At 50.9% G+C, this 63,135-nt stretch overlaps 1 protein-coding gene across 1 annotated transcript; it reads left to right on the forward strand.

The window, feature by feature from the left end:
- The first annotated feature begins 208 nt into the window (after positions 1–208).
- LOC109882129 (MAP kinase-interacting serine/threonine-protein kinase 2) lies at positions 209–45,231 on the forward strand. Its single transcript, XM_031810876.1, has 12 exons — positions 209–320; positions 709–934; positions 3,163–3,253; positions 4,220–4,321; positions 5,746–5,843; positions 14,361–14,440; positions 17,491–17,564; positions 18,514–18,674; positions 20,567–20,662; positions 33,359–33,553; positions 35,604–35,768; positions 36,409–45,231. The coding sequence occupies exons 2-12, from the start codon at positions 878–880 to the stop codon at positions 36,796–36,798; spliced, it is 1,509 nt and encodes a 502-aa protein (XP_031666736.1). The 5' UTR covers positions 209–320; positions 709–877; the 3' UTR covers positions 36,799–45,231.
- The last annotated feature ends 17,904 nt before the right edge of the window (positions 45,232–63,135 follow it).

The raw sequence follows: 63,135 nt of genomic DNA on the forward strand, positions 1-63,135 counted from the left end.
ACATGCCACGGATGTAACAGGATGAAACTGGGCTATAGATACGTGCAGCTTGGGTTGCACTCGGTTGCATTGCAGTTGCGTATGAAAAACGGTGCTCCGCCCTCCTCGGTAAACTATCCTATCATGTGTGTCCTAAAGTTATATTGGTCGGCGTTTACTGCGAGCTGATTGGATGAACCGGACCAGAGTGGGCGGGGGATCAGCAGAGGTTATAAAATGCCAGCCCTCATAGACGTTCGCTGCTTCCCGAAATAATCAACATCCGTTCAACGAAGGCATCGAAACGGCGTCAAGGCTGGACTAACACGGACAATAACGGGGTAAGCTAAATGAAAAATCTGATTTTATTATACGACATAACGTTTGGGTTATCGACGGTGACGCATATGTTCCAGTTGTCAATAGTTGAGTCAACTTCAACCCTATTGTAGTCATTGCTAACGTGGTTAGCCTAGCTATCTGAAGTTACTGTTGGTGAACCTGACGTTTTTAAAAACAATGGAAGCTCAATGGACGTTAGACCTAGTTCAGTCTCGATACATCTTTGGGTAATGTAGACATTATCAATGCGCGTTCACAATTTTTGTTGTTGAAAATATCAAGTGTTAACAAACTTTTGTTTCATTTCAACTGTAACGTTAGTACACTCAAGTAAAATTTTAATGATCTACCGTGTCCACTTAACCAATGTTTTACTGTCTCACACAGGAATCCCGTTTATAAATGAGCACTTAACCATCCAACAAACATCTATGTCAAGACTGCCAACGGACCACATCTAGCTGCCGTGTCTTCTGTCTCGCATTGGACCACAGTGACAGTGCATACCTAATCTAAAGCAGAGTATCGGCTAAATTAACCAAGACCGACGTCCACAATGGTTCAGAATAAGAATAACACCCCAGAAGTCACTGGCTTCCACCGCTCTTTTAATGTGAGTTGCTGTTTTTGTTTGTAATTACTGCTTGTAAAAGTCGTTATCCAAATGTGTTTCTTAATTTATTAAAAGTATTGAAGAACCGACCTGATTCAAAGGCTGGAGGAACATGCATCGCATTATTGTGAACGGATGTTGCTCAGTCATTGCACGTCTTCTGTGTTAATTTTAGCCCAGTCAGTCGGTATCCAGGAAAATGCTATTTCAGTCAGTGACAGCTAGGTATGTATACTTTCTTGGGGAGAGAGCAGAAGTGTAACTGTGGTGTCTCACGTTTTCCCTAGCCCAATATTAGACCTCCGATTTAATTAATTACTCAATTAATGAGACAAGGTATTAGACAGGGGTTCCAATTTGTTTTGCCCCACCATTTTCATATCTGAAAGTTCTTGTGACCCCAACTATGTACTTTTTTTTTGTAATAACAGCCAATGTTTACATTTACATTTGGGACTATGGCAGGCAATTGAAAAACATTAAAAAATACGAGGTCAAATCATGGTGTCAGTGATCTTCAGGTCGGAAAGTCGGCGGTCTAGAAAGAGGCCCGAGTTCCCGAGTTGGAATTCCGAGTTGGATGACAAAAAGTCTATTCCCAGTTGGAGCTTGTTTGTCTTCGGGGGTTCACAGTAGTCTTGAACGCAGCATTAATGTTTAGAGGTGCCTTTGAGTCAGGAACTAAACTCCTCCATAGTGACAAGTAAATGCATTCGGTCTCATCACAGCTCGACCAGCTGTTCGGTTTTACTTACAGGGATGTCAACCGAGCCAGGATCACAGTCAAACGGATTGGGAAGTAGGTCCCAAAGTGCCCTTCCAAGCCTTGGAGGTCAGCAGTCATCACTGGTGTGGGACACGTACCGATGTTGTTTTCTGTTAGAAACGTGCACAGCCGAGGGAAGGAGGCAAACCGAAACGTGCACAGCCGAGGGAAGGAGGCAAACCGAAACGTGCACAGCCGAGGGAAGGAGGCAAACCGAAATGTGCACAGCCGAGGGAAGGAGGCAAACCGAAACGTGCACAGCCGAGGGAAGGAGGCAAACCGTAACGTGCACAGCCGAGGGAAGGAGGCAAACCGTAACGTGCACAGCCGAGGGAAGGAGGCAAACCGTTTTCAGACCACTTGACTTTTTCCACATTTTGTTACAACCCTAAGCACACAGCCAAGACAACGCAGCCCTGCCAGAGCCCGGACTTGAACCCGTATGAACCCGTCTCTGGAGAGACCTGAAAATAGCTGTGCATCGACGCTCCCCATCCAACCTGGCAGAGCTTGAGAGGATCTGCAGAGAAGAATGGGAGAAACTCCCCAAATACAGGTTTGCCAAGCTTGTAGCGTCATACCCAAGAAGACTGGAGGCTGTAATCGCTGCCAAAGGTGCTTCAACAAACTACTGAGTAAAGGGTCTGAATACAGATTATTTTTTTTCTTCAGTTTTGTGTTTTTAATTTGACAAAAATGTCTGAATCGGTTTTTGCTTTATTATTATGGAGTTTTGTGTAGATTGATGAGGGGAAAAAACGAATATATTTTAGAATAAAGCTGTAAAAGTCAAGGGGGCTGAATACCTTGTGAAGGCACTGCAGAGCAAACAAAAGTCAATGCATTTCAGCCCTCACAGCGGAAGTCCATTTGGACAGCATAAGCTGGGAGCTTGAGTCGTTCGGCCAGTTTCCTCTTGACTGCTAACAATAACTGTTAGATTAAGAATTTATGCTTTCTGACAAAGGTATTAAGGTTAGTCATTGGACCATACCCCCCCCCCCACCCCCCCACCCTGTCACAGAACCATTTAGCAGGTAGGTTAGTCATTGGACCATACCCCCCCACCCTGTCACAGAACCATTTAGCAGGTAGGTTAGTCATTGGACCATACCACCCCTGTTGCTATCAAATGCCCTTTTTAATAAATTAATCAGAGGTCTAATATTGGTTGAATGTTTTGTCATAGAGCTCTATTGCTCTTAATGACACCTCTGCTTCTTCTACAGGCCACTCTTGGCTATGACAACCTAAATATGGCCCGGGCTTCAGGAGAAGGATATGTTCAGTTTAACCTGGAGGTCAGCCAGGGTCTGAAGAGTTTGTTTGGACTAAATCGGTGTCTTGGCCCGTGGAGCAATGATTAGCCATTCCTGCTGCTTCAAATGGCCTTGTGATGTGAATGACTCTCCTCTAGGCTGTGTCAAACTCAAAGCCTGGTCTGTTTCTGTTCCTCCCTTAGGTCCAAAACCCGTTCAATTCTGAAGATTATACCAAAACAGACTCCAGTCTCCACGAGTCAAACTTACATTTAGATTGTCCCCCAAGACCTGGTAAGTTCCTGGCATCAAAGTCCCTTTTGATTTGGGATTTACTGTTTCTGATTTGATTTTCACACACGCACACACGCACGGGCCATCTGACTCATAGTAACCTTGCTATGAGGATAGCATCACTATGTCTGTCAGTCAAAGTTCAGTCCTGATTAGATGGGTGACGCTGCTTTCATCTGCCTGATAACAGAACTACCGTCACTACTCTCCAAACCATCGTTATTAACATTGCACTTGATAAGGCTTGTAATCTAACGCCTGCCTCATACCACTCGTAGAACAGTCGGTCATTAGAAGTCTGTCTCTGTGACCAACGATTACTTCAGAACAAAGTTGCCTACAAATACAAAGTTGTCATATCACCGCACAATTGATGCAAAACGAGATGACAATAGGCGGGGATGGTGGTAGGCTGTGGGCGGGGATGGTGGTAGGCTGTGGGCGGGGATGGCGGTAGGCTGTGGGCGGGGATGGCGGTAGGCTGTGGGCGGGGATGGCGGTAGGCTGTGGGCGGGGATGGCGGTAGGCTGTGGGCGGGGATGGAGGTAGGCTGTGGGCGGGGATGGCGGTAGGCTGTGGGCGAGGATGGCTGTGGGCGGGGATGGCTGTGGGCGGGGATGGCGGTAGGCTGTGGGCGGGGATGGCTGTGGGCGGGGATGGCGGTAGGCGGGGATGGCGGTAGGCTGTGGGCGGGGATGGCGGGAGGCTGTGGGCGGGGATGGAGAAAAGCTGATCCGAGAGCAGTGTGGCGTTTCTTTTCGATCCTGGAACTGCTGCAACGACCCACTTAGTGACCATCCTCCTGTTCTGTACCCAGGATGTGTTGTTGTGCCATCTCCATTCTGTCCTCTCTCCCGCTCTCTTCTGAAGACACTCAACCAGCTGGCCTGTGACTCTGGATGAATGCCATCAACTGTCCCCCCATTTGCACAATGTCCCTCATCTCCTATCCTCCTCCCTCCTTAGACATGCCAGCCAGCCAGCCGATTAACATCCCAGATGCCAAGAAGAGGACCAAGAAGAAGAAGAGATGCAGGGCCACCGACAGCTTCACAGGACGATTCCAAGGCAAGTCAATAAAAATGTATTTATATTTCTTTATTTTTTTACAAAAGCTCTTGTCGAAGGCCGCGAGGCCGATGCGGAAAGCTCTTGACGAAGGCCGCGAGGCCGATGCGGAAAGCTCTTGACGAAGGCCGCGAGGCCGATGCGGAAAGCTCTTGACGAAGGCCGCGAGGCCGATGCGGAAAGCTCTTGACGAAGGCCGCGAGGCCGATGCGGAAAGCTCTTGACGAAGGCCGCGAGGCCGATGCAGTTCAGAAAAATGACCTTAACCTGTTTAGGGCTGGCGGAACCCTGTTCTGCTAGTGGAACCCCCCCCCCCGCAACAGCCAGTGAGGCAGCCAGTGAGGCAGGGCCACTGTTGCAGGGCGCCAAATTCAAAACAGAAATCTCATAATTAAAATTCCTCTAATATACAAGAATTTGACACCATTTTAAAGATAAAATTCTCGTTAATCCAGCCACAGTGTCTGATTTCAAAAAGGATTTACAGTGAAAGTACCACAAATGATTATGTTACCTGGTCACCACCAACTCAGGAAAAACACAGCCATTGTTCCAGCCAAAGAGAGGAGTCACAAAAAGCACAAATAGAGATAAAATGAATCACTAACGTTTGATGATCTTCATCAGATGACACTCATAGGACTTCATGTTACACAATACATGTATGTTTTGTTTGATAAAGTTCATATTTATATAAAAAAAAAATCTGTGTACATTGGCGAGTTACATTAGGAGCCAATGTTAGTTGCCAACATGCGGAGATTGTGCAGAGAGCCACGTCAATTTACAGAAATACTCATAATTAACATTGATAAAGATACGACTATTATACGTGGAACTTTAGATAAACTTCTTAATGCAACCGCTGTCAGATTTCAAACAAACCTTACAGAGAAAGCAAACCATGCAGTAATCTGAGTACAGCCTTGAGACAACAAAGCAGCCATAAAGATACCCGCTATGTTGGGTAGTCAACATTACTCAGAAATAGCATTTTAAATATTCACTAACCTTTGATTATCTTCATCAGAATGCACTCCCAGGAGTCCCAGTTTCACCTTAAATGTTTGATTTGTTCGATAATGTCCATCAGTTATGTCCAAATATCTTCTATTGTTAGGGCGTTTGGTCAACAAATCCAAAAGCGCGTTCAGGTCGCGTCAGACGAAGGGTTCAAAAGGTCCTGAGCTCAATTTATAGTCTCATAGCAAAGGGTCTGAATACTTATTTAAATAAGGTTTTGTATTTGTAATAAATTAACATGAATCATTATGGGGTATTGTGTGTGGATTGGTGAGGGGGAAAATAATATAATTTTTGAATAAGGCTGTAACGTAACAAAGTTTGTAAGGGGTCTGAATACGTTCCAAATGCACTGTACATAGTGACGCTCCTGTATTAGCATGTTAATATTCTGTCATCAGATGTATACGTGCTGCAGACGGAGGTGCTGGGCGAGGGGGCCTATGCTGTCGTCCAGACCTGCATCAACCTCATCACCCAGAAGGAATATGCTGTCAAGGTACTGTTCTCCGCTCTCTGCCTCTCCCGCTCTCTGCCTCTCCCGCTCTCTGCCTCTCCCGCTCTCTGCCTCACCCTCTCTCGGCCTCTCCCTCTCTCGGCCTCTCCCTCTCTCGGCCTCTCCCTCTCTCGGCCTCTCCCTCTCTCGGCCTCTCCCTCTCTCGGCCTCTCCCTCTCTCGGCCTCTCCCTCTCTCGGCCTCTCCCTCTCTCGGCCTCTCCCTCTCTCGGCCTCTCCCTCTCTCGGCCTCTCCCTCTCTCGGCCTCTCCCTCTCTCGGCCTCTCCCTCTCTCGGCCTCTCCCTCTCTCGGCCTCTCCCTCTCTCGGCCTCTCCCTCTCTCGGCCTCTCCCTCTCTCGGCCTCTCCCTCTCTCGGCCTCTCCCTCTCTCGGCCTCTCCCTCTCTCGGCCTCTCCCTCTCTCGGCCTCTCCCTCTCTCGGCCTCTCCCTCTCTGCAACTCTAGATAGTGTGTTATTTAAATGGTAGCTGTGAGATTTGCGTGGTGTGATCTGTAGCCAGTGTGTTATTTAAATGGTAGCTGTGAGATGTGGTCATCACTGCGTGGTGTGCCCTGTAGCCAGTTTGTTATTAAGCCCTCCAGTAGTGTTGTTGCTATAGTCTGTTGTCCTGCAGCAGCTGCTAACTCAGCACAAACTCTTGTGATTGTTCTGAACCTCAGGCCTTGTCTTTCAGCCAATCACAGCCAAGGGTGGGTGATCATTTTCTCCTTTTTCATCCCCTCCCATTCGCTGTCAAGGCCTCCAATGACATGGAACAGAATGTACAACCTGCAGAGAGGGAGGAACAGGGAGCCAGGGAGGGGTGGTGTTAAGGGACAGGGAGGGGTGGTGTTAAGGGACAGGGAGGGGTGGTGTTAAGGGACAGGGGGGGGTGGTGTTAAGGGACAGGGAGGGGTGGTGTTAAGGGACAGGGAGGGGTGGTGTTAAGGGACAGGGAGGGGTGGTGTTAAGGGACAGGGGGGGGTGGTGTTAAGGGACAGGGGGGGGTGGTGTTAAGGGACAGGGGGGGGTGGTGTTAAGGGACAGGGGGGGGTGGTGTTAAGGGACGGGGGGGGTGGTGTTAAGGGACAGGGGGGTGGTGTTAAGGGACAGGGGGGGGTGGTGTTGAGAGGAAGAGGAAGGGACAGGGAGGGGTGGTGTTGAGAGGAAGAGGGAGGGACAGGGAGGGGTGGTGTTGAGAGGAAGAGGGAGGGACAGGGAGGGGTGGTGTTGAGAGGAAGAGGGAGGATCAGGGAGGGGTGGTGTTGAGAGGAAGAGGGAGGATCAGGGAGGGGTGGTGTTGAGAGGAAGAGGGAGGATCAGGGAGGGGTGGTGTTGAGAGGAAGAGGGAGGATCAGGGAGGGGTGGTGTTGAGAGGAAGAGGGAGGATCAGGAAGGGGTGGTGTTGAGAGGGAGCCAGGGATATAGGGCTCTGGTCAGAAGTGGGGAATAGGCTTCCATAGGGCTGTGGTCAGAAGTAGGGAATAGGCTTCCATAGGCCTCTGGTCAGAAGTAGTGCACTATGTAGGGAATAGGGTGCTATTTGGGATCTTGCCATGTTCTGCATGTCTCTTACTGGGCCAGGGAATTTGAAACAGGCCTTTGTCCTCATGCAGGCTGCTGCTGGTAGGGTTACATAAGTTGATTCAACCGACTGACTCCCTCTGGCAGTTTCTCTGCTATTATGAAATGTCCTCTACTAAAGCAGTTCAACAACAAGTTCAGATCACATCCCTGACTTGTCCTCTAGAGAGAAAAAAAATGTCTTCATAGGTAAAATAAAACCAGATGATTTTGGTCTGATAAACACTGCTGTAGCGTCCGCTGCTGAAGTGCGACATCGGCAGATGTGATGGGTGGAGACCCAGCCGGTGGAAAAACAAACCAATCACCATGCGACATCGGCAGATGTGATGGATGGAGACCCAGCCGGTGGAAAAACAAACCAATCACCATGCGACATCGGCAGATGTGATGGATGGAGACCCAGCCCGGTGGAAAAACAAACCAATCACCATGCGACATCGGCAGATGTGATGGATGGAGACCCAGCCGGTGGAAAAACAAACCAATCACCATGCGACATCGGCAGATGTGATGGATGGAGACCCAGCCGGTGGAAAAACAAACCAATCACCATGCGACATCGACAGATGTGATGGATGGAGACCCAGCCGGTGGAAAAACAAACCAATCACCATGCGACATCGACAGATGTGATGGATGGAGACCCAGCCGGTGGAAAAACAAACCAATCACCATGCGACATCGGCAGATGTGATGGATGGAGACCCAGCCGGTGGAAAAACAAAACAATCACCATGCGACATCGGCAGATGTGATGGATGGAGACCCAGCCCGGTGGAAAAACAAACCAATCACCATGCGACATCGGCAGATGTGATGGATGGAGACCCAGCCCGGTGGAAAAACAAACCAATCACCATGCGACATCGGCAGATGTGATGGATGGAGACCCAGCCCGGTGGAAAAACAAACCAATCACCATGCGACATCGACAGATGTGATGGATGGAGACCCAGCCGGTGGAAAAACAAACCAATCACCATGCGACATCGACAGATGTGATGGATGGAGACCCAGCCGGTGGAAAAACAAACCAATCACCATGCGACATCGGCAGATGTGATGGATGGAGACCCAGCCCGGTGGAAAAACAAACCAATCACCATGCGACATCGACAGATGTGATGGATGGAGACCCAGCCCGGTGGAAAAACAAACCAATCACCATGCGACATCGGCAGATGTGATGGATGGAGACCCAGCCCGGTGGAAAAACAAACCAATCACCATGCGACATCGACAGATGTGATGGATGGAGACCCAGCCCGGTGGAAAAACAAACCAATCACCAGCTTAAACTGACTGATTTTTTATGGGGATTTTTAAAATTAGGCTCATTCAATTTCTGTGGCGATGAGGACATCGACCTCAGTGGGTTTAAAACTTGATAATGTATCCATCTTTCCAAATCTTGTCACCTGCTATGGGGACAAAATCCCTTCATGTGTTTCCATTCTGTAGGTCCTACCCCATTTATTCGACTGGACGATTTTTTTGTTGATAGGCAGTTGGTCGACAGATTTATTTATTTTTGTCGAGCAGTGGCACACGAGACGGCCGTCTGGTTCACCTCACGGCCGTCTGGTTCACCTCACGGCCGTCCGGTGACTTTGAGACGCGACCATTAATTACCATAATCTACCATATTTGTTTGGTTGCTGTAATTTCTGTTAATCCATCAATATATTATTATTACAGTCTTGCTGTTCTCATTGTAGGAGTGGACACACGTTTGCAGAGCGCACAACCAAGGCTACACTTGTGAGGAAAATGTTTTGGTTTAGTTCATTCCATTTACGAGTTGTCAATTCATTAATTGTCTTTTGTTGTTCTGCGCTCCTGTCAATCACGAATGAGGACACGCACCTGATTACACTTAGAACTATGCCTAGGTTACCTGGCCCGTGGGGGGGAATGTGGGCCCGTGGGGGGGAATGTGGGCCCGTGGGGGGGAATGTGGGCCCGTGGGGGGGAATGTGGGCCCGTGGGGGGGAATGTGGGCCCGTGGGGGGAATGTGGGCCCGTGGGGGGAATGTGGGCCCGTGGGGGGAATGTGGGCCCGTGGGGTGAATGTGGGCCCGTGATTGTAGGCCTGTGAATGTGTCCATATGGAGATCTGATCAGAAACACTATCAATGTGGCGCGTCTCAAAGTCACTTCTTTGCCTCAAAAAGCTAGTTAACAAACTGTAGTAGATTTTTTTTTACATCCATTGAGAATGACAACAGTTCCTCAACGTAGCCTATTAGAAACATCTTTCTAGCGGGCTCCCTTTCCATAACCATTCAGCATGAAAAGTGAAAAATGTTAATTCTCTGATCCAGTGGAAATGTCATAAAATAGACCTTCCTGTTTACTTCTTATCCCTTACTCAAATAGCCTATAGCCTTGTCTCTGTCGTGGGAATGCTGAGGGCCCAGAATATTTTTTATGCCGGTTTGCTAGCAAGCTTCAGGCCAGACCCAAATGTTTCAAGTTCCTTGCAGACAGGCCATGCATAGCCAATGTGATAGTTATTTTTATCTGGGAATTTTCTACCTGTGGGCTGCAATTTTTTAAATATATATTTTTATAACTTGTTCCATTTTACCTCCTTCTCCCCAATTTCGATATGGTCTCATTGCTGCAACTCCTTAACGGGCTTGGGAGGCGAAGGTCGAGTCATGCGTCCTCGAAACATGAACCCACTAAACTACGCCCAGTTAACCCGGAACTAACGTGTCAGATGAAACACAGTTCAACTGGCAACCGGAGTCAGCCTGCAGGAGCCCGACCCGCCACAAGGAGTCGCTAGAGTGCCATGAGCCACGGAAAGCTACCCCTTGGACAAACAGTCCTCAAACCCGGACGACGCTGAGCCAATTTTATACCGCCCTATGGGACTTCCGATCACGGCCTGTTGTGCTACAGCCCGGGATCAAAACCGGGTCTGTAGTGATGCCTCTTCCACTGCGATGCAGTGCCTTAGACCGCTGCACCACTCGGGAGGCCCTTATTTGTTGGATTTATGTAGGCTATTTTTACATATTGCCAACAGAAGTTATCTTTTAGATTTGTATTATTTAGATATCATTTTGATTAACCACGTGACATTGATTTTTGAGCTATGAAGACTTTATTATGAATTAAATAAAACTATTCCACGAAAATGTGCACATGAAAATCATAACTGGCTTGCAGATCAGTAGAAATGGTAGGATAACTTGGCACTTCAAATGGAGAAGGTTGTAGACCGCTGGTGTAGCCTGTTACTGGCAACGTCAGGAACATCATGGCAGAATCTGCCAAGGCCAGCAACAGCAGCTATATTGATCTCTGGCTCCCTCTTGAGTCATTTGTCTTCATTTTTAATTAAAGCATCAGGCGAAGAAGCCTAATTATAGTTGATTTTATTCAGACACAGGGTGTGTCTATATATGTAAAGAATACACTTAATATTGACCAATTGATTGGCCGAAAGAACAGACTACGCTTTACTATTTTGTTTTGTACATTTGAGAAAGGGAAAGGGGGATAACTAGTCAGTTTTACAACTGAATGCGTATTCCTGCATTTAACCCAACCCCTCTGAATCAGAGGTGCGGGAGCAACCTTGTGGTTACTGGGCCCCAATGCTCCTACCGGCCAGGCTACCGGCCAGGCTACCGGCCAGGCTACCGGCCAGGCTACCGGCCAGACTACCGGCCAGGCTACCGGCCAGGCTACCGGCCAGGCTACCGGCCAGGCTACCTGCCTCCCCATTTGTGACGTACTTCTCTGAATCAAGACTTGTGTTACTGTTTTGAACAAGTAATTGCAGCTTTTGTTCGTTAGCTCCTGCTGTCATTCTGTTTCCTCAGGCAGATGGCTGGTAGTTTGAAGAAAGGGAAGGCTCCATGGTAACCTTCTCTTCCAGTCAGACAGTCCCTAGAGACATCAGCTGACTGCGTCTGTTTGCCTAAGTGTGGCCCACTAGTAACTTGGTGTTTGTGTAATTATTTGTTGATTCAATTGGAAAATGGATTAGAAGCAGGAGCATATGGAGTGCATGGTTAGGCAACAAATGAGTTTCAACTCGCTGCTGACTCAGGCCCCTGATGCGGTGTGCTTGTGTGAGCGAGCAGTGGACTGCTGTCTGTACTACTTCCTGACAACCCTTTCAGCCCACAATAGAAAGCCCCCCCCACCCCCAAATGGCAGCCGGCAGGTCACTCAGGCCGTTAATAGGCTACATGAGAAGTCTGCAACTTTTCCTCATGTGGAATGCCAATTCATCTGGCCATTTCTCCCGATCTGTGTGCCAGGTATGTTTTTTTCATGTAGTATTTAATTTAAATTACACCACAGCATTGTTGAATTCTCGTTTGTGATTGGTCAGAAGGGCATTCTAGAATGGACATTATAACCAGATAACGGTACAGTTGGAGAAGATGTCGGGACACCTGGCAATCATGATGCAATAAGCATTACAGCCTGCAGGTAAAAATGATCTTGAAGAAAATAAATGTCCTTTAAATTCGCTACGCGTGGCCTGTCTGCAACGAACTAGAAACATTTATAACATCGATGGTCAGGCCCGAAGCCCTAGCAGATTTGCAACATTGTTTAAAACATTCTTGGCCCTCAGTTTCCTGCACCCCCCCTAACCACTAGACTACCTGCCCCCCCTCTAACCACTAGGCTCCCTGCCCCCCCCTCTAACCACTAGGCTCCCTGCCCCCCCTCTAACCACTAGGCTCCCTGCCCCCCCTCTAACCACTAGGCTCCCTGCCCCCCCTCTAACCACTAGGCTCCCTGCCCCCCCTCTAACCACTAGGCTCCCTGCCCCCCCTCTAACCACTAGGCTCCCTGCCCCCCCTCTAACCACTAGGCTCCGTGCCCCCCCCCCCTCTAACCACTAGGCTCCCTGCCTCCCCCTCTAACCACTAAACTACCTGCCCCCCCCCCTCTAACCACTAGGCTACCTGCCCCCCCTCTAACCACTAGGCTCCCTGCCCCCCCTCTAACCACTAACTAGGCTCCCTGCCTCCCCCTCTAACCACTAGGCTCCCTGCCCCCCCCCCCTCTAACCACTAGGCTACCTGCCCCCCCCCTCCCTCTAACCACTAGACTACCTGCCCCCCCTCTAACCACTAGACTACCTGCCCCCCCCTCTCTAACCACTAGACTACCTGCCCCCCCTCTAACCACTAGGCTCCCTGCCCCCCCCCCCCCCCCCCTCTAACCACTAGGCTCCCTGCCTCCCCCTCTAACCACTAGGCTACCTGCCCCCCCTCTAACCACTAGGCTACCTGGCCCCCCTCTAACCACTAGACTACCTGCCCCCCCTCTAACCACTAGACTACCTGCCCCCCCTCTAACCACTAGACTACCTGCCCCCCCTCTAACCACTAGGCTCCCTGCCCCCCCCTCTAACCACTAACTAGGCTCCCTGCCTCCCCCTCTAACCACTAGGCTCCCTGCCCCCCCCCCCCTCTAACCACTAGACTACCGCCCCCCCCCCTCTAACCACTAGGCTCCCCTGCCCCCCCCTCTAACCACTAGGCTCCCCTGCCCCCCCTCTAACCACGAGACTACCTGCCCCCCCCTCTAACCACTAGACTACCTGCCCCCCCCTCTAACCACTAGACTACCTGCCCCCCCCCCTCTAACCACTAGACTACCTGCCCCCCCTCTAACCACTAGACTACCTGCCCCCCCTCTAACCACTAGACTACCTGCCCCCTCTAACCACTAGACTACCTGCCCCCCTCTAACCACTAGACTACCTGCCCCCCTCTAACCACTAGACTACCTGCCCCCCTCTAACCACTAGACTACCTGCCCCCCTCTAACCACTAGACTACCTGCCCCCCTCTAACCACTAGACTACCTGCCCCCCTCTAACCACTAGACTACCTGCCCCCCTCTAACCACTAGACTACCTGCCCCCCTCTAACCACTAGACTACCTGCCCCCCTCTAACCACTAGACTACCTGCCCCCCTCTAACCACTAGACTACCTGCCCCCCTCTAACCACTAGACTACCTGCCCCCCTCTAACCACTAGACTACCTGCCCCCTCTAACCACTAGACTACCTGCCCCCCTCTAACCACTAGACTACCTGCCCCCCTCTAACCACTAGACTACCTGCCCCCCTCTAACCACTAGACTACCTGCCCCCTCTAACCACTAGACTACCTGCCCCCTCTAACCACTAGACTACCTTTCCCCTCTAACCACTAGACTACCTGCCCCCTCTAACCACTAGACTACCTGCCCCCTCTAACCACTAGACTACCTGCCCCCTCTAACCACTAGACTACCTGCCCCCTCTAACCACTAGGCTCCCTGCCGCCCCCTCTAACCACTAGGCTCACTGCCCCCCCCCCCCCCTCTAACCACGAGGCTCCCTGCTGCCTCTAACCACTAGGCTCCCCTGCCCCCCCCTCTAACCACTAGACTACCTGCAGCTGCCTCAGTAGCTGGTCAGGGAAGGCCACCATGTCTTCCTCTGATAGATGTGGAGTCAGACTGCTCTGGGACCGTTGGCCCCATTCATCGTTAACAAGGTGGTGCTCATGAGTCAGTCAAGGGTCGGCCCAGAGGACTGAGGATGTATTTCAACGTCTGTAACCAGTGGAGCTTCCATTTTCTGCCTGAGCCTTAAGTGATCAATAAAGTAGCAAACACAGATTTATTGAATTAATATTGTAATATTTTAGTTTTTTCTGTAATTTTCCTAGTATTTAATTTGTCAATGGTCAGTAGAACAGGGCCCATAGGTAAGAATGGGAGTGTGACATCTCTATACATTTGATGCTGGCATTCCTTTGGGGAGAACCCTGCACCGATCGACTTTCTAGACACAGTAGGACGGCTCTGCTTGGCTCATTCCTTCAATTAGAGCCAATTATTCTCTGATATGAAAAGGACGAATGAGTAACACATCGTTCAATCTGGTTTCTTGTCCAGATCGTCGAGAAGCGTGCAGGTCTCAGTCGGAGCCGAGTCTTCAGGGAAGTGGAGATGCTCTATCAGTGCCAGGGACACAGGTACAGCAGGCTCACTGGGGGGGGGAGCACAGGTACAGCAGGCTCACTGGGGGGGGGGGGGGATACAGGTACAGCAGGCTCACTGGGGGGGGGGACACAGGTACAGCAGGCTCACTGGGGGGGGGAGCACAGGTACAGCAGGCTCACTGGGGGGGGGGGGATACAGGTACAGCAGGCTCACTGGGGGGGGGGACACAGGTACAGCAGGCTCACTGGGGGGGGGGAGCACAGGTACAGCAGGCTCACTGGGGGGGGGGATACAGGTACAGCAGGCTCACTGGGGGGGGGGATACAGGTACAGCAGGCTCACTGGGGGGGGGGACACAGGTACAGCAGGCTCACTGGGGGGGGGGACACAGGTACAGCAGGCTCACTGGGGGGGGAGCACAGGTACAGCAGGCTCACTGGGGGGGGGGGGGGGATACAGGTACAGCAGGCTCACTGGGGGGGGGGATACAGGTACAGCAGGCTCACTGGGGGGACACAGGTACAGCAGGCTCACTGGGGGGGGGATACAGGTACAGCAGGCTCACTGGGGGGGGGGACACAGGTACAGCAGGCTCACTGGGGGGGGGAGCACAGGTACAGCAGGCTCACTGGGGGGGGGATACAGGTACAGCAGGCTCACTGGGGGGACACAGGTACAGCAGGCTCACTGGGGGGGGGGGGGGATACAGGTACAGCAGGCTCACTGGGGGGGGGATACAGGTACAGCAGGCTCACTGGGGGGGGGGGGGGGGGATACAGGTACAGCAGGCTCACTGGGGGGGGGGGGGGGATACAGGTACAGCAGGCTCACTGGGGGGGGGGGCACAGGTACAGCAGGCTCACTGGGGGGGGGCACAGGTACAGCAGGCTCACTGGGGGGGGGGCACAGGTACAGCAGGCTCACTGGGGGGGGGGCACAGGTACAGCAGGCTCACTGGGGGGATACAGGTACAGCAGCCTCACTGGGGGGGGGGGGGGTACAGGTACAGCAGGCTCACTGGGGGGGGGGGTACAGGTACAGCAGGCTCACTGGGGGGGGGGGGGGGGGGAGATACAGGTACAGCAGGCTCACTGGGGGGGGGGGGGGGGGAGATACAGGTACAGCAGCCTCACTGGGGGGGGATACAGGTACAGCACGCTCACTGGGGGGGGGGGGGATACAGGTACAGCAGCCTCACTGGGGGGGGGGGGGGCACAAGTACAGCAGGCTCACTGGGGGGGGGGATACAGGTACAGCAGCCTCACTGGGGGGGGTACAGGTACAGCAGCCTCACTGGGGGGGGGGGGGTACAGGTACAGCAGCCTCACTGGGGGGGGGGGGGTACAGGTACAGCAGCCTCACTGGGGGGGGGGGGTACAGGTACAGCAGGCTCACTGGGGGGGGGGGGGGGTACAGGTACAGCAGGCTCACTGGGGGGGGGTGCAGGTACAGCAGGCTCACTGGGGGGGGGGGGGGATACAGGTACAGCAGGCTCACTGGGGGGGGGGGATACAGGTACAGCAGGCTCACTGGGGGGGGGGGGGATACAGGTACAGCAGCCTCACGGGGGGGATACAGGTACAGCAGGCTCACTGGGGGGGGGGGATACAGGTACAGCAGGCTCACTGGGGGGGGGGGGGGGGGTACAGGTACAGCAGGCTCACTGGGGGGGGGGGGTACAGCAGGCTCACTGGGGGGGGGATACAGGTACAGCAGCGTCACTGGGGGGGGGGGATACAGGTACAGCAGGCTCACTGGGGGGGGGGATACAGGTACAGCAGGCTCACTGGGGGGGGGGGGGGGTACAGCAGGCTCACTGGGGGGGGAGATACAGGTACAGCAGGCTCACTGGGGGGGGGATACAGGTACAGCAGGCTCACTGGGGGGGGGGGGATACAGGTACAGCAGCCTCACTGGGGGGGGCACAGGTACAGCAGGCTCACTGGGGGGGGGGGGGGGATACAGGTACAGCAGGCTCACTGGGGGGGGGGGGGATACAGGTACAGCAGCCTCACTGGGGGGGAGGGGGATACTGGTACAGCAGCCTCACTGGGGGGTGGGGGGGGGGATACTGGTACAGCAGGCTCACTGGGGGGGGGGGGATACTGGTACAGCAGGCTCACTGGGGGGGGGGGGGGGGGGATACAGGTACAGCAGGCTCACTGGGGGGGGGGGGGATACAGGTACAGCAGGCTCACTGGGGGGGGGGGGGGGGATACAGGTACAGCAGGCTCACTGGGGGGGGGGGGGGGATACAGGTACAGCAGGCTCACTGGGGGGGGGATACAGGTACAGCAGCCTCACTGGGGGGGGGAGGGGGATACTGGTACAGCAGCCTCACTGGGGGGGGGGGGGGATACTGGTACAGCAGGCTCACTGGGGGGGGGGGGTACAGGTACAGCAGGCTCACTGGGGGGGGGGGGGGATACAGGTACAGCAGGCTCACTGGGGGGGGGGGGGGGATACAGGTACAGCAGGCTCACTGGGGGGGGGGGGGGGGGATACAGGTACAGCAGGCTCACTGGGGGGGGGGGGGGGATACAGGTACAGCAGGCTCACTGGGGGGGGGGATACAGGTACAGCAGGCTCACTGGGGGGGGGATACAGGTACAGCAGGCTCACTGGGGGGGGGATACAGGTACAGCAGGCTCACTGGGGGGGGGGATACAGGTACAGCAGGCTCACTGGGGGGGGGGGATACAGGTACAGCAGCCTCACTGGGGGGGGGGGGGTACAGCAGCCTCACTGGGGGGGGGTACAGCAGCCTCACTGGGGGGGGGGGTACAGCAGCCTCACTGGGGGGGGGGTACAGCAGGCTCACTGGGGGGGGTACAGCAGGCTCACTGGGGGGGGTACAGCAGCCTCACTGGGGGGGGGGGGTGTACAGGTACAGCAGGCTCACTGGGGGGACACAGAGCAGGAATATGGACTGCTGAGATTCACTACTGTATAGATATAGGCATTACCTTCACACTGTTTATATAGGCATTACCTTCACACTGTTTATATAGGCATTACCTTCACACTGTTTATATAGGCATTACCTTCACACTGTTTATAACCATTTCTCTCTTGTTCACAGAAACATTCTGGAGCTGGTCGAGTTCTTTGAGGAAGAAGACAAATTCTACTTGGTTTTTGAGAAACTAAGAGGAGGTTAGTGGATATCAATCTTAATTGCAAACTCTCCCATCCATAGAAAATGATGGTTCACTCTCCCATCCATAGAAAATGATGGTGCACTCTCCCATCCATAGAAAATGATGGTTCACTCTCCCATCCATAGAAAATGATGGTTCACTCTCCCATCCATAGAAAATGATGGTTCACTCTCCCATCCATAGAAAATGATGGTTCACTCTCCCATCCATAGAAAATGATGGTTCACTCTCCCATCTGTAGAAAATGATGGTTCACTCTCCCATCTGTAGAAAATGATGGTTCACTCTCCCATCTGTAGAAAATGATGGTTCACTCTCCCATCCGTAGAAAATGATGGTTCACTCACCCATCCATAGAAAATGATGGTGCACTCTCCAATCCATAGAAAATGATGGTTCACTCCCCCATCCATAGAAAATGATGGTTCACTCCCCCATCCATAGAAAATGATGGTTCACTCCCCCATCCATAGAAAATGATGGTTCACTCTCCCATCTGTAGAAAATGATGGTTCACTCTCCCATCTGTAGAAAATGATGGTTCACTCTCCCATCCATAGAAAATGATGGTTCACTCTCCCATCTGTAGAAAATGATGGTTCACTCTCCCATCTGTAGAAAATGATGGTTCACTCTCCCATCCATAGAAAATGATGGTTCACTCTCCCATCTGTAGAAAATGATGGTTCACTCTCCCATCCATAGAAAATGATGGTTCACTCTCCCATCCGTAGAAAATGATGGTTCACTCTCCCATCCATAGAAAATGAAGGTTCACTCTCCCATCCATAGAAAATGATGGTTCAAATTCACCCAGTTTTGGACTTATGGTCAGTCAGTTTTATATCAGAAGATGCGACCGCTTGAGGCAGTGTCTTCATTAAATGTTGACATTGTTTTTTCTCCATATCAACCTCTCCATCCCTCCCTCTCTTCTCCTGCAGGGTCAGTGTTGACCCACATCCACCGTAGACAACACTTCAGTGAGCAGGAGGCCAGTTATGTGGTGCAGGACATCGCCAGTGCTCTAAACTACCTCCACAACAAGGGAATGGCACACAGGGACCTGAAGCCTGAAAACATCCTGTGTGAGCACGTGGACCGGGTGAGTCAGAGTGCATGTGAACACTCCTCCCATCGCGTCACATGCTCCTGATGGGGACGAAGGAGAGCCAGAGTTGAGCCCAGTCTAAAATACTAGTGGACTTTTAATCCTGTCATTCAGTCCCTGAAAACTGTGAGCGAGCATGGTGATTGGGTGAGTCAGTCATTCAGGCCCTGAAAACAGTGTGAGAGAGCATGGTGATTGGGTGAGTCAGTCATTCAGGCCCTGAAAACCGTGTGAGAGCATGGTGATTGGGTGAGTCAGGGTGCACGCCAAACAGCGTGAGAGAGCATGGTGATTGGGTGAGTCAGGGTGCACGCCAAACAGCGTGAGAGAGCATGGTGATTGGGTGAGTCAGGGTGCACGCCAAACAGCGTGAGAGAGCATGGTGATTGGGTGAGTCAGGGTGCACGCCAAACAGCGTGAGAGAGCATGGTGATTGGGTGAGTCAGGGTGCACGCCAAACAGCGTGAGAGAGCATGGTGATTGGGTGAGTCAGGGTGCACGCCAAACAGCGTGAGAGAGCATGGTGATTGGGTGAGTCAGGGTGCACGCCAAACAGCGTGAGAGAGCATGGTGATTGGGTGAGTCAGGGTGCACGCCAAACAGCGTGAGAGAGCATGGTGATTGGGTGAGTCAGGGTGCACGCCAAACAGCGTGAGAGAGCATGGTGATTGGGTGAGTCAGGGTGCACGCCAAACAGCGTGAGAGAGCATGGTGATTGGGTGAGTCAGGGTGCACGCCAAACAGCGTGAGAGAGCATGGTGATTGGGTGAGTCAGGGTGCACGCCAAACAGCGTGAGAGAGCATGGTGATTGGGTGAGTCAGGGTGCACGCCAAACAGCGTGAGAGAGCATGGTGATTGGGTGAGTCAGGGTGCACGCCAAACAGCGTGAGAGAGCATGGTGATTGGGTGAGTCAGGGTGCACGCCAAACAGCGTGAGAGAGCATGGTGATTGGGTGAGTCAGGGTGCACGCCAAAGAGCGTGAGAGAGCATGGTGATTGGGTGAGTCAGGGTGCACGCCAAAGAGCGTGAGAGAGCATGGTGATTGGGTGAGTCAGGGTGCACGCCAAAGAGCGTGAGAGAGCATGGTGATTGGGTGAGTCAGGGTGCACGCCAAACAGCGTGAGAGAGCATGGTGATTGGGTGAGTCAGGGTGCACGCCAAACAGCGTGAGAGAGCATGGTGATTGGGTGAGTCAGGGTGCACGCCAAACAGCGTGAACAGGCACTGATTATACAGACGAGCCAGACTTCAAGGAAAATTCCACTAAATGTTAATATATTTGCTGTTTGTTTCATTAGTCCACTGTTGATACAGTTCCTAAATGTTTTCCATGTCGTTAATCACGTTTTCCAGATGTAGAATGTTCAAAATACAAAAACCCAGCCAGTATTATGTGTTTTGCACGAGCAGTGAGACTTTACAACTGTTCACTCAGGCCCTAACCTTGATAGATAGTTATGGTAAATAGAATAAGGGGTGGTTACCTCCTAATGCAGTTTATTACTGTGACACGATAAGGATAACTTAATAACCATGTAGAAAACCTTGCTTGGCAGTAGTCTTAGTGATATGTGTTATGGACCTGACTGGCCTACATTAGTTGAATGCTTTGGATAAGGTCAGTGGTCTACTTTAGTTGAATGCTGTGGATAAGGTCAGTGGTCTACTTTAGTTGAATGCTGTGGATAAGATCAGTGGTCTACTTTAGTTGAATCCTGTGGATAAGAAGGTCAGTGGTCTACTTTAGTTGAATGCTGTGGATAAGGTCAGTGGGCTACTTTAGTTGAATCCTGTGGATAAGGTGGTCAGTGGGCTACTTTAGTTGAATGCTGTGGAGAAGGTCAGGGGTCTAAATTACTAAGCTGTGTGTTTTTAACGTCCTAGATGTCACCGGTGAAGATCTGTGATTTTGACCTGGGCAGTGGCATCCGGCTGAACAGTGACAGCTCCCCTATCTCTACTCCTGAACTCATCACTCCGGTGAGTCCTCGTAACGTTCAGATCTCTCTTTGTTGATCCACTCCTCCCATCTCTTCTCTGCGTCTGTCAAATGCACCTTTTTATTCATCACATGCTTGGTAAACAACAGGTGTAGACTAACAGTGAAATGCTTGGTGAACAACAGGTGTAGACTAACAGTGTAATGCTGACTGATGGGTCCTTGGTAAACAACTGGTGTGGACTAACAGTGTAATGCTTGGTAAACAACTGGTGTAGACTAACAGTGAAATGCTTGGTAAACAACTGGTGTGGACTAACAGTGAAATGCTTGGTAAACAACTGGTGTGGACTAACAGTGAAATGCTTGGTAAACAACTGGTGTGGACTAACAGTGTAATGCTTGGTAAACAACTGGTGTAGACTAACAGTGAAATGCTTGGTAAACAACTGGTGTAGACTCACAGTGTAATGCTTGGTAAACAACTGGTGTGGACTAACAGTGAAATGCTTGGTAAACAACAGGTGTAGACTAACAGTGTAATGCTGACTGATGGGTCCTTGGTAAACAACTGGTGTAGACTAACAGTGTAATGCTGACTGATGGGTCCTTGGTAAACAACTGGTGTGGACTAACAGTGAAATGCTGACTAACGGATCCTTCTCAACAATGTAAATGGGGTAGATGTATACACAGGGTTCCAGTACCAGGTAATTGGGGTAGATATATACACAGGGTTCCAGTACCAGGTAATTGGGGTAGATATATACACAGGGTTCCAGGTCTGTGTTACCAGGTAATTGGGGTAGATATATACACAGGGTTCCAGTACCAGGCCCATGTTACCAGGTAATTGGGGTAGATATATATACACAGGGTCCAGTACCAGGTAATTGGGGTAGATATATACACAGGGGTCCAGGCCCATGTTACCAGGTAATTGGGGTAGATATATACACAGGGTTCCAGTATCAGGCCCATGTTACCAGGTAATTGGGATAGATATATACACAGGGTTCCAGTAGGTAGGTATGGGCAGGTGTGATGTCATGTGTGTTTTTGTTTTAGCTAACCACAGCAGTCCACTAGGTAGCTGTTTAGCTTTCAGGCTAATTTGTGGACCAGTTGCTCCTTACCTCATTGGGTTTTCCCTCGCAGGCAGGGAGAATGTGATATGTGTTGGTATGAATTACATCTGTAGTTATGGCTATAGTCAGTAAATACCTCAGGAAAACTTATTTTAAAACTTGGAAACAGCTGAATGTGTTTCAGAAAGGGAATAGATATCCTCTCCTTGCTCATCACTTGTCTTAGGGCTGAGAGCCAGCCACGATCGTGTTGACGTAGGGCGGAGGACCAGCCACGATCGTGTTGACGTAGGGCGGAGGACCAGCCACGATCGTGTTGACGTAGGGCGGAGGACCAGCCACGATCGTGTTGACGTAGGGCGGAGGACCAGCCACGATCGTGTTGACGTGGGGCGGAGGACCAGCCACGATCGTGTTGACGTGGGGCGGAGGACCAGCCACGATCGTGTTGACGTGGGGCGGAGGACCAGCCACGATCGTGTTGACGTGGGGCGGAGGGCCAGCCACGATCGTGTTGACGTGGGGCGGAGGGCCAGCCACGATCGTGTTGACGTGGGGCGGAGGGCCAGCCACGATCGTGTTGACGTGGGGCGGAGGGCCAGCCACGATCGTGTTGACGTAGGGCGGAGGACCAGCCACGATCGTGTTGACGTAGGGCGGAGGACCAGCCACGATCGTGTTGACGTAGGGCGGAGGACCAGCCACGATCGTGTTGACGTAGGGCGGAGGACCAGCCACGATCGTGTTGACGTGGGGCGGAGGACCAGCCACGATCGTGTTGACGTGGGGCGGAGGACCAGCCACGATCGTGTTGACGTGGGGCGGAGGGCCAGCCACGATCGTGTTGACGTGGGGCGGAGGGCCAGCCACGATCGTGTTGACGTGGGGCGGAGGGCCAGCCACGATCGTGTTGACGTGGGGCGGAGGGCCAGCCACGATCGTGTTGACGTGGGGCGGAGGGCCAGCCACGATCGTGTTGATGTAGGGCGGAGGACCAGCCACGATCGTGTTGACGTAGGGCGGAGGACCAGCCACGATCGTGTTGACGTAGGGCGGAGGACCAGCCACGATCGTGTTGACGTAGGGCGGAGGACCAGCCACGATCGTGTTGACGTGGGGCGGAGGACCAGCCACGATCGTGTTGACGTGGGGCGGAGGACCAGCCACGATCGTGTTGACGTGGGGCGGAGGGCCAGCCACGATCGTGTTTATAGCCAGAAACTGGTCATCTACTTATAAATCAGCCTCAGTGTTTTTCTTTCTGGGTCTAAATGGCTTTTTAAAGGCCTATCAGTTGTAGTATCAAGCCAGCATTGAAGTGCCATAAATAAAACATGCAGCAGCGTTGTTTAAGTGAGTCATGTCTATATTTATCAATCAGCTCCTGCATTCTCCTCCTCTGCTACACATACAGGAACACTAGCTCAGCTTTTTAGATGTGGACAGCACAGCTTTTTAGGTGTTCTAAAGCCTAGATTCTCCTCCACAGCAGCCTGACCTCTGGGCCCCTAATAATATACGATATGCCTTCAGACCACGCAGTTCTGTGTGAGTCATTCTGTATCTATATGTAACAACCAGCCTCGGCTTTCCCTGTAACATGGCTGGGTCTCTAGGCTTTCCCTGTAACATGGCTGGGTCTCTAGGCTTTCCCTGTAACATGGCTGGGTCTCTAGGCTTTCCCTGTGACATGGCTGGGTCTCTAGGCTTTCCCTGTGACATGGCTGGGTCTCTAAATCAAATCAAATCAAATTTATTTATATAGCCCTTCGTACATCAGCTGATATCTCAAAGTGCTGTACAGAAACCCAGCCTAAAACCCCAAACAGCAAGCAATGCAGGTGTAGAAGCACGGTGGCTAGGAAAAACTCCCTAGAAAGGCCAATACCTAGGAAGAAACCTAGAGAGGAACCAGGCTATGTGGGGTGGCCAGTCCTCTTCTGGCTGTGCCGGGTGGAGATTATAACAGAACATGTCCAAGATGTTCAAATGTTCATAAATGACCAGCATGGTCGAATAATAATAAGGCAGAACAGTTGAAACTAGAGGCTAGGCTTTCCCTGTGACATGGCCGGGTCTCTAGGCTTTCCCTGTGACATGGCCGGGTCTCTAGGCTTTCCCTGCGACATGGCCGTGTCTCTAGGCTTTCCCTGCGACGTCGCCGTGTCTCTAGGCTTTCCCTGCGACGTCGCCGTGTCTCTGGGCTTTCCCTGCGACGTCGCCGTGTCTCTGGGCTTTCCCTGCGACGTCGCCGTGTCTCTGGGCTTTCCCTGCGACGTGGCCGGGCCTCTGGGCTTTCCCTGCGACGTGGCCGGGCCTCTGGGCTTTCCCTGCGACGTGGCCGGGCCTCTGGGCTTTCCCTGCGACGTGGCCGGGCCTCTGGGCTTTCCCTGCGACGTGGCCGGGCCTCTGGGCTTTCCCTGCGACGTGGCCGGGCCTCTGGGCTTTCCCTGCGACGTGGCCGGGCCTCTGGGCTTTCCCTGCGACGTGGCCGGGCCTCTGGGCTTTCCCTGCGACGTGGCCGGGCCTCTGGGCGTTCCCTGCGACGTGGCCGGGCCTCTGGGCGTTCCCTGCGACGTGGCCGGGCCTCTGGGCGTTCCCTGCGACGTGGCCGGGCCTCTGGGCGTTCCCTGCGACGTGGCCGGGCCTCTGGGCGTTCCCTGCGACGTGGCCGGGCCTCTGGGCGTTCCCTGCGACGTGGCCGGGCCTCTGGGCGTTCCCTGCGACGTGGCCGGGCCTCTGGGCGTTCCCTGCGACGTGGCCGGGCCTCTGGGCGTTCCCTGCGACGTGGCCGGGCCTCTGGGCTTTCCCTGCGACGTGGCCGGGCCTCTGGGCTTTCCCTGCGACGTGGCCGGGCCTCTGGGCTTTCCCTGCGACGTGGCCGGGCCTCTGGGCTTTCCCTGCGACGTGGCCGGGCCTCTGGGCTTTCCCTGCGACGTGGCCGGGCCTCTGGGCTTTCCCTGCGACGTGGCCGGGCCTCTGGGCTTTCCCTGCGACGTGGCCGGGCCTCTGGGCTTTCCCTGCGACGTGGCCGGGCCTCTGGGCTTTCCCTGCGACGTGGCCGGGCCTCTGGGCTTTCCCTGCGACGTGGCCGGGCCTCTGGGCTTTCCCTGCGACGTGGCCGGGCCTCTGGGCTTTCCCTGCGACGTGGCCGGGCCTCTGGGCTTTCCCTGCGACGTGGCCGGGCCTCTGGGCTTTCCCTGCGACGTGGCCGGGCCTCTGGGCTTTCCCTGCGACGTGGCCGGGCCTCTGGGCTTTCCCGGTGCCTGGAGGAGAGGGAGAGATAACCTCTGTCCAAGTCTATTTTTTTCACCACATCTAAATTAAACTGTTCCTTCCCTATCGCCTGGAGACTTGAAGAATGTTCCCAGAGAAAGGAAGTGTGCTGGATATTATAATATTTTTTCCCACCAGATACCATAAACTGTGGATTCACTCTGGCATGGGGGTTACATCTAGCGAACCACCCTCCACCCCCTCCTCTCTTCTGTCCCTCTCTCCTCCCTTTATTTGAGCAGAATCCATGTTTTATTTCTCCTGCTGTTACAAAACCATTCTGGGCTTCATTCCAAGGCCCCTACCTTAATGTAGAAACCACATTTTGATTGGCTGGGCCAGCGGGAGGGAGTGGGCGTGTCAGCTGATCTCTAATGATTTATTTTTTTACCAGATGGATTCGGTTCAGAAGCTGTGTTCCAAATTACACCCTATTCACTATAGGCCCTGGTCAAAAGTTGCGCATTATTTAAGGTTCCCTTTGGGACGAATCCAGTCACAGGACTCTACTGATGTTTGTGGATTCTATAGTGTAGTGTACAGGCAGGTTATTACTGTTGTGGATTAGAGTGTAGTGTACAGGCAGGTTATTACTCTTGTGGTTTCTAGAGTGTAGTGTACAGGCAGGATATTACTGTTGTGGTTTCTAGAGTGTAGTGTACAGGCAGGTTATTACTGTTGGACTGTTGTGGATTCTAGAGTGTAGTGTACAGGCAGGTTATTACTGTTGTGGATTCTAGAGTGTAGTGTACAGGCAGGTTATTACTGTTGTGGATTCTAGAGTGTAGTGTACAGGCAGGTTATTACTGTTGTGGATTCTAGAGTGTAGGTTACAGGCAGGTTATTACTGTTGTGGATTCTAGAGTGTAGTGTACAGGCAGGTTATTACTGTTGTGGATTCTAGAGTGTAGTGTACAGGCAGGTTATTACTGTTGTGGATTCTAGAGTGTAGGTTACAGGCAGGTTATTACTGTTGTGGATTCTAGAGTGTAGTGTACAGGCAGGTTATTACTGTTGTGGATTCTAGAGTGTAGGTTACAGGCAGGTTATTACTGTTGTGGATTCTAGAGTGTAGTGTACAGGCAGGTTATTACTGTTGTGGATTCTAGAGTGTAGTGTACAGGCAGGTTATTACTGTTGTGGATTCTAGAGTGTAGTGTACAGGCAGGTTATTACTGTTGTGGATTCTAGAGTGTAGGTTACAGGCAAGTTATTACTGTTGTGGATTCTAGAGTGTAGTGTACAGGCAGGATATTACTGTTGTGGATTCTAGAGTGTAGGTTACAGGCAGGTTATTACTGTTGTGGATTCTAGAGTGTAGTGTACAGGCAGGATATTACTGTTGTGGATTCTAGAGTGTAGGTTACAGGCAGGTTATTACTGTTGTGGATTCTAGAGTGTAGTGTACAGGCAGGATATTACTGTTGTGGATTCTAGAGTGTAGTGTACAGGCAGGATATTACTGTTGTGGATTCTAGAGTGTAGTGTACAGGCAGGATATTACTGTTGTGGATTCTAGAGTGTAGTGTACAGGCAGGTTATTACTGTTGTGGATTCTAGAGTGTAGTGTACAGGCAGGTTATTACTGTTGTGGATTCTAGAGTGTAGTGTACAGGCAGGATATTACTGTTGTGGATTCTAGAGTGTAGTGTACAGGCAGGATATTACTGTTGTGGATTCTAGAGTGTAGTGTACAGGCAGGTTATTACTGTTGTGGATTCTAGAGTGTAGTGTACAGGCAGGTTATTACTGTTGTGGATTCTAGAGTGTAGTGTACAGGCAGGTTATTACTGTTGTGGATTCTAGAGTGTAGTGTACAGGCAGGTTATTACTGTTGTGGATTCTAGAGTGTAGTGTACAGGCAGGTTATTACTGTTGTGGATTCTAGAGTGTAGTGTACAGGCAGGTTATTACTGTTGTGGATTCTAGAGTGTAGTGTACAGGCAGGATATTACTGTTGTGGATTCTAGAGTGTAGTGTACAGGCAGGTTATTACTGTTGTGGATTCTAGAGTGTAGTGTACAGGCAGGTTATTACTGTTGTGGATTCTAGAGTGTAGTGTACAGGCAGGTTATTACTGTTGTGGATTCTAGAGTGTAGTGTACAGGCAGGTTATTACTGTTGGACTGTTGTGGATTCTAGAGTGTAGTGTACAGGCAGGTTATTACTGTTGTGGATTCTAGAGTGTAGTGTACAGGCAGGTTATTACTGTTGTGGATTCTAGAGTGTAGTGTACAGGCAGGTTATTACTGTTGTGGATTCTAGAGTGTAGTGTACAGGCAGGTTATTACTGTTGGACTGTTGTGGATTCTAGAGTGTAGGTTACAGGCAGGTTATTACTGTTGTGGATTCTAGAGTGTAGTGTACAGGCAGGTTATTACTGTTGGACTGTTGTGGATTCTAGAGTGTAGTGTACAGGCAGGTTATTACTGTTGTGGATTCTAGAGTGTAGGTTACAGGCAGGTTATTACTGTTGTGGATTCTAGAGTGTAGGTTACAGGCAGGTTATTACTGTTGTGGATTCTAGAGTGTAGTGTACAGGCAGGTTATTACTGTTGGACTGTTGTGGATTCTAGAGTGTAGTGTACAGGCAGGTTATTACTGTTGTGGATTCTAGAGTGTAGTGTACAGGCAGGTTATTACTGTTGTGGATTCTAGAGTGTAGTGTACAGGCAGGATATTACTGTTGTAGATTCTAGAGTGTAGTGTACAGGCAGGTTATTACTGTTGTGGATTCTAGAGTGTAGTGTACAGGCAGGATATTACTGTTGTGGATTCTAGAGTGTAGTGTACAGGCAGGTTATTACTGTTGTGGATTCTAGAGTGTAGTGTACAGGCAGGTTATTACTGTTGTGGATTCTAGAGTGTAGTGTACAGGCAGGATATTACTGTTGTGGATTCTAGAGTGTAGTGTACAGGCAGGTTATTACTGTTGTGGATTCTAGAGTGTAGTGTACAGGCAGGTTATTACTGTTGTGGATTCTAGAGTGTAGTGTACAGGCAGGATATTACTGTTGGACAAAGTTGATGCCTGCAGCCAATAGAACTGTCAATGGTGTCTAGCTTCTGGGCCCTGGGGGTAGTAGCTAGCTAGAATCTACTCCTCCCTTCAGCCCACTGCTAGTGGTTACTGGTTGTTGTGGGCCCTGGGGGTAGTAGCTAGCTAGAATCTACTCCTCCCTTCAGCCCACTGCTAGTGATTACTGGTTGTTGTGGGCCCTGGGGGTAGTAGCTAGCTAGAATCTACTCCTCCCTTCAGCCCACTGCTAGTGGTTACTGGTTGTTGTGGGCCCTGGGGGTAGTAGCTAGCTAGAATCTACTCCTCCCTTCAGCCCACTGCTAGTGGTTACTGGTTGTTGTGGGCCCTGGGGGTAGTAGCTAGCTAGAATCTACTCCTCCCTTCAGCCCACTGCTAGTGGTTACTGGTTGTTGTGGGCCCTGGGGGTAGTAGCTAGCTAGAATCTACTCCTCCCTTCAGCCCACTGCTAGTGGTTACTGGTTGTTGTGGGCCCTGGGGGTAGTAGCTAGCTAGAATCTACTCCTCCCTTCAGCCCACTGCTAGTGGTTACTGGTTGTTGTGGGCCCTGGGGGTAGTAGCTAGCTAGAATCTACTCCTCCCTTCAGCCCACTGCTAGTGGTTACTGGTTGTTGTGGGCCCTGGGGGTAGTAGCTAGCTAGAATCTACTCCTCCCTTCAGCCCACTGCTAGTGGTTACTGGTTGTTGTGGGCCCTGGGGGTAGTAGCTAGCTAGAATCTACTCCTCCCTTCAGCCCACTGCTAGTGGTTACTGGTTGTTGTGGGCCCTGGGGGTAGTAGCTAGCTAGAATCTACTCCTCCCTTCAGCCCACTGCTAGTGGTTACTGGTTGTTGTGGGCCCTGGGGGTAGTAGCTAGCTAGAATCTACTCCTCCCTTCAGCCCACTGCTAGTGATTACTGGTTGTTGTGGGAGCTGGGGGTAGTAGCTAGCTAGAATCTACTCCTCCCTTCAGCCCACTGCTAGTGGTTACTGGTTGTTGTGGGCCCTGGGGGTAGTAGCTAGCTAGAATCTACTCCTCCCTTCAGCCCACTGCTAGTGGTTACTGGTTGTTGTGGGCCCTGGGGGTAGTAGCTAGCTAGAATCTACTCCTCCCTTCAGCCCACTGCTAGTGGTTACTGGTTGTTGTGGGCCCTGGGGGTAGTAGCTAGCTAGAATCTACTCCTCCCTTCAGCCCACTGCTAGTGGTTACTGGTTGTTGTGGGCCCTGGGGGTAGTAGCTAGCTAGAATCTACTCCTCCCTTCAGCCCACTGCTAGTGGTTACTGGTTGTTGTGGGCCCTGGGGGTAGTAGCTAGCTAGAATCTACTCCTCCCTTCAGCCCACTGCTAGTGGTTACTGGTTGTTGTGGGCCCTGGGGGTAGTAGCTAGCTAGAATCTACTCCTCCCTTCAGCCCACTGCTAGTGGTTACTGGTTGTTGTGGGCCCTGGGGGTAGTAGCTAGCTAGAATCTACTCCTCCCTTCAGCCCACTGCTAGTGGTTACTGGTTGTTGTGGGCCCTGGGGGTAGTAGCTAGCTAGAATCTACTCCTCCCTTCAGCCCACTGCTAGTGGTTACTGGTTGTTGTGGGCCCTGGGGGTAGTAGCTAGCTAGAATCTACTCCTCCCTTCAGCCCACTGCTAGTGGTTACTGGTTGTTGTGGGCCCTGGGGGTAGTAGCTAGCTAGAATCTACTCCTCCCTTCAGCCCACTGCTAGTGGTTACTGGTTGTTGTGGGCCCTGGGGGTAGTAGCTAGCTAGAATCTACTCCTCCCTTCAGCCCACTGCTAGTGGTTACTGGTTGTTGTGGGCCCTGGGGGTAGTAGCTAGCTAGAATCTACTCCTCCCTTCAGCCCACTGCTAGTGATTACTGGTTGTTGTGGGAGCTGGGGGTAGTAGCTAGCTAGAATCTACTCCTCCCTTCAGCCCACTGCTAGTGGTTACTGGTTGTTGTGGGCCCTGGGGGTAGTAGCTAGCTAGAATCTACTCCTCCCTTCAGCCCACTGCTAGTGGTTACTGGTTGTTGTGGGCCCTGGGGGTAGTAGCTAGCTAGAATCTACTCCTCCCTTCAGCCCACTGCTAGTGGTTACTGGTTGTTGTGGGCCCTGGGGGTAGTAGCTAGCTAGAATCTACTCCTCCCTTCAGCCCACTGCTAGTGGTTACTGGTTGTTGTGGGCCCTGGGGGTAGTAGCTAGCTAGAATCTACTCCTCCCTTCAGCCCACTGCTAGTGATTACTGGTTGTTGTGGGAGCTGGGGGTAGTAGCTAGCTAGAATCTACTCCTCCCTTCAGCCCACTGCTAGTGGTTACTGGTTGTTGTGGGCCCTGGGGGTAGTAGCTAGCTAGAATCTACTCCTCCCTTCAGCCCACTGCTAGTGGTTACTGGTTGTTGTGGGCCCTGGGGTAGTAGCTAGCTAGAATCTACTCCTCCCTTCAGCCCACTGCTAGTGGTTACTGGTTGTTGTGGGCCCTGGGGGTAGTAGCTAGCTAGAATCTACTCCTCCTTCAGCCCACTGCTAGTGGTTACTGGTTGTTGTGGGCCCTGGGGGTAGTAGCTAGCTAGAATCTACTCCTCCCTTCAGCCCACTGCTAGTGGTTACTGGTTGTTGTGGGCCCTGGGGGTAGTAGCTAGCTAGAATCTACTCCTCCCTTCAGCCCACTGCTAGTGGTTACTGGTTGTTGTGGGCCCTGGGGGTAGTAGCTAGCTAGAATCTACTCCTCCCTTCAGCCCACTGCTAGTGGTTACTGGTTGTTGTGGGCCCTGGGGGTAGTAGCTAGCTAGAATCTACTCCTCCCTTCAGCCCACTGCTAGTGGTTACTGGTTGTTGTGGGCCCTGGGGGTAGTAGCTAGCTAGAATCTACTCCTCCCTTCAGCCCACTGCTAGTGGTTACTGGTTGTTGTGGGCCCTGGGGGTAGTAGCTAGCTAGAATCTACTCCTCCCTTCAGCCCACTGCTAGTGGTTACTGGTTGTTGTGGGCCCTGGGGGTAGTAGCTAGCTAGAATCTACTCCTCCCTTCAGCCCACTGCTAGTGATTACTGGTTGTTGTGGGAGCTGGGGGTAGTAGCTAGCTAGAATCTACTCCTCCCTTCAGCCCACTGCTAGTGGTTACTGGTTGTTGTGGGCCCTGGGGGTAGTAGCTAGCTAGAATCTACTCCTCCCTTCAGCCCACTGCTAGTGGTTACTGGTTGTTGTGGGCCCTGGGGGTAGTAGCTAGCTAGAATCTACTCCTCCCTTCAGCCCACTGCTAGTGGTTACTGGTTGTTGTGGGCCCTGGGGGTAGTAGCTAGCTAGAATCTACTCCTCCCTTCAGCCCACTGCTAGTGGTTACTGGTTGTTGTGGGCCCTGGGGGTAGTAGCTAGCTAGAATCTACTCCTCCCTTCAGCCCACTGCTAGTGGTTACTGGTTGTTGTGGGCCCTGGGGGTAGTAGCTAGCTAGAATCTACTCCTCCCTTCAGCCCACTGCTAGTGGTTACTGGTTGTTGTGGGAGCTTATTCCCTCCTGATTCCAGGAATCGTCCAACCAAGATTTTCACAAAAACCTAAGGACTTTAGTAACGTTTTGGGAATTACCGCTTTCAAAACACTAAGTTCCAGAATTGTGCAACCCTAACACACGGCCATGACGATTCGCTGAGTCAGGGTGTCATAGTGCAGGGCTAGAACAAAATGTGCATCACTCCCCGAGTGGGGGTTCTGAACAGCTGTTGGATGGGGGAACAACAGTATGATGACAGACTGACATATTCCGGTGGACCAGTTCAACAGTATGATGAGACTGACAGTGGCTACAGACCTCCATGGGTTGATAAATTTGATTTCCAATGATAATTTTTGTGTGATTTTGTTGTCAGCACAATCAACTATTTAAAGAAGAATATTTCATTCATTAAGATCTAGGAAGTGTTATTTTAGTGTTCCCTTTATTTTTTTGAGCAGTGTACATTTAAACTCAGTTTTTCACAATTCCTGGCATTTAATCGTGGTAAAAATTCCCTGTCTTTGGTCAGTTAGGATCACCACTTTATTTTAAGAATGTGAAATGTCAGAATAATAGTAGAGAACGATTCCAGCTTCTATTTCTTTCATCACATTCCCAGTGGGTCAGAAGTTTACATACATTCACTTTGTATTTAGTAGCATTGCCTTGTGACTGCAGAATGACTAGCCAACAAGACCAGTAACGAACAGCACAATCACTAGCCAACAAGACCAGTAACGAACAGCACAATCACTAGCCAACAAGACCAGTAACGAACAGCACAATCACTAGCCAACAAGACCAGTAACGAACAGCACAATCACTAGTCAACAAGACCAGTAACGAACAGCACAATCACTAGTCAACAAGACCAGTAACGAACAGCACAATCACTACTCAGCAAGACCAGTAACGAACAGCACAATCACTAGCCAACAAGACCAGTAACAAACAGCACAATCACTAGGCTGTCAATCTACTATCCCCCATAGTAGAAAAATTTAACTATTCTGTTGGTCAGCTTGTTGTGCTGTGTGAGAAACAAATGGCCTATTCCAAACAGATCCTGGGACAGTTGTGGGACGGTAGATCCCAAATTCATACAACCAGTAGACCTGGGTTACATGAGTCTGATGCAACAGATCAAAACGTTTAGTTTAGTATGTTGATAAACTATTATTTCTTCATATTATAAGTGCAGCAAAGCTACTTGTGAGTGAATGAATGCAATTAGTGGGGAAACACTTGTGGCAGAGATGAGAATATCTGTTTGACATATAGAAAGAGATCTAATATGCTACAACTAGCATGGGATGCTAATAGGACTAGGATTATCAACTAGCATGGGATGCTAATAGGACTAGGATTATCAACTAGCATGGGATGCTAATAGGACTAGGATTATTATCAACTAGCATGGGATGCTAATGACTAGGATTATCAACAACTAGCATGGGATGCTAATATGACTAGGATTATCAACAACTAGCATGGGTTGCTAATATGACTAGGATTATCAACAACTAGCATGGGATGCTAATATGACTAGGATTATCAACAACTAGCATGGGTTGCTAATATGACTAGGATTATCATCAACTAGCATGGGTTGCTAATTTGACTAGGATTATCATCTTCTTGAAGAGACTACAACACCATCGCTACAACACAGCAACACCCCTCTTCTCCTCACCTCTAATCCTCACCTCTAATCCTCACCTCGTCTCCCCACCCCGTCTCGTCTCCCCACCCCGTCTCGTCTCCCCACCCCGTCTCGTCTCCTGATCTGTTGTGAAAAGACGAATGTAAAAAAGGTCCCAGGTTGGGCTGCATGTGTAAATGCAGACTAACAGTATACATCTGTTTCTGGTCTCTCCCCAGTGTGGTTCAGCAGAGTACATGGCTCCGGAGGTGGTGGAGGCCTTCAGTGAGGAGGCTACGATCTATGATAAGCGCTGTGACCTGTGGAGTCTGGGGGTCATCCTGTACATTATGCTGAGTGGGTACCCTCCCTTCGTAGGGCACTGTGGCACCAACTGTGGCTGGGACTGGGGAGAGCCCTGCCAGGAATGCCAGGTAAGATACGAGCTACCACAAACAGTTGTCTACTACAACACACTAATATCACTGCTACGACTACTACTGCTACTACAACGCACTAATACCACACACTAATACCACTACTATGACTACAACACACTAATACCACTACTATGACTACAACACACTAATACCACTACTATGACTACAACACACTAATACCACTACTGCTACTACTACAACAACACACTAATACCACTACTACTACAACAACACACTAATACCACTACTGCTACTATTACTACAACACACTAATACCACTACTGCTACTACTACTACACACTAATACCACCACTACTACTACTACTACTACTACTACACACTAATACCACTACTACTACTACTACTACTACTACTACACACTAATACCACTACTACTACTACTACTACTACTACTACTACTACACACTAATACCACTACTACTACTACTACTACTACTACTACTACTACACACTAATACCACTACACACTAATACCACTACTACTACACACTAATACTACTACACACTAATACCACTACACACTAATACCACTACACACTAATACCACTACTACTACACACTAATACCACTACTACTACACACTAATACCACTACTACTACCACTACTACTACACACTAATACTACCACTACTACAACACACTAATACCACTACTACTACTACTACTATTACTACTACTACAACACACTAATACTGCTACTGCTACTGCTACTACAACACACTAATACCACCTACTACTACAACACACTAATACCACTGCTACTAGTAGTAGTGATCTTACATCCTGCCAGTCAGTTAGTGATCTTACATCCTGCCCGTCAGTTAGTGATCTTACATCCTGCCCGTCAGTTAGGGATCTTACATCCTGCCCGTCAGTTAGGGATCTTACATCCTGCCCGTCAGTTAGGGATCTTACATCCTGCCCGTCAGTTAGGGATCTTACATCCTGCCCGTCAGTTAGTGATCTTACATCCTGCCCGTCAGTTAGGGATCTTACATCCTGCCAGTCAGTTAGGGATCTTACATCCTGCCCGTCAGTTAGGGATCTTACATCCTGCCCGTCAGTTAGGGATCTTACATCCTGCCCGTCAGTTAGGGATCTTACATCCTGCCCGTCAGTTAGGGATCTTACATCCTGCCAGTCAGTTAGGGATCTTACATCCTGCCCGTCAGTTAGGGATCTTACATCCTGCCCGTCAGTTAGGGATCTTACATCCTGCCCGTCAGTTAGGGATCTTACATCCTGCCCGTCAGTTAGGGATCTTACATCCTGCCCGTCAGTTAGGGATCTTACATCCTGCCCGTCAGTTAGGGATCTTACATCCTGCCCGTCAGTTAGGGATCTTACATCCTGCCCGTCAGTTAGGGATCTTACATCCTGCCAGTCAGTTAGGGATCTTACATCCTGCCAGTCAGTTAGGGATCTTACATCCTGCCAGTCAGTTAGGGATCTTACATCCTGCCCGTCAGTTAGGGATCTTACATCCTGCCAGTCAGTTACGGATCTTACATCCTGCCCGTCAGTTACGGATCTTACATCCTGCCCGTCAGTTAGTGATCTTACATCCTGCCCGTCAGTTAGTGATCTTACATCCTGCCCGTCAGTTAGTGATCTTACATCCTGCCCGTCAGTTAGTGATCTTACATCCTGCCCGTCAGTTAGTGATCTTACATCCTGCCCGTCAGTTAGTGATCTTACATCCTGCCCGTCAGTTAGTGATCTTACATCCTGCCCGTCAGTTAGGGATCTTACATCCTGCCCGTCAGTTAGGGATCTTACATCCTGCCCGTCAGTTAGGGATCTTACATCCTGCCCGTCAGTTAGGGATCTTCCATCCTGCCCGTCAGTTAGGGATCTTCCATCCTGCCCGTCAGTTAGGGATGTTCCATCCTGCCCGTCAGTTAGGGATCTTCCATCCTGCCCGTCAGTCAGGGATCTTCCATCCTGCCCGTCAGTTAGGGATCTTACATCCTGCCAGTCAGTTCGGGATTCTTCAACAGTATGTCTTTTGTCACATCTCCAGAACATGCTGTTTGAGAGCATCCAGGAGGGGAAGTATGAGTTCCCTGAGAAGGACTGGAAGCAGATATCCTCTGGCGCTAAAGACCTCATCACCAGGCTTCTGGTCAGAGATGCCAAGAACCGCCTCAGTGCTGCTCAGGTCCTGCAGCACCCCTGGGTCCAAGGGGTACGGTTCTTATGTCCCTCTCTGTCTCTCTCTGTCTCTGTCTCTCTGTCTCTGTTCTTGGGCACAGGCACTATGGTGGTCTGCATGAAACATGTAGGTATTACACACTGGGTCAGGGAGAGGTGAAAATGTTAGTGAAGACACTTGCCAGCTGATCGGGGCATGATCTAAGTAGGTGTCCTGATAATCCATCTGGCCCCTGTGCCTTGTGAAAGTTGACCTGTTTATTAAAGGTCTTATTCACATCGGCTATGGAGAGATCAGCAAGATCAGTCGTCTGGAACAGCTGGTGCTCAAATGCATGGTTCAGTGTTGCTTGCCTCAAATTTAGCTAATCTGGTAGGCACTGGGCAGCTTGTGGCTGGGTTTCCCTTTGTTGTAAGCCATGATAGTTTGCAAAGCCCTGCCTCATCCAAGGAGCGTCAGAGCCAGCGTAGTAGGATTTGAGCTTAGTAATGTATTGACGCTTTGACTGTTTGAAGGCTCTCATTCTCTGTCTCTCTAAATCTTTATTTTGATCTCTCAGTTCAGCTCTCTGGTTTTTAACTATAAGATGGAGCAACTTTGACTTCCAATGGAAGGGACAAAAGGTAGCTGCCTAGAATTCATGACCTAATCATTCATCGGTCTCTTCCCTCAGTGTGCTCCCAACACCGTGCCCTCCAGGCTGAACCACAGAGGCAGCAGAGCCCAGGACCTGACCTTCTTCGCTGGCCAGGCTGTGGCTGTCACCCGCCAGCTAGCTGAGCAGGACGAGAGCGACCGTCAGGAGAGAGAGGACCGCAACGAAGATTCTGAGGAAGAAGGGTCGTTGGGGTCCCTCTCTCTGTCCCCCTCGTCCCACCACATGGCTACCAGCACCACTGCTAGCTGCAGCCTCAGCCCCCAGAGCTCCCTGCGCCCCCTCTCCCCCTTGTCCTCTCGGCTGGCCCGGCAAAAGAGGAGAGGGCCCCCCCACACAGGGCCAGTGTGTGCCTCGGAGCTCCGGCAGCTCCTTGCACCCCTGGTCATCATGGAGGACTGTGCCTGAAACCTCTAACAACCGTTAAACTGACCGACCAACTGCAAACCTAACCTGATAATGCTCCTGAAAATTCACTGCTCAGCTCCTCCTCCCACCTCTTTTCTTCTCTACCCCCTCCCATCATCTTTCTCATCACTAAGCCACACCTGCAATACCTCAGTGGCTTGGATGATGATGGGGATGTGGTCTTCGCAGCACTTAAAGAAGCACATTGACCCTCTGCCTAATTCGAAGACTATTCTACTCTTGGGGTGGGGGAGGGAGGGGAAAGGGATTTTGAAGAGTGGGTCATCCCGCTCTGAATTGAAAACTTCATCAACCAGCTTCATCAGATATACTAGAGGCCCAGTGGGTTCAATGAGTTGGCCAGATAACAAGTCGAAATAGACATTGATTTTATTGTTAATATAAAACAAAAAGATCAACTTGGATATGTTGTTTTTGTTTGTTAAATCAATTCGAACATGCCGTTTTTCAAGCTCATCTTTCTACAAAATAAAACGTATCAGAATATGTAGGCACGTTAGCTGGCTAACTCCTTTATAGTATACCCCTCAGGACCTTCCCTCTACTTCAGTCTACGAGGGCGGGATGGCCCAGTTATCCAGCTAGCAGCAGTGTTGTAACGCACTTATCCAAACTGAGACCTTTGTCAGTTTCACTGAGTGGCTCACTCAAACCCTTCCTGCTTGTTGTAGTGGGAGCTCAGGTGGCCTGATAACCGGGCCCGGCCGCTAGGCTAGCCAACTCTGTACGAGGCCGCTAGGCTAGCCAACTCTGTACGAGGCCGCTAGGCTAGCCAACTCTGTACGAGGCCGCTAGGCTAGCCAACTCTGTACGAGGCCGCTAGGCTAGCCAACTCTGTACGAGGCCGCTAGGCTAGCCAACTCTGTACGAGGCCGCTAGGCTAGCCAACTCTGTACGAGGCCGCTAGGCTAGCCAACTCTGTACGAGGCCGCTAGGCTAGCCAACTCTGTACGAGGCCGCTAGGCTAGCCAACTCTGTACGAGGCCGCTAGGCTAGCCAACTCTGACTATCTAGTACCTCCTCATTGCTGGGATTTAACAAAGTCCAAACAACATCTCGCCTGTTATCATTATTTCTGCCCCTTGAACCGCTGTTGTGGTGGTACTATCGATCCATTATCTGAGATCTGAGGCGTCCTGATTGACATGTTGTGCTCACTGACTGGCTGCATCACAAGTGGCATATAGGGAATAGGGTGCTGCTTGATGCAGTCATTGTTGCTGACTGTAATAGGGAGACATGGACCCTGCCAAAGTAGCCTGAGCTTAAGTTAAGCTTAGCCTAGACCTGGACTAAAGATCACTTTCAATGGAGAATCCTTTAGTCATGTTTCTTAGTCCAGGACTAGGCTTAATTAATCTGTGTCTGGGAAACGGGCCTTAAATTGGTCTGAACCCAAGAGAGAGTCCCAGCAACGAAGATACTTAAAACTTTAACACAAACTATTTTCCAGCAGATACCTCAGGACCTAGAAATATATATAGAGAGAGCTGGGGGGGGGGGACTTCACCAGGTATCAATACAACTGTTATTGACTCTCCAGGTATCAAGAGAAGTCAAAGAAAGACGAGGGGAGAGATCCTCAGTTTCTTTTCTTCAAATCACACGATCAAACGATCTACATTCTAAGATCCTAATGAAGAAGTTTTAAAGGCCTGACAATGGTCATCTGTCATGTTGATGACAAGTCATTTAATGTATAATCAAGGCCTTGGTTGACTGCCTTTTCAGTGTGTTCAGACGAGGCTCCAGCATGGCTAGCTAGCTGGTGGTATTCCAAGAAGACCAAATTAACCACTTATAGGATGAATGCCCAGGGCCATGTGCTTTCGTCCCATATCAGTCTAGTACTGTGGTTATAACCAGCTGCCCAGATCAGTCTAGTACTGTGGTTATAACCAGCTGCCCAGATCAGTCTAGTTCTGTGGCTATAACCAGCTGTCCAGATCAGTTTAGTACTGTGGTTATAACCAGCTGTCCAGATCAGTCTAGTACTGTGGCTATAACCAGCTGCCCAGATCAGTCTAGTACTGTGGCTATAACCAGCTGCCCAGATCAGTCTAGTACTGTGGTTATAACCAGCTGCCCAGATCAGTCTAGTACTGTGGCTATAACCAGCTGCCCAGATCAGTCTAGTACTGTGGCTATAACCAGCTGCCCAGATCAGTCTAGTACTGTGGCTATAACCAGCTGCCCAGATCAGTCTAGTACTGTGGCTATAACCAGCTGCCCAGATCAGTCTAGTACTGTGGCTATAACCAGCTGCCCAGATCAGTCTAGTACTGTGGCTATAACCAGCTGCCCAGCCCAGATCAGTCTAGTTCTGTGGTTACAACCAGCTGCCCAGATCAGTCTAGTACTGTGGTTACAACCAGCTGCCCAGATCAGTCTAGTACTGTGGTTATAACCAGCTGCCCAGATCAGTCTAGTTCTGTGGTTATAACCAGCTGCCCAGATCAGTCTAGTACTGTGGTTACAACCAGCTGCCCAGATCAGTCTAGTACTGTGGCTATAACCAGCTGCCCAGATCAGTCTAGTTCTGTGGCTATAACCAGCTGCCCAGCCCAGATCAGTCTAGTTCTGTGGTTACAACCAGCTGCCCAGATCAGTCTAGTACTGTGGTTATAACCAGCTGCCCAGATCAGTCTAGTACTGTGGTTACAACCAGCTGCCCAGATCAGTCTAGTACTGTGGTTATAACCAGCTGCCCAGATCAGTCTAGTACTGTGGCTATAACCAGCTGCCCAGCCCAGATCAGTCTAGTACTGTGGTTATAACCAGCTGCCCAGATCAGTCTAGTACTGTGGTTACAACCAGCTGCCCAGATCAGTCTAGTACTGTGGTTATAACCAGCTGCCCAGATCAGTCTAGTACTGTGGCTATAACCAGCTGCCCAGCCCAGATCAGTCTAGTACTGTGGTTATAACCAGCTGCCCAGATCAGTCTAGTACTGTGGTTACAACCAGCTGCCCAGATCAGTCTAGTACTGTGGTTATAACCAGCTGCCCAGATCAGTCTAGTACTGTGGCTATAACCAGCTGCCCAGCCCAGATCAGTCTAGTACTGTGGTTATAACCAGCTGCCCAGATCAGTCTAGTACTGTGGTTACAACCAGCTGCCCAGATCAGTCTAGTACTGTGGTTATAACCAGCTGCCCAGATCAGTCTAGTACTGTGGCTATAACCAGCTGCCCAGCCCAGATCAGTCTAGTACTGTGGTTATAACCAGCTGCCCAGATCAGTCTAGTACTGTGGTTATAACCAGCTGCCCAGATCAGTCTAGTACTGTGGCTATAACCAGCTGCCCAGCCCAGATCAGTCTAGTACTGTGGTTATAACCAGCTGCCCAGATCAGTCTAGTACTGTGGTTACAACCAGCTGCCCAGATCAGTCTAGTACTGTGGTTACAACCAGCTGCCCAGATCAGTCTAGTACTGTGGTTATAACCAGCTGCCCAGATCAGTCTAGTTCTGTGGTTACAACCAGCTGCCCAGATCAGTCTAGTACTGTGGTTATAACCAGCTGTCCAGATCAGTCTAGTACTGTGGTTATAACCAGCTGCCCAGATCAGTCTAGTACTGTGGTTACAACCAGCTGCCCAGATCAGTCTAGTACTGTGGTTACAACCAGCTGCCCAGCCCAGATCAGTCTAGTACTGTGGTTACAACCAGCTGCCCAGCCCAGATCAGTCTAGTACTGTGGTTACAACCAGCTGTCCAGATCAGTCTAGTACTGTGGTTATAACCAGCTGCCCAGATCAGTCTAGTACTGTGGTTATAACCAGCTGCCCAGATCAGTCTAGTACTGTGGTTACAACCAGCTGCCCAGATCAGTCTAGTACTGTGGTTATAACCAGCTGCCCAGATCAGTCTAGTACTGTGGTTATAACCAGCTGCCCAGATCAGTCTAGTACTGTGGTTACAACCAGCTGCCCAGATCAGTCTAGTACTGTGGTTATAACCAGATGAGCGTAGCTCCGATTAACTTTTGTATAGGAATGTCACATGGTGCTATAAAATAAAGGGTACTATCGCATGACCTAAAGCAGCAACGATACGTTATTTGAAGTTCTCAACAGTCTTTCTCAAAATCTAAATGATTAATTTTGGGGCCAATTAGGGAAAGCATTCCAAACAGATCTTCAAGGATATGAAGCAGATGTGAATGATAAACCCATACTTTTTTATTTTAGGTGGGTTCACTCCCAAGAACTCCTAGGGTTGTGTCCCAAAGGCACCCTATTCCCTATATAGTGCACTACTTTAGACCAGAGCCCTATGTAACCCTATTCCCTATATAGTGCACTACTTTAGACCAGAGCCCTATGGAACCCTATTCCCTATATAGTGCACTACTTCAGACCAGGGCCCATTGGGCTCTATGTGCACTATACAGGAAATAGGGTACCGTTTGGGACGTTTCTCTACTATACTGTGTCAGGCTGCTGTTTCTCCGGCTGTTACGCTTCTGTTTTACTGTTGTTTTGAAGTTTCTACATTGTTGGTGGGACAGACAGAGTGGATCTGTGTCCCGGTCCAGAGAATAGTTCTGTTATTGAACTCTGGTTGATGGAACAGACAGTGGATCTGTGTCCCGGTCCAGAGAATAGTTCTGTTATTGAACTCTGGTTGATGGAACAGACAGTGGATCTGTGTCCCGGTCCAGAGAATAGTTCTGTTATTGAACTCTGGTTGATGGAACAGACAGTGGTTCTGTGTCCCGGTCCAGAGAATAGTTCTGTTATTGAACTCTGGTTGATGGAACAGACAGTGGATCTGTGTCCCGGTCCAGAGAATAGTTCTGTTATTGAACTCTGGTTGATGGAACAGACAGTGGATCTGTGTCCCGGTCCAGAGAATAGTTCTGTTATTGAACTCTGGTTGATGGAACAGACAGTGGTTCTGTGTCCCGGTCCAGAGAATAGTTCTGTTATTGAACTCTGGTTGATGGAACAGACAGTGGATCTGTGTCCCGGTCCAGAGAATAGTTCTGTTATTGAACTCTGGTTGATGGAACAGACAGTGGATCTGTGTCCCGGTCCAGAGAATAGTTCTGTTATTGAACTCTGGTTGATGGAACAGACAGTGGATCTGTGTCCCGGTCCAGAGAATAGTTCTGTTATTGAACTCTGGTTGATGGAACAGACAGTGGATCTGTGTCCCGGTCCAGAGAATAGTTCTGTTATTGAACTCTGGTTGATGGAACAGACAGTGGATCTGTGTCCCGGTCCAGAGAATAGTTCTGTTATTGAACTCTGGTTGATGGAACAGACTGGATCTGTGTCCCGGTCCAGAGAATAGTTCTGTTATTGAACTCTGGTTGATGGAACAGACAGTGGATCTGTGTCCCGGTCCAGAGAATAGTTCTGTTATTGAACTCTGGTTGATGGAACAGACAGTGGATCTGTGTCCCGGTCCAGAGAATAGTTCTGTTATTGAACTCTGGTTGATGGAACAGACAGTGGTTCTGTGTCCCGGTCCAGAGAATAGTTCTGTTATTGAACTCTGGTTGATGGAACAGACAGTGGATCTGTGTCCCGGTCCAGAGAATAGTTCTGTTATTGAACTCTGGTTGATGGAACAGACAGTGGAACAGTATGTTGAGGGAGAGCTAAATGAGATGAATATGGTTATTTAACTTCAGTGTTTCTGTCTCTTGTTCAGCTCGAACTACAACCCGTTTGTTTTATAGTTGTTCTTTGTGCTGGTAACGTCCTTGAATAATTGTGTGTCTCAGAAATCTAGCGTAGTGCCGTCTTAAGCCAGATCCATCCGTTTGTTTAGACTTCTGTTTATTCCTGAATGTGGACCACAAAAGGAATCTACTACGGTATGTCTGGGAAGACCCTAGTAGACACTGCCACACAGGTTCTGCTCTAACATAGACCAGTCTGAGTGAAGCATTTCATGTAGAATCCAAGGCTACAACCAGTAGAAAAACAACACCCCTCTGTGTGTTGGACAGATCCTGTCAGGATAGATGGCAGTATGTTGTGTGTTGGATAGATGGCAGTATGTTGTGGGTTGGATAGATGGCAGTATGTTGTGTGTTGGACAGAGCCTGTCAGGATAGATGGCAGTATGTTGTGGGTTGGATAGATTGCAGTATGTTGTGTGTTGGACAGATCCTGTCAGGATAGATGGCAGTATGTTGTGGGTTGGATAGATGGCAGTATGTTGTGTGTTGGACAGAGCCTGTCAGGATAGATGGCAGTATGTTGTGTGTTGGACAGAGCCTGTCAGGATAGATGGCAGTATGTTGTGTGTTGGACAGATCCTGTCAGGATAGATGGCAGTATGTTGTGTGTTGGACAGAGCCTGTCAGGATAGATGGCAGTATGTTGTGTGTTGGACAGAGCCTGTCAGGATAGATGGCTGTATGTTGAACCTCCTCAGTGTGTTGGACAGAGCCTGTTAGATGGCAGTATGTTGACCCTAAGAACTAGGACTGAGCCCTGAGAACTAGGACTGAGCCCTGAGAACTAGGACTGAGCCCTGAGAACTAGGACTGAGCCCTGAGAACTAGGACTGAGCCCTGAGAACTAGGACTGAGCCCTGAGAACTAGGACTGAGCCCTGAGAACTAGGACTGAGCCCTGAGAAGTAGGACTGACCTCTGAGAAGTAGGACTGACCTCTGAGCCCTGAGAAGTAGGACTGACCTCTGAGAAGTAGGACTGACCTCTGAGCCCTGAGAAGTAGGACTGACCTCTGAGCCCTGAGAAGTAGGACTGACCTCTGAGCCCTGAGAAGTAGGACTGAGCCCTGAGAAGTAGGACTGACCTCTGAGCCCTGAGAAGTAGGACTGACCTCTGAGCCCTGAGAAGTAGGACTGACCTCTGAGCCCTGAGAAGTAGGACTGACCTCTGAGCCCTGAGAAGTAGGACTGACCTCTGAGCCCTGAGAAGTAGGACTGACCTCTGAGCCCTGAGAAGTAGGACCCATTTTTTTTATTACCTTTGTTTAACAAGGTCAGTTAAGAACAAATTCTTATTTTCAATGACGGCCTACTGGGGAACAGTGGGTTAACTTTCTTGTTCAGGGGCAGAACAACAGATTTGTACCTTGTCAGCTCAGGGATTTGAACTTGTAACCTTTTGGTGACTAGCTCAACGCGCTAACCACTAGGCTACCCTGCCGCCCCACACAGAGAAAGGTCCACGTATATTTTTGCTATGATATACATCATATTCCTAACTGCAACTCTATTTTTCTAACGTGTGGGTAGGCTCATGTAAAGCCTGTTTTCAGATGAAACCTTTTGTTTTTAGTAATAAAATGGTATAATTCAGTTCATGTTCCCTTGTTGCTAAGATACACCCTCACTGTTCTGTCAGCCTGCCTGATGGGTAGCCTGGAATCCAGGATGTGTTAACATTCCACTCCTTGCCACTGTTTGGCGTGACAAGGATTGGCAAGGAGTGGAATGTTAGCACAAAGATGACTGGATTTCAGGCTAAGTGTTGGTCAGACTGTTGGAAACCATTCAAAACCACAAATATTGTCAGAATGAACGTGAAACACTTTTAAATAATGTTTTTAGTTTTGAACAAGTCCCTGAAAAATTAACGCCTTGATTCAATTGAACCTGAATTCATTTTTTCCATCTGAAAATGGAACTAGCAGATCTATCCAGATGTCTCTTTCACTTTCTTTTGGCACAATGCATTTTTAGTTATGACCCTCACTGACGTTCTGTTGTCATGGCCCCCAGTCTGTTCTGGTTATGACCCTCACTGACGTTCTGTTGTCATGGCCCCCAGTCTGTTCTGGTTATGACCCTCACTGACGTTCTGTTGTCATGGCCCCCAGTCTGTTCTGGTTATGACCCTCACTGACGTTCTGTTGTCATGGCCCCCAGTCTGTTCTGGTTATGACCCTCACTGACGTTCTGTTGTAGTGGCCCCCAGTCTGTTCTGGTTATGACCCTCACTGACGTTCAGTTGTCGTGGCCCCCAGTCTGTTCTGGTTATGACCCTCACTGACGTTCAGTTGTCGTGGCCCCCAGTCTGTTCTGGTTATGACCCTCACTGACGTTCAGTTGTCGTGGCCCCCAGTCTGTTCTGGTTATGACCCTCACTGACGTTCAGTTGTCGTGGCCCCCAGTCTGTTCTGGTTATGACCCTCACTGACTTTCAGTTGTCGTGGCCCCCAGTCTGTTCTGGGGCTCATCAGTCAGTCATTTTGATCTTTCTGTTTGGTCCACTGTGTGCTTGGTTCACTCAGCAGCCTGTAGACGCATGTGGGGAGGGAATGAAAATCGAACTGCAAAGCAGCAGAACAATGGATGTCAAAAAGCACTTTGTCATGACAGACCTCAACTCAAACCATTTTCTCCAAGCTGTTGCAAAAACAATTTTGTACAATTCTTTTTGGGGAAAACAATTTGAAATAAATTTAATCCACAGAAAAAAGATTGTCTTGTTCTGTCGTCCTTTTGACTCTGAAATTCACTTCCTGCAACTCACATGTCGGCCTTCAGAACTCTCTCTCAAACGCTGGTCTTTGTCTCCCGCTGTCAGTCGATTGCTTTCTGCTAGCTGGCCCGGCTTCACGTGTCTCTGGATAGGAAGAACTACATCTTCCCATGCATGATGTTCATGGAGCAGCAGGAACCGGTGTTTCTGTGTGTGAGGTAGCTGCTGATATCCTGTCACCCACCCTTCTAACCAGGCTCTTCCTTGTGTGTTTCCTGTTCAATCAGCTGCACCACAGCCTCGTTGTGCTCCATCATTGTCATTGATCAATCACTTACCTTCCTACTGGATCAGAGTCGTTGCTGACTCCTGACATATTGACGAGTAACACCAGCCCAGTCCTCCACCTGGAAACTGTCGGAAGCATAACGTGATGTGCCACTGGTCTTCAACGATATCAAATGCTGAGCAAACCTATCCGTATCTATTAATGAGTGTGAACTAACCTTTCTTACCGAGTTGAGTTTATTTATCCAGGTACAATGTACAACAGAAACGTCTCGGTGGTTAAGATGTGCTGTACCAGATGTAGCTAACAGCTCTTTTTCAACTGCCGGCACACAGCTTTATTATTTAATGTGCGCTGCAGTATTGTAGTGTGTAGCCTCATAGGGAATTGATTTGGGTTTTAGTGTATTAAATAACAACACAGGGCTCCAACTCTGGTCCTGGAGAATTACTGACGATGCATCCTTTCATCCATTAGAATAGTGATGACAGAAATACAGAGTAATCATGGTTATTCATGGCCCCCTCTCCTCACACCTCTCCTCACCCCTCTCCTCACCCCTCTCCTCACCCCTCTCCTCACCCCTCTCCTCACCCCTCTCCTCACCCCTCTCCCCTCTCCTCTCCTCACCCCTCTCCTCACCCCTCTCCTCACCCCTCTCCTCACCCCTCTCCTCACCCCTCTCCTCACCCCTCTCCTCACCCCTCTCCTCACCCCTCTCCTCACCCCTCTCCTCACTCCTCTCCTCACTCCTCTCCTCTCCTCACCCCTCTTCTCTCCTCACCCCTCTTCTCTCCTCACCCCTCTTCTCTCCTCACCCCTCTTCTCTCCTCACCCCTCTTCTCCACACACCCCTCTCCTCACACACCTACACACCCCTGTACTTGGCATGAGGATTCACACCCTTCTGCTGTTGCTCTCTCTCTGCCACCATCACCTCATGTTTCAGCATGATAATGTACATCCCCATGTCGTAAGGATCTGGACACAATTCCTGAAAGCTGAAAATGGCCCAGTTCTTCCATGGCCTGCATACTCAGACACATCACAAATTGAGCATGTTTGGGATGCTCTGGATTGACAGCATGTTTCAGTTCCCGCCAATATCCAGTAACTTCTCACAGCCATTGAAGAGGAGTGGGACAACATTCCACAGGCCACAATCAACAGCCTGATCAACTGTGAAGGAGATGTGTTGTGCTGCATCAGGAAAATGGTCACACCAGATACTGACTGGTTCTGATCCACAACCTACCTCTTTATTAAGGTATCTGTGACTAACAGATGCAGATCTGTATTCCCAGTCATGTGAAATACATAATGCATTAATTTCAATGGACTGTTTTCCTTATATGAACTGTAACTCAGTAAAGTCTTTGAAATTGTTGCGTTTGATATTTTTGTTCAGTGTACAGTGCCTTGCGAAAGTATTCGGCCCCCTTGAATATAAAACTGTATTTTTTTGTGAAGAATCAACAAGTGGGACACAATCATGAAGTGGAATGACATTTCAAACTTTATTAACAAATCAAGAACGGAAAAATTGGGCGTGCTAAATTATTCAGCCCCCTTAAGTTAATACTTTGTAGCGCCACCTTTTGCTGCGATTACAGCTGTAAGTCGCTTGGGGTATGTCTCTATCAGTTTTGCACATCGAGAGACTGACATTTTTTCACATTCCTCCTTGCAAAACAGCTCGAGCTCAGTGAGGTTGGATGGAGAGCATTTGTGAACAGCAGTTTTCAGTTCTTTCCACAGATTCTCGATTGGATTCAGGTCTGGACTTTGACTTGGCCATTCTAACACCTGGATATGTTTATTTTTGAACCATTCCATTGTAGATTTTGCTTTATGTTTTGGATCATTGTCTTGTTGGAAGACAAATCTCTGTCCCAGTCTCAGGTCTTTTGCAGACTCCATCAGGTTTTCTTCCAGAATGGTCCTGTATTTGGCTCCATCCATCTTCCCATCAATTTTAACCATCTTCCCTGTCCCTGCTGAAGAAAAGCAGGCCCAAACCATGATGCTGCCACCACCATGTTTGACAGTGGGGATGGTGTGTACAGGGTGATGAGTTGTGTTGCTTTTACGCCAAACATAACCTTTTGCATTGTTGCCAAAAAGTTCAATTTTGGTTTCATCTGACCAGAGCACCTTCTTCCACATGTTTGGTGTGTCTCCCAGGTGGCTTGTGGCAAACTTTAAACAACACTTTTTATGGATATCTTTAAGAAATGGCTTTCTTCTTGCCACTCTTCCATAAAGGCCAGATTTGTGCAATATACGACTGATTGTTGTCCTATGGACAGTCTCCCACCTCAGCTGTAGATCTCTGCAGTTCATCCAGAGTGATCATGGGCCTCTTGGCTGCATCTCTGATCAGTCTTCTCCTTGTATGAGCTGAAAGTTTAGAGGGACGGCCAAGTCTTGGTAGATTTGCAGTGGTCTGATACTCCTTCCATTTCAATATTATCATGGATAATCATAGCTTGCACAGTGCTCCTTGGGATGTTTAAAGCTTGGGAAATCTTTTTGTATCCAAATCCGGCTTTAAACTTCTTCACAACAGTATCTCGGACCTGCCTGGTGTGTTCCTTGTTCTTCATGATGCTCTCTGCGCTTTTAACGGACCTCTGAGACTATCACAGTGCAGGTGCATTTATACGGAGACTTGATTACACACAGGTGGATTGTATTTATCATCATTAGTCATTTAGGTCAACATTGGATCATTCAGAGATCCTCACTGAACTTCTGGAGAGAGTTTGCTGCACTGGAAGTAAAGGGGCTGAATAATTTTGCACGCCCAATTTTTCAGTTTTTGATTTGTTAAAAAAGTTTGAAATATCCAATAAATGTCGTTCCACTTCATGATTGTGTCCCACTTGTTGTTGATTCTTCACAAAAAAATACAGTTTTATATCTTTGTTTGAAGCCTGAAATGTGGCAAAAGGTCGCAAAGTTCAAGGGGGCCGAATACTTTCACAAGGCACTGTAGTTCTGGGAACAGAGTTGTATGGAGGCCGGGTCAGGGGAGGGTTTGGCCGGGGGGGCTTTTGCTTGGGTCATCGCGCTCTAGACACTCCTTGTGACGGGCCGGGCGCCTGACCTCGGTCGTCAGGTGAACAGTGTTTCCTCTGACACATTGGTGCAGCTGGCTTCCGGGTTAAGGGGGTGGGTGTTAAGAAGTGCGGTTTGGTGTTTTGGAGGACGCATGACTCGACCTTCACCTCCCAAGCCCATTGGGGAGTTGCAGTGATGAGACAAGATCCAAATCGGAGAAAATATACATGTAATAAATCGATGACAAAATGACCAGAATGGCGCTTCCCCTTCTCCCACTGCCGGCCACTGGGCTTCTTCTCTACATCTAGGGAATAGGGGGCTATAGAGGGAATAGGGGGCTATAGAGGGCTATAGAGGGCTATAGAGGGCTATAGAGGGAATAGGGTGCTATAGGGGGCTATAGGGGGAATAGGGGGCTATAGGGGGCTATAGAGGGAATAGGGTGCTATAGAGGGAATAGGGTGCTATAGGGGGCTATAGAGGGAATAGGGTGCTATAGAGGGAATAGGGTGCTATAGAGGGAATAGGGTGCTATAGAGGGAATAGGGGGCTATAGAGGGAATAGGGGGCTATAGAGGGAATAGGGGGCTATAGAGGGAATAGGGGGCTATAGAGGGAATAGGGGGCTATAGAGGGAATAGGGGGCTATAGAGGGAATAGGGGGCTATAGGGTGCTATAGAGGGAATAGGGTGCTATAGAGGGAATAGGGGGCTATAGAGGGAATAGGGGGCTATAGAGGGAATAGGGGGCTATAGAGGGAATAGGGTGCTATAGAGGGAATAGGGTGCTATAGAGGGAATAGGGTGCTATAGAGGGAATAGGGTGCTATAGAGGGAATAGGGTGCTATAGAGGGAATAGGGTGCTATAGAGGGAATAGGGTGGCTATAGAGGGAATAGGGTGCTATAGAGGGAATAGGGTGCTATAGAGGAATAGGGGGCTATAGAGGGAATAGGGGGCTATAGAGGGAATAGGGTGCTATAGGGGGCTATAGAGGGAATAGGGTGCTATAGAGGGAATAGGGTGCTATAGAGGGAATAGGGTGCTATAGAGGGAATAGGGTGCTATAGGGTGCTATAGAGGGAATAGGGTGCTATAGGGGGCTATAGAGGGAATAGGGGGCTATAGAGGGAATAGGGTGCTATAGAGGGCTATAGAGGGAATAGGGTGCTATAGAGGGAATAGGGTGCTATAGAGGGAATAGGGGGCCTATAGAGGGAATAGGGGGCTATAGAGGGAATAGGGTGCTATAGAGGGAATAGGGGCTATAGAGGAATAGGGTGCTATAGAAGGGAATAGGGTGCTGATAGAGGAATAGGGTGCTATAGAGGGAATAGGGTGCTACTAGAGGGAATAGGGGGCTATAGAGGGAATAGGGGGCTATAGAGGGAATAGGGGGCTATAGAGGGAATAGGGGGCTATAGAGGGAATAGGGGGGCTATAGAGGGAATAGGGGGCTTATAGAGGGAATAGGGGGCTATAGAGGGAATAGGGGGCTATAGAGGGAATAGGGGGCTATAGAGGGAATAGGGGGCTATAGAGGGAATAGGGGGCTATAGAGGGAATAGGGGGCTATAGAGGAATAGGGGGCTATAGAGGGAATAGGGGGCTATAGAGGGAATAGGGGGCTATAGAGGGAATAGGGGGCTATAGAGGGAATAGGGGGCTATAGGGGCTATAGAGGGAATAGGGGCTATAGAGGGAATAGGGGGCTATAGAGGGAATATGGGGGCTATAGAGGAATAGGGTGCTATAGAGGGAATAGGGTGCTATAGAGGGAATAGGGGGCTATAGAGGGAATAGGGGCTATAGAGGGAATAGGGGGCTATAGAGGGAATAGGGGGCTATAGAGGGAATAGGGGGCTATAGAGGGAATAGGGGGCTATAGAGGGATAGGGGCTATAGAGGGAATAGGGGGCTATAGAGGGAATAGGGGGCTATAGAGGGAATAGGGGCTATAGAGGGAATAGGGGGCTATAAGGGAATAGGGGGCTATAAGAGGGAATAGGGGGCTATAGAGGGAATAGGGGGCTATAGAGGGAATAGGGGCTATAGAGGGAATAGGGGGCTATAGAGGAATAGGGTGCTATAGAGGGAATAGGGGGCTATAGAGGGAATAGGGGGCTATAGAGGGATAGGGGGCTATAGAGGGAATAGGGTGCTATAGAGGGAATAGGGTGGCTATAGAGGGAATAGGGGGCTATAGAGGGAATAGGGGGCTATAGAGGGAATAGGGGGCTATCGAGGGAATAGGGGGCTATAGAGGGAATAGGGGGCTATAGAGGGAATAGGGGGCTATAGAGGAATAGGGGCTATAGAGGGAATAGGGGGGCTATAGGAAGGGCTATAGAGGGAATAGGGGGGCTGATAGAGGGAATAGGGGGCTATAGAGGGAATAGGGGGCTATAGAGGGAATAGGGGGCTATAGAGGGAATAGGGGGCTATAGAGGGAATAGGGGGGCTATAGAGGGAATAGGGGGCTATAGAGGGAATAGGGGGCTATAGAGGGAATAGGGGGCTATAGAGGGAATAGGGGGCTATAGAGGGAATAGGGTGCTATAGAGGGAATAGGGTGCTATAGAGGGAATAGGGTGCTATAGAGGGAATAGGGGGCTATAGAGGGAATAGGGGGCTATAGAGGGAATAGGGGGCTATAGAGGGCTATAGAGGGAATAGGGGGCTATAGAGGGAATAGGGGGCTATAGAGGGAATAGGGGGCTATAGAGGGAATAGGGGGCTATAGAGGGAATAGGGGGCTATAGAGGGAATAGGGGGCTATAGAGGGAATAGGGGGCTATAGAGGGAATAGGGGGCTATAGAGGGAATAGGGTGCTTTAGAGGGAATAGGGGGCTATAGAGGGAATAGGGTGCTATAGAGGGAATAGGGTGCTATAGAGGGAATAGGGTGCTATAGGGGGCTATAGAGGGAATAGGGTGCTATAGAGGGAATAGGGTGCTAAGAGGGAATAGGGTGCTATAGAGGGAATAGGGGGCTATAGAGGGAATAGGGGGCTATAGAGGGAATAGGGGGCTATAGAGGGAATAGGGGGCTATAGAGGGAATAGGGGGCTATAGAGGGAATAGGGGGCTATAGAGGGAATAGGGGCTATAGAGGGAATAGGGGGCTTATAGAGGGAATAGGGGGCTATAGAGGGAATAGGGGGCTATAGAGGGAATAGGGGGCTACTAGGAGGGAATAGGGTGCTATAGGGGGCTATAGAGGGAATAGGGGCTATAGAGGGAATAGGGTGCTATCGAGGGAATAATAGGGTGCTATAGAGGGAATAGGGTGCTTATAGAGGGAATAGGGTGGCTATAGAGGGAATAGGGGGCTTATAGAGGGAATAGGGGGCTATAGAGGGAATAGGGGGCTATAGAGGGAATAGGGGGCTATAGAGGAATAGGGGGCTATAGAGGGAATAGGGGGCTATAGGGGGCTATAGAGGGAATAGGGGGCTATAGAGGGAATAGGGGGCTATAGGGGGCTATAGAGGGAATAGGGGGCTATAGAGGGAATAGGGGGCTATAGAGGGAATAGGGGGCTATAGAGGGAATAGGGGGCTATAGAGGGAATAGGGGGCTATAGAGGGAATAGGGTGCTATAGAGGGAATAGGGTGCTATAGAGGGAATAGGGTGCTATAGAGGGAATAGGGGGCTATAGAGGGAATAGGGGGCTATAGAGGGAATAGGGTGCTATAGGGGGCTATAGAGGGAATAGGGGGCTATAGAGGGAATAGGGGGCTATAGAGGGAATAGGGGGCTATAGAGGGAATAGGGTGCTATAGGGGGCTATAGAGGGAATAGGGGGCTATAGAGGGAATAGGGTGCTATAGAGGGAATAGGGTGCTATAGAGGGAATAGGGGGCTATAGAGGGAATAGGGGGCTATAGAGGGAATAGGGGGCTATAGAGGGAATAGGGTGCTATAGAGGGAATAGGGGGCTATAGAGGGAATAGGGGGCTATAGAGGGAATAGGGGGCTATAGAGGGCTATAGAGGGAATAGGGGGCTATAGAGGGAATAGGGGGCTATAGAGGGAATAGGGGGCTATAGAGGGAATAGGGGGCTATAGAGGGAATAGGGGGCTATAGAGGGAATAGGGGGCTATAGAGGGAATAGGGGGCTATAGAGGGAATAGGGGGCTATAGAGGGAATAGGGGGCTATAGGGGGCTATAGAGGGAATAGGGGGCTATAGAGGGAATAGGGTGCTATAGAGGGAATAGGGTGCTATAGAGGGAATAGGGGGCTATAGAGGGAATAGGGTGCTATAGAGGGAATAGGGTGCTATAGGGGGCTATAGAGGGAATAGGGTGCTATAGGGGGCTATAGAGGGAATAGGGGGCTATAGAGGGAATAGGGGGCTATAGAGGGAATAGGGTGCTATAGGGGGCTATAGAGGGAATAGGGGGCTATAGAGGGAATAGGGTGCTATAGAGGGAATAGGGGGCTATAGAGGGAATAGGGGGCTATAGAGGGAATAGGGTGCTATAGAGGGAATAGGGTGCTATAGAGGGAATAGGGGGCTATAGAGGGAATAGGGGGCTATAGAGGGAATAGGGGGCTATAGAGGGAATAGGGGGCTATAGAGGGAATAGGGGGCTATAGAGGGAATAGGGGGCTATAGAGGGAATAGGGGGCTATAGAGGGAATAGGGGGCTATAGGGGGCTATAGAGGGAATAGGGGGCTATAGAGGGAATAGGGGGCTATAGAGGGAATAGGGGGCTATAGAGGGAATAGGGGGCTATAGAGGGAATAGGGGGCTATAGGGGGCTATAGAGGGAATAGGGGGCTATAGAGGGAATAGGGGGCTATAGAGGGAATAGGGGGCTATAGAGGGAATAGGGGGCTATAGAGGGAATAGGGGGCTATAGAGGGAATAGGGGGGCTATAGAGGGAAATAGGGGGCTATAGGGGGCTATAGAGGGAATAGGGGGCTATAGAGGGAATAGGGTGCTATAGAGGGAATAGGGTGCTATAGAGGGAATAGGGGCGCTATAGAGGGAATAGGGTGCTATAGAGGGAATAGGGTGCTATAGAGGGAATAGGGGGGCTATAGAGGGAATAGGGTTGCTTATAGGGGGCTATAGAGGGAATAGGGGGCTATAGAGGGAATAGGGGGCTATAGAGGGAATAGGGGGCTATAGAGGGAATAGGGGGCTATAGAGGGAATAGGGTGCTATAGGGGGCTATAGAGGGAATAGGGGGCTATAGAGGGAATAGGGGGCTATAGAGGGAATAGGGGGCTATAGAGGGAATAGGGGGCTATAGAGGGAATAGGGGGCTTATAGAGGGAATAGGGGGCTATAGAGGGAATAGGGTGCTATAGAGGGAATAGGGGGCTATAGAGGGCTATAGGGGGCTATAGAGGGCATAGGGGGCTATAGAGGGAATAGGGGGCCTATAGAGGGAATAGGGGCTATAGAGGGAATAGGGGGCTATAGAGGGAATAGGGGGCTATAGAGGGAATAGGGGGCTATAGAGGGAATAGGGGCTATAGAGGGATAGGGTGCTATAGGGGGCTATAGAGGGAATAGGGTGCTATAGAGGGATATAGGGTGCTTATAGAGGGAATAGGGGGCTATAGAGGGAATAGGGTGTATAGAGGGAATAGGGGCTATAGAGGGAATAGGGTGCTATTAGGGGGCTATAGAAGGGAATAGGGGGCTATAGAGGGAATAGGGGGCTATAGAGGGAATAGGGGCTATAGAGGGAATAGGGGGCTATAGAGGGAATAGGGTGCTATAGGGGGGCTATAGAGGGAATAGGGGGCTATAGAGGGAATAGGGGGCTATAGAGGGAATAGGGGGCTATAGAGGGAATAGGTGCTATAGAGGGAATGGGGGGCTATAGAGGGAATAGGGGGCTATTAGAGGGAATAGGGGGCTATAGAGGGAATAGGGGGCTATAGAGGGAATAGGGGGCTATAGAGGGAATAAGGGGCCTATAGAGGGAATAGGGGGCTATAGCGGGAATAGGGGGCTATAGAGGGAATAGGGGGGCTATAGAGGGAAATAGGGGGCTATAGAGGGAATAGGGGGCTATAGAGGAATAGGGGGCTATAGAGGGAATAGGGGGCTATAGAGGTGAATAGGGTGCTAATAGAGGGGCTATAGAGGGAATAGGGGGCTATAGAGGGAATAGGGTGGCTATAGAGGGAATAGGGTGCTATAGAGGAATAGGGTGCTATAGAGGGAATAGGGGCTATAGAGGGAATAGGGGGCTATAGAGGGAATAGGGGGCTATAGAGGGAATAGGGGGGCTATAGAGGAATAGGGGGCTATAGAGGGAATAGGGGCTATAGAGGGAATAGGGGGCTATAGAGGGAATAGGGGCTATTAGAGGGACATAGGGGGGCTATAGAGGGAATAGGGGGCTATAGGACTACATCTAGGGAATAGGGCGCTATAGGACTACATCTAGGGAATAGGGTGCTATAGGACTACATCTAGGGAATAGGGTGCCATCTCCGATGCTCCCTGTCTGTATCCACTGAGCTACGATGGAATCCTGTGTCTGATGCTTCCCATGTTGTCCTCACTCACTGATCAGTAAATATGTCTGTAGGTTCGGTTGCTCCGTCTGGCTGTTCAGTACTTCATGGTGGCTGACTGTTAGGCTCTGGCGCCCTCTGGTGGTCACAATGTGATCCTGCCACCAATTATGTGTTTTCAAACCAGTATAACTTTCTCCAAACAGTTAGTTTTACATGTTACTAGCAAACATATTTATAATGCATTATTATACCTTTGGATACGTTGATACCTTTTTAACAACTAATCTTGTCTAGATTACGAGATCAAGTCTAGTGAACCCATGTGAAATGAGTTCTGAATACTCCATGTAGATTTATTGTGTAAAGCTTTTCCGTAACGGTGTCCCTACCACAGATGTCATACCAGTGTTGTCCTGCCAGGGGTGTCCTACCACAGATGTCATACCAGTGTTGTCCTGCCAGGGGTGTCCTACCACAGATGTCATACCAGTGTTGTCCTGCCAGGGGTGTCCCTGCCAGTGTCGTCCTACCACAGATGTCATACCAGTGTTGTCCTGCCAGGGGTGTCCTACCACAGATGTCATACCAGTGTTGTCCTGCCAGGGGGTGTCCTGCCAGTGTCGTCCTACCAGGGGTGTCCTACCACAGATGTCATACCAGTGTCGTCCTGCAGGGGTGTCCTGCCAGTGTCGTCCTACCAGGGGTGTCCTACCACAGATGTCATACCAGTGTCGTCCTGCCAGTGTCATCCTACCAGTGTTGTCCTGCCAGGGGTGTCCTGCCAGTGTCGTCCTACCAGGGGTGTCCTACCACAGATTTCATACCAGTGTCGTCCTGCCAGGGGTGTCCTGCCAGTGCTGTCCTGCCAGGGGTGTCCTGCCAGTGTCGTCCTACCAGGGGTGTCCTACCACAGATGTCATACCAGTGTCGTCCTGCCAGGGGTGTCCTGCCAGTGTCATCCTACCAGTGTCATCCTACCAGTATTGTCCTGCCAGTGTCATCCTACCAGTGTCGTCCTGCCAGTGTCGTCCTGCCAGGGGTGTCCTGCCAGTGTCGTCCTACCAGGGGTGTCCTACCACAGATGTCATACCAGTGTCGTCCTGCCAGGGGTGTCCTGCCAGTGTCATCCTACCAGTGTCATCCTACCAGGGGTGTCCTGCCAGTGTCGTCCTGCCAGGGGTGTCCTGCCAGTGTCGTCCTGCCAGGGGTGTCCTGCCAGGGGTGTCCTGCCAGTGTCGTCCTACCCAGGGGTGTCCTACCACAGATGTCATACCAGTGTCGTCCTGCCAGTGTCATCCTACCAGTGTTGTCCTGCCAGTGTCGTCCTACCACAGATGTCATACCAGTGTCGTCCTGCCAGGGGTGTCCTACCACAGATGTCCTGCCAGGGGTGTCCTGCCAGTGTCGTCCTGCCAGGGGTGTCCTACCACAGATGTCATACGAGTGTCGTCCTGCCAGTGTCGTCCTGCCAGTGTCGTCCTACTTGCATAAAAGTAAAGATATATTCACAGAAAATGGCTCAAGTAAACGTGAAAGTCACCCAGTAAAATACTACATGAATACAAATCTAAAAGTATTTTGGTTTTAAATATACTTAAAAATGAATGTAATTCCTAAAATATGTAAGTATCAAAAGTAAAAGTATAAATAATAAAAAATTCATTTTATTAAGCAAACCAGTTTCCTAGTTTTTTTTTATATTTTAAGATAGCCATGGGCACTCCAACACTCAGACATGAGAGGGAGACTGTGTGTGGGGGAGGGAGACTGTGTGTGGGGGACTGTGTGTGGGAGAGGGAGACTGTGTGTGGGGGAGGGAGACTGTGTGTGGGGGAGGGAGACTGTGTGTGGGAGAGGGAGACTGTGTGTGGGAGAGGGAGACTGTGTGTGGGGGAGGGAGACTGTGTGTGGGAGAGGGAGACTGTGTGTGGGAGAGGGAGACTGTGTGTGGGGGAGGGAGACTGTGTGTGGGGGACTGTGTGTGGGAGAGGGAGACTGTGTGTGGGGGAGGGAGACTGTGTGTGGGGGAGGGAGACTGTGTGTGGGAGAGGGAGACTGTGTGTGGGGGAGGGAGACTGTGTGTGGGGGAGGGAGACTGTGTGTGGGGGAGGGAGACTGTGTGTGGGGGAGGGAGACTGTGTGTGGGGGACTGTGTGTGGGAGAGGGAGACTGTGTGTGGGGGACTGTGTGTGGGAGAGGGAGACTGTGTGTGGGGGACTGTGTGGGAGAGGGAGACTGTGTGTGGGGGACTGTGTGTGGGAGAGGGAGACTGTGTGTGGGGGACTGTGTGTGGGAGAGGGAGACTGTGTGTGGGAGAGGGAGACTGTGTGTGGGAGAGGGAGACTGTGTGTGGGAGAGGGAGACTGTGTGTGGGAGAGGGAGACTGTGTGTGGGAGAGGGAGACTGTGTGTGGGAGAGGGAGACTGTGTGTGGGGAGGGAGACTGTGTGTGGGGGAGGGAGACTGTGTGTGGGGGAGGGAGACTGTGTGTGGGGGAGGGAGACTGTGTGTGGGGGAGGGAGACTGTGTGTGGGGGAGGGAGACTGTGTGTGTGGGAGAGGGAGACTGTGTGTGGGGGAGGGAGACTGTGTGTGGGGGAGGGAGACTGTGTGTGGGGGAGGGAGACTGTGTGTGGGGGAGGGAGACTGTGTGTGGGGGAGGGAGACTGTGTGTGGGGGAGGGAGACTGTGTGTGTGGGGGAGGGAGACTGTGTGTGTGGGAGAGGGAGACTGTGTGGTGGGGGAGGGAGACTGTGTGTGGGGGAGGGAGACTGTGTGTGGGAGAGGGAGACTGTGTGGGAGAGGGAGACTGTGTGGGGGAGGGAGACTGTGTGTGGGGGAGGGAGACTGTGTGGGAGACTGTGGGGGAGGGAGACTGTGGGGGAGGGAGACTGTGTTGTGGGGGAGGGAGACTGTGTGTGGGGGAGGGAGACTGTGTGTGTGGGGGAGGGAGACTGTGTGAGAGGGACTGTGTGTGGGAGAGGGAGACTGTGTGTGGGGGGAGGGAGACTGTTGTGTGGGGGAGGGAGACTGTGTGTGGGGGGACTGTGTGTGGGAGAGGGAGACTGTGTGTGGGGGGAGGGAGACTGTGTGTGGGGGAGGGAGACTGTGTGTGGGGGGACTGTGTGTGGGAGAGGGAGACTGTGTGTGGGGGAGGGAGACTGTGTGTGGGGGAGGGAGACTGTGTGTGGGAGAGGGAGACTGTGTGTGGGAGAGGGAGACTGTGTGTGGGGGGAGGGAGACTGTGTGTGGGAGAGGGAGACTGTGGTGTGGGAGAGGGAGACTGTGTGTGGGGGAGGGAGACTGTGTGTGGGGGACTGTGTGTGGGAGAGGGAGACTGTGTGTGGGGGAGGGAGACTGTGTGTGGGGGAGGGAGACTGTGTGTGGGGAGGGAGACTGTGTGTGGGGGAGGGAGACTGTGTGTGGGGGAGGGAGACTGTGTGTGGGGGAGGGAGACTGGTGTGTGGGTACTGTGTGTGGGGGAGGGAGACTGTGTGTGGGGGACTGTGTGTGGGAGAGGGAGACTGTGTGTGGGGGACTGTGTGTGGGAGAGGGAGACTGTGTGTGGGGGACTGTGTGGGAGAGGGAGACTGTGTGTGGGGGACTGTGTGTGGGGAGAGGGAGACTGTGTGTGGGGGCGACTGTGTGTGGGAGAGGGAGACGTGGTGTGGGAGAGGGAGACCTGTTGTGTGGGAGAGGGAGACTGTGTGTGGGAGAGGGAGACTGTGTGTGGGAGAGGAGACTGTGTGTGGGAGAGGGAGACTGTGTGTGGGGAGAGGGAGACTGTGTGTGGGGGAGGGAGACTGTGTGTGGGGGAGGGAGACTGTGTGTGGGGGAGGGAGACTGTGTGTGGGGGAGGAGACTGTGTGTGGGGGAGGGAGACTGTGTGTGTGGGAGAGGGAGACTGTGTGTGTGGGGGAGGGAGACTGTGTGTGGGGGAGGGAGACTGTGTGTGGGGAGGGAGACTGTGTGTGGGGAGGGAGACTGTGTGTGGGGGAGGGAGACTGTGTGTGGGGAGGGAGACTGTGTGTGTGGGGGAGGGGAGACTGTGTGTGTGGGAGAGGGAGACTGTGTGTGGGGGAGGGAGACTGTGTGTGGGGGAGGGGAGACTGTGTGTGGGAGAGGGGAGACTGTGTGGGAGAGGGAGACTGTGTGGGGGAGGGAGACTGTGTGTGGGGAGGGAGACTGTGTGGGAGACTGTGGGGGAGGGAGACTGTGGGGAGGGAGACTGTGTGTGGGGGAGGGAGGACTGTGTGTGGGGGAGGGAGACTGTGTGTGTGGGGGAGGGAGACTGTGTGAGAGGGAGACTGTGTGGGGGAGGGAGACTGTGTGTGGGGGAGGGAGACTGTGTGTGGGGGAGGGAGACTGTGTGTGGGGGAGGGAGACTGTGTGTGTGGGAGAGGGAGACTGTGTGTGTGGGAGAGGGAGACTGTGTGTGAGGGAGAGGAAGGATGATGGAGACCGAGGAAGGGTTAAAGACTGTAAAAGCACCAGCAGGCCCGCCAGCTGAGGAACCAGAACCTTGCCATAAACAGAACCCTGCCATATACAGAACACTACATTTAACCAGAACCCTGCCATAAACAGAGCAGTACATCTAACCAGAACCCTGCCATAAACAGAGCAGTACATCTAACCAGAACCCTGCCATATACAGAACCTTGCCATAAACAGAACCCTGCCATACACAGAACACTACATTTAACCAGAACCCTGCCATATACAGAACCCTGCCATAAACAGAGCAGTACATCTAACCAGAACCCTGCCATATACAGAGCCCTGCCATATACAGAGCCCTGCCATATACAGAACCCTGCCATAAACAGAGCAGTACATCTAACCAGAACCCTGCCATATACAGAGCCCTGCCATATACAGAGCCCTGCCATATACAGAGCCCTGCCATATACAGAACCCTGCCATATACGGAGCACTACATTTAACCAGAACCCTGCCATAAACAGGGCACTACATTTAACCAGAACCCTGCCATAAACAGGGCACTACATTTAACCAGAACCCTGCCATAAACAGAGCACTACATTTAACCAGAACCCTGCCATAAACAGAGCAGTACATTTAACCAGAACCCTGCCATATACAGAGCACTACATTTAACCAGAACCCTGCCATATACAGAGCCCTGCCATATACAGAACCCTGCCATAAACAGAGCAGTACATTTAACCAGAACCCTGCCATATACAGAGCACTACATTTAACCAGAACCCTTTGGGACGGGTGTCAGGACGTTCTGGTGCACGTTGAACGCTAGACACACAGCCTAGTTTCAGTGAAATATCATCTGCAGGCAGCAGGAGTGTTCAGCTCTCTACTGGTTCGGGCATGGAGCAGCTCTCTACTGGTTCTGGCATGGAGCAGCTCTCTACTGGTTCTGGTATGGAGCATCTCTACTGGTTCTGGCATGGAGCAGCTCTCTACTGGTTCTGGTATGGAGCATCTCTACTGGTTCTGGTATGGAGCGCCTCTCTACTGGTTCTGGTATGGAGCAGCTCTCTACTGGTTCTGGTATGGAGCAGCTCTCTACTGGTTCTGGCATGGAGCAGCTCTCTACTGGTTCTGGCATGGAGCAGCTATCTACTGGTTCTGGCATGGAGCAGCTCTCTACTGGTTCTGGTATGGAGCAGCTCTCTACTGGTTCTGGCATGGAGCAGCTCACAGATCAATTATACCAGGAGCCAGTAGGGTAGTAAAGAAGTTTAGACTTATATCTACCAGTAAATGCGATCTATTGGAACAATGGGATGGAGACCAGGTATTGAAATTGCCTTCAAACCAACACTACAGACTAAACTATTTGTGATGTGCAATTATCATCATGCGCTGTTTGCATCAGGGCGTAGACATGGATCGCAATGGGCCAGGCCCACCCAATGGGATGCCAGACCCACCCAATGGGATCCAGGCCCACCCACTGGGGAGCCAGGCCCTGACAGGCCCACCCAAAGGGATGCCCAATGGGATGCCAGTACCTGACAGGTCCACCCACTGGGATGCCAGACCCTGACAGGCCCACCCAAAGGGATGCCCAATGGGATGCCAGTACCTGACAGGTCCACCCACTGGGATGCCAGACCCTGACAGGCCCACCCAATAGGATGCCAGACCCTGACAGGTCAAATCAAATCAAATCAAATTTATTTATATAGCCCTTCGTACATCAGCTGATATCTCAAAGTGCTGTACAGAAACCCAGCCTAAAACCCCAAACAGCAAGCAATGCAGGTGTAGAAGCACGGTGGCTAGGAAAACTCCCTAGAAAGGCCAATACCTAGGAAGAAACCTAGAGAGGAACCAGGCTATGTGGGGTGGCCAGTCCTCTTCTGGCTGTGCCGGGTGGAGATTATAACAGAACATGGCCAAGATGTTCAAATGTTCATAAATGACCAGCATGGTCGAATAATAATAAGGCAGAACAGTTGAAACTGGAGCAGCAGCATGGCCAGGTGGACTGGGGACAGCAAGGAGTCATCATGTCAGGTCGTCCTAGGGCTCAGGTCAGTTGAAACTGGAACAGCAGCATGGCCAGGTGGACTGGGGACAGCAAGGAGTCATCATGTCAGGTAGTCCTGGGGCATGGTCCTAGGGCTCACGTCCTCCGAGAGAGAGAAAGAAAGAGAGAAGGAGAGAATTAGAGAACGCACACTTAGATTCACACCGGACACCGAATAGGACAGGAGAAGTACTCCAGATATAACAAACTGACCCCAGCCCCCCGACACAAACTACTGCAGCATAAATACTGGAGGCTGAGACAGGAGGGGTCAGGAGACACCGTGGCCCCATCCGAGGACACCCCCGGACAGGGCCAAACAGGAAGGATATAACCCCAGGTCCACCCAATGGGATGCCAGACCCTGACAGGTCCACCCAATGGGATGCCAGACCCTGACAGGTCCACCCAATGGGATTCCAGACCCTGACAGGTCCATCCAATGGGATGCCAGACCCTGGCAGGTCCACCCAATGAGATGCCAGACCCTGACAGGTCCACCCAATGGGATGCCAGACCCTGACAGGTACACCCAATGGGATGCCTGACCCTGACAGGTCCACCCAATGGGATGCCAGACCCTGACAGGCCCACCTAATGGAATGCCAGACCCTGACAGGTCCACCCAATCAGATTCATGTGGTTTAAGCATTGATGTGGACTTTGACCATCAAATTGTGTTTATTTTTCTATTTAAAAAAAGTGTGATTTTGAAAATCTGAATAATCTATAGGAAAACATACTATTTTTCACACAGGTCGCCTTTCGATCGCTGGGCGGTGCCTTTCCTTCTCTGAGCGGTGCCTTTCCATTGCTGGGCGGTGCCTTTCCTTCTCTGGGAGGTGCCTTTCTTTCTCTGGGCGGTGCCTTTCCTTCGCTGGGCGGTGCCTTTCCATCGCTGGGCGGTGCCTTTCCATCGCTGGGCGGTGCCTTTCCGTCGCTGGGCGGTGCCTTTCCGTCGCTGGGCGGTGCTTTTCCGTCGCTGGGCGGTGCCTTTCCGTCGCTGGGCGGTGCCTTTCCTTCTCTGGGAGGTGCCTTTCTTTCTCTGGGCGGTGCCTTTCCTTCGCTGGGCGGTGCCTTTCCATCGCTGGGCGGTGCCTTTCCATCGCTGGGCGGTGCCTTTCCATCGCTGGGGGGTGCCTTTCCATCGCTGGGCGGTGCCTTTCCTTCGCTGGGCGGTGCCTTTCCGTCGCTGGGCGGTGCTTTTCCGTCGCTGGGCGGTGCCTTTCCGTCGCTGGGCGGTGCTTTTCCGTCGCTGGGCGGTGCTTTTCCATCGCTGGGCGGTGCTTTTCCTTCGCTGGTCGGTGCTTTTCCGTCGCTGGGCGGTGCTTTTCCATCGCTGGGCGGTGCTTTTCCTTCGCTGGTCGGTGCTTTTCCGTCGCTGGGCGGTGTTTTTCCTTCGCTGGGCGGTGCTTTTCCTTCGCTGGGCGGTGCTTTTCCTTCGCTGGGCGGTGTTTTTCCTTCGCTGGGCGGTGTTTTTCCTTCGCTGGGCGGTGCTTTTCCTTCGCTGGGCGGTGTTTTTCCTTCGCTGGGCGGTG

Source organism: Oncorhynchus kisutch, linkage group LG30 (assembly GCF_002021735.2).
Source record: "Oncorhynchus kisutch isolate 150728-3 linkage group LG30, Okis_V2, whole genome shotgun sequence".
NCBI lineage: Eukaryota > Metazoa > Chordata > Actinopteri > Salmoniformes > Salmonidae > Oncorhynchus > Oncorhynchus kisutch.

Bases quoted from the DNA above. Each gene is read 5' to 3' on its own strand.
- LOC109882129 (XM_031810876.1), top strand. From the start codon at position 878: ATGGTTCAGAATAAGAATAACACCCCAGAAGTCACTGGCTTCCACCGC. The intron at 4,322-5,745 runs GCAAGTCAATAA...TTCTGTCATCAG, and splicing joins CTTCACAGGACGATTCCAAG to ATGTATACGTGCTGCAGACG. The intron at 20,663-33,358 runs GTGAGTCCTCGT...GTCTCTCCCCAG, and splicing joins CTCCTGAACTCATCACTCCG to TGTGGTTCAGCAGAGTACAT.